The sequence below is a fragment of the Sciurus carolinensis genome, chromosome 4 (assembly GCF_902686445.1).
Source record: "Sciurus carolinensis chromosome 4, mSciCar1.2, whole genome shotgun sequence".
Classification (NCBI taxonomy): domain Eukaryota; kingdom Metazoa; phylum Chordata; class Mammalia; order Rodentia; family Sciuridae; genus Sciurus; species Sciurus carolinensis.
Window position 1 is genome coordinate 135,101,267 of NC_062216.1, and position 72,089 is coordinate 135,173,355.

The 72,089-nt window shown below is 38.6% G+C and overlaps 1 protein-coding gene across 1 annotated transcript; it reads right to left on the minus strand.

Moving 5' to 3' along the window:
• Nucleotides 1-7,802: 7,802 nt before the first annotated feature.
• E2f7 (E2F transcription factor 7) lies at nucleotides 7,803-58,574 on the minus strand. The gene is made up of 13 exons (XM_047550384.1): nucleotides 58,425-58,574; nucleotides 57,686-57,778; nucleotides 49,817-50,092; nucleotides 44,490-44,655; nucleotides 39,894-40,184; nucleotides 38,379-38,537; nucleotides 36,929-37,063; nucleotides 24,937-25,119; nucleotides 24,380-24,452; nucleotides 15,228-15,711; nucleotides 13,960-14,176; nucleotides 11,997-12,418; nucleotides 7,803-10,487 (listed from the first exon to the last, which is right to left on the minus strand). Exons 2-13 carry the CDS (start codon nucleotides 57,776-57,778, stop codon nucleotides 10,317-10,319), a joined length of 2,670 nt encoding a protein of 889 aa, XP_047406340.1. The 5' UTR covers nucleotides 58,425-58,574; the 3' UTR covers nucleotides 7,803-10,316.
• Nucleotides 58,575-72,089: the final 13,515 nt, after the last annotated feature.

Sequence of the window (72,089 nt, forward strand, 5' to 3'; positions counted from 1 at the left end):
GGGCCAGGTTTACCTGCAACAATTTTCTTGGCAGAAACAACCAGAGACACTTCACAGGTGTTCCTATGTATAACAGTAAGAAGTTTTCCTAGGGGATGCCAGCAGCATGGAAGGCCGGTGCCTGGAAAGGGAAGACCCAGCAGGGGCTTCCATGGAGGTGGACTTGGTGTCCAAGCAAGTCCCAGTGATGTCAGCAGGGAAAATGTACATCTCTACTGATGTCCATTTGTAAGAATAAGGACTGAGAACCAGCTTGTCCTTCCTCGTGGTCTGATGTCATGTGATTTTAGGGGAGGGAGTAGGATTACAGTGAAATTGCTGTTGCTAGCCAGTATCAATTTCCTGCTTTTCCATTCTAACCGAATCTAAATTTGTTCAGGTGTCAACTCTTCCACCTCAATAGAACCCAAGGGTTCAGTTCCAGAAATAGCTCTAAATAGAATAGAGTCCCATCTGGACCAAACTGGTCTAGAGGTGAATCTTGTATTATTCAGCTTTTCGAAACTTCAATAAGAGACCCAAGATAACTAACTTATAAAGAAAAACAGTTTATTTAGTTCATGGTTTTGGAGGGTCAAAGGCATGGCACTTGCATTGGCTCATTTCTTATGATGGTAGCAGATGACAATGATGGGGAGTTTGTGTTGGACTATAAGGTCACAACTCAGCCAGGAAGGAAAGAGAAAGAGAGAGAGAGAAAGAGAGAGAGAATGAGAATGAGTGAGTGAGGGCCCTTCAAGGGCACCCTTCAAGGGCACACCCCTAGTGACCTAAGGACCTCTCATTAGGCCCTACCTCCTGAAGGTTCCACCACCTCCCCACTGCTGTCCTGGGGACCAAGTTTAACATGGACCTTTGGGAAACACTACCCATATTTGAGCCAGAGGAAATGTGCAAACCAATTTGGGTCATAAGAACTTAGAGGTTTTCTGGGGAACTGGAGAAAGCTGTTTGTTACTCCCCTGAATTTCCAAAGATTTGTTTTTTCCTCTTCTTTTTAACCTGGCTTGTATGAAAATGTAATTGCTACAGCTATGGATAAAACTGACATAAGGAGTAAGGAGAACCAAAGAAATCAGAGCAAAAATGAGCTAGAATCCTACTTCTGTGCTTTAGTGATGTAAGATAAGAAGGCCCCTCATTGTTTAAGCTTGTTTGAATTATGTTTTAAAATATCTGCCACTCCAGTCACTTCTAGAGTGTCAGGGAGTGTATGTGTGAAGAGCAGAAACTGAACTCATGATACTCTGAACAGATTGGGATTAATTTCTGCCACAAGGTAGAATGAAGATTTAAAATCCACAGAATATATAGAATATATAGGCAACCCTTGCTCCGCCTGGTTCTGATATGCACATGTCAGTTATGGTTTAGTTAAACAACACCAGTTCTTCAATAACAAGGTTCAGATTCCAGTTTCTGTGACATGCCATGTTAACTCTAATTGCATAAAGTACAAATTTTGCTGCTTCAGTCCACAGATCACTACATAAATAACAGATGTCCATCCTGATCAATGTCCAATCGCTTCATTTCTTTCAAACTCTTTTGTTTATGCCCAAAGTCTGTCTGTTCACACAGACAGCAGAACATGGAATCATGTTGCCTCTTTGTTTCCCAGTGATAAAAACACATGTTCTTTTTAACTAAATGAATCATCCAAAGGGAGATATGGCCAGCAAAGACAGAAGTGAAGCAAAGAAGCAGAAAGTGATAATGCTGGGAATGAAATCGGAATAGAACATAAATGCAGTGGTAAGGGTGGAAAGAGCTGATCGCGGGGACGCTGACTGCCACCATCTGATGGTGACTCTAGATATTCAGGTGGAGGAACTTAATGAAGGAACTCAACCCAAGTGAGAAAAGTGAGAAGGATGACAATCCCCCAGAGGAAGTGACGCCTGCAGAGACTTCACTCTGAACAGACTCTGGGCCACAGTTCACAGAATCAAAATTCAAGAATAAAATGTCAGAAGTGGCTGCAAGCTTGGAAAGGAGTGTGACAGTTCACCAAGATAGAAAAGATGCTCAGTTCTTACTGAAGTTACATGATAGGAAAGTAAGTGCTGTTCAAACTATTCTTGATAAGTGTTTTACAAAGAAATGAAACATTTTAATGCTCAATGTTTCCAACATTCTAAACCATATACTAAGTAAATATGAGCTTTCCTCATTTTTTATTTCCCCAAACATTAATTGCCAAGAGTATGAGAGTTCTTGATATGAGTAGGAGATGCTCTTGAAAAGAGCATAAGCAAGTTTGATAAAAATGCTTGAAGGTCACAGAACAAATCCAGTGTTTCCTTGCTTCACGCCTGTCACTCCCTTGGTCTAAAGCAGCTTCCTTCCTCCCCTATTTCTTGTACCTGGAGGTCTCACATGTTTCTCTCTAATGCAGATGCGAAGACTGCTCTGCACACTTCAGACGTGCAGGGTCACGTTTTTATTCTTATATTCCTGTCTAAAGAGGCACGCCCAGGCTTGAGGTCTGTAAATCCATACAACCTGAAAATTGTGGGGAGGACCTATGGGGTGGGTTTGTATGGACCACTGCTTCAACATTTTGTTGAAACCATTTGCCTTCACCTGGAAAGTGGCACAGCATAGGGATGGGCATGCTGGACCCCCATAGGGGGTTCGTATTCTGTTTCAGCTTTGTGGTTGAATTACCTGTAAGCAGGGCAAATTGCTTTACCTCCGTTTCTTGTTCCTGCTTTGTAAAATGGGCTGTGGATAAGATAATTTTAAGGTTTCTTTGTGCACTGAATTTCTATAATCCTATACTATTATTGAAGAGAGAAGGGGGCATGATGCCTCCCCAAGACTACCTCTGTTTCCATAGGAATAGTAAATGTTTATTGAGTGAATTAATGCTTAGCATAACTAGTGGGATAGGGCTATGCACAAAATGTTTGATTCTAGTGAGATGTAGCTGTTCATTTTACTCTTCTCATGTTGCCATTGCATGTGAAGCTACAGTTACTTCAGTATTAGGGTACCCTGCTGTGTGTCTTCAGCCTGGTTGACCATTTGTTCATGTATTCATGGAGCACAATGCTGGGCCCTAGATGAGAAAAGCTTAATTCCTGACTTGGAGGATCTCACAGTGTGGTGGGACAAACAATCCATTCTTCCTGTGGGAGCAACATGAAGGGTTTTGAAAGATGCGTGAGAGACTGTCCATGCTAGAGAAAGAGGAATGGGGAAGAGGGCATTTTATTTTATTTTATTTTTTCCCTTTTTATTTATTTATTTATTTCTTTTTTCTTTTTTTTATTGTAAACAAATGGGATACATGTTGTTTCTCTGTACATGGAGTAAAGGCGTACCATTTGTATAATCATAAATTTACATAGGGTAATGTTGTTTGATTCATTCTGTTATTTTTCCCTTCCCCCCACCCCTCCCACCTCTCTTTTCCTCCATACAGTCCTTCCTCCATTCTTGCCCCCGTCCCTAACCCTAACGCTAACCCTAACACTAACCCCTCCCACCCCCCATTATGTGTCATCATCCACTTATCAGCGAGATCATTCGTCCTTTGGTTTTTTGAGATTGGCTTATCTCACTTAGCATGATATTCTCCAATTTCATCCATTTGCCTGCAAATGCCATAATTTTATCATTCTTTATGGCTGAGTAATATTCCATTGTATATATATACCACAGTTTCTTTATCCATTCATCAATTGAAGTACATCTAGGTTGGTTCCACAATCTGGCTATTGTGAATTGAGCAGCTATGAACATTGATGTGGCTGTATCTCTGTAGTATGCTGATTTTAAGTCCTTTGGGTATAGGCCAAGGAGTGGGATAGCTGGTCAAATGGTGGTTCCATTCCAAGTTTTCTAAGGAATCTCCACACTGCTTTCCAGAGTGGCTGCACTAATTTGCAGCCCCACCAGCAATGTATGAGTGTACCTTTCTCCCCACATCCTCGCCAACACCTGTTGTTGCTTGTATTCTTGATAATTGCCATTCTAATTGGGGTGAGATGGAATCTTAGGGTGGTTTTAATTTGCATTTCTCTTATTACTAGAGATGTTGAACATTTTTCCATGTTTGTTGATTGCTTGTAGATCTTCTGTGAAGTGTCTGTTCATTTCCTTAGCCCATTTCTTGATTGGGTTATTTGCATTCTTGGTGTAGAGTTTTTTGAGTTCTTTATAGATTCTGGAGATTAGTGCTCTATCTGAAGTATGAATGGCAAAGATTTTCTCCCACTCTGTAGGCTCTTTCTTCGCATTGCTGATAGTTTCCTTTGCTGAAAGAAAGCTTTTTAGTTTGAATCTATCCCACTTATTGATTCTTGCTTTTATTTCTTGTGCTATGGGAGTCCTGTTGAGGAAGTCTGGTCCTAAGCCGACATGTTGAAGCTCTGGACCTACTTTTTCTTCTATAATCTGCATGGTCTCTGGTCTGATTCTGAGGTCCTTAATCCATTTTGAGTTTAGTTTCGTGCATGGTGAGAGATATGGGTTTAGTTTCATTCTGTTGCATATGGATTTCCAATTCTCCCAGCACCATTTGTTGAAGAGGCTATCTTTTCTCCATTGCATATTTTTGGCCCCTTTGTCTAGTATGAGAAAATTATATTTATTTGGGTTTGTGTCCGTGTGGAAGAGGGCATTTTAGGAAGAGGAAATGGCTGGTGTAAAGGTGTGGATGCACAAAAGAATATGAATATGTGCATGGAGAGTGGAGAAAACACTAGATATTTCCAGCAAGAAGGTTTTGTTGTTTTGTTTTTGTGGTACTGAGAATTGAACCCAGGGGCTACGCTACCATTGAGCTATCTTCCCAGCCCTTTTTATATTTTACTTGAGACAGGGTCTCCTTAAGTTGCTGAGGCTAACCTAAACGTTGTGATCCTCCTGAGTAGCTGGAATCACAGGTTGACACCCTGCACCATGCACAGGAAGATTTTAATACTGAAAATTGGTGCTTACACTGTGTCTGGAAGGGAGGGAAAGTGGAATTCAAGGGATTGTGGTGAAATGTTAAATTATGCCCCCACTGCTGTTTCCTCCTGCTGGTTGGGGACAGTATGGAACCACTGCTGATCACAGGTGGTGGAGTCTGGGATAGTAGAATAAAGCATGACTACTACAAAAACGGAGCTGAATTAGTGGCTTCTACTGTAAGAGGAAGCACCTCAGTATTTTTTTTTTTTTTTTTTTTTGAGGTACTGGGGATCGAACTCAGGGCCTTGTGCTTGCAAGGCAAGCACTCTACCAGCTGAGCTATCTCCCCAGCCCCCCAGTATTCTTTCTATCAGTCTCACATGAGCATATCTCCCTGACGAAATCTCATCCAGCAGCTGGTAGCAAGGGAATCTGGGGATGTAGCTGCCAGGAGTTCTGTGGGAAAGAGAACTTAACTGACATAGCTAGCAAGGCACATTGGATCCTGACTCTGAAGGGACTGGAAAGTCAGCCCAAAGAGTTAAAAGTAAGGTATGGGATGTTGTTGAAAACTTGAAGCAAGATTGGCAAGATTAAATTTCTTTTATGAACAATGGTGACATCATGGAACCTGTTCTTCTGAACTAAAAAAACAAAAACAAAAACAAAAACAAATCCCCCAATTAAAAAAAAAAAAGACAAGTTATAAGATAATAATTTATTGCATAGTTCTTATGTAATTGGAACCATGCAATGAAAAAGCATTTTAAAGAAAAATACTTATAGTGACTCATCCATCTAGTTAATATTCTTCCCAATTTTTTTATTGGGTACATGTTTTGTGGCAGGCATGGCAAATACAGATATAAATCATCTATTTTTTCTAGCCTTAAGAAGTGAAATTAATAATTTTCTTAATAAGGAAGTTTTAGATAAGGGTTGTTTGGAGGGTTAATTCAGTACTTCTCAAAGTACCTTCTGCTGAATTCTAGACTCATAAAATGCTGTGTGAAAAAAATGGTCTTACAAAACCAGTTCCAAAAATTGTATATCTATTTCCTCTTATGAATCTTGGAAAAAAATACTGTTTAATTTTATTTTACTCACAATACCAACTTTTGACTCTTACTAGTCACTGATAGCTGAGTTCTTCAGAGCAGTTAGGCATGGGATGCTCATATTGAAGCCAGTCAAATTCAAAACTGCCAGTGGGCTATTTACAAAGTGCATTTAGATGTGAGAGAATGAAAAGGAAAGTATTTTAGCTTTAAGTATGATTTCTTAAATTTGAAAGCATTTTCAGGTCTTTAGGACTTTAATCAAACCAATCTCCACACTAAAAATTAATAGTTATTAAAACCACTTTGGTTAAGTGTGAAGTGCCAAAACAGTCATCTGGGAACATGAAAATCCTGGACAAGGGGCGCTTCTAACTATTGCAACAGGATGAATGTGACTTCAGCTCTACAGTAAATGCTGCCTCCAAAGGTGTTGGATTCTGCAGAATTGATGGAAGAGATTTTGCAAAACTAGTTATACAACTACAGAATCCCTTCACCCACAAGCCTGCAAAATGGTTGAGAGAACAGATATAGAAATGGACTTAGAATTTCTTTGGAGAGTTATGCTCAGTCACCCATGAGCTGCTGAGGGGAGGTGTTTGGGCATTGCTTGCCTCTAGCCTTTTTTGTGAGCAGGAAGCATGTTCTGTTATCTGACTTGCCTGGGGGAGATGGGTGGGCCAGCAGCTTTGGTAGTGGAGGGAGGAAGAGGCTTCTAGTATGTTTGGATCTTCTTAGAATCCAGGCAAAGGGCACTGGCTGTGGGCTAATGGAAGTCAGTCAGCCTCGAACTGTTTCAAGTCCTGCCTGAGTCTGTGGGCATGGACTGCAGAAAAACCAGAGGTTATGGGAGGACTTAACTAAAATGTTAAGTGGAGGACAGCTGGAGGAAATGTATTGCCCACATCAAAATTCAAGCACACATTTCCCACTACAGACCTGTCCATGTGAACCAGCCTAAACATGTGCCAGTCTCACCTCATGATTTGGCAGGGGAGTGTGAAAGCAGTATAAGATGGATGACTTTCTGGACATAGTAAGAGCTAGAGGAAATCAGATTAAGTCTCTTTAACAGTAAAATTTGGTTTTGAATTAAAGGTGAGCATTTGGCTAGATCAAGAAGCTTTAGGTGGGCTGGGGTTGTGGCTCAGTGGTAGAGCATTTGCCTAGTATGTAAGTGGCACTGGGTTCAATTCTCAGCATTACATATAAATAAATGAATAAAATAAAGGTCCATCAACATCTAAAAATATTTTTTAAAAAGCATTTAGGCTTATGGATATGAGATGTTGGAGACTTGGTCTTTATGCTTCTGACTTCTATATTAAATAAGCATCAGAATTGTCTGGAAGCTCTAAACCTATAGTAATTTTTACTTCAGTAGAAATCAGAAGCTCAATAGTAGTCTCAACCCTTCCAAGTTCCCATATAATTCCAATGTAATTAGTTTTGCCACGTGGGAACCATTGGAAGGTCTCAGCTAAATCTGACTGGGGCAAGGTGTGGTAATACACACCTACAATCTCGGCTATTGAGAAGACTGAGGCAGGAGGACTGCAAGTTCAAGGTCAGCTGGGCAACTTAGAGACACTGTCTCAAAAAGGGTTGGGTACAGGTCTGAGACCCTGTACCAAGAAGTTCTGACTTGGGTTTATGAGGGCCCGATTGGCTATGTTGCAGCTGTTAATGGTTTTACTGAAAGAGGTACGCAAAGAAAGCCCATCAGGAAATACAACCAACATTACTTACTAAATGCATTGATTTTTATTGCTATTTTATAAAGCTTGATATTTTTCTAAAAGAAAAAAAAATTGGTTTACATGTAGTGAAGTTACAAGTTGATAGCTATAGATAATATAGCCATTAGGAGAAAGCAGAGCTAAATAATATGAAAACAAAAGCAGTAAGCAGCAATAAAATTAATACCTACACAAATCTAGCAGTGCAATAAGATAAGCAGAAAGCAGCTTTACATTAAAAAGTTATTTAAATACAGAAATAGCACCTTACAAAAAGGAATTGAGTAATGTAAACTTGGTAGGTAGATTCAAGTATAAGTTATACCCCCAACTCTTGTACCAGAATGAAAGGGTTTCACAAACCCTGGACAGTGTAGGGCACACACCCTCAGTGCTGACTCAAGTCTGCATTTGCTTAGCAGGATCACCAATAACTATTTTTTTCTTTTACTAAATTATACAATGATAGACTCAAGATTGCCATTGCTTCTTCACTACCCAGAATATCCAAGTCTAGCTCAGCAGCTTTACTACCATCAGTTGCTCTGTAAGAAAGATTCATTTTCTTGACAGAAAATACCACTGATTATTTTAGTTTACATAACACACGGTAAGTAGGTATTGAATATAGAAGTAATTTTTCTTGGTTTTGTGTTGCTAGATGTGGTCACAAAGTTGTAACATTCTCATTTATGGATTGTTTCTTAACACCTCTCCAGAACCATGAATTCTCTGAGGTTAATGAATAATAAGACAAAGGTAGCAAAAAAGTTAAGTAGAGAGCTGGGTGAGGGAAAAACCAGGTTGTGTTTTCATCTAAACGTAGAATCTCAGTGAAAATATTTTGTCAAAGCCCTTGAGCATGATAGATTTAAAAATGCAGTATCCTACACAGACTCACATGCTGCGTAGCCTTTAACCTACCTGAAAAAATGAATAATTTTAATTGTCTTGGTAAGGAACCCATCAATACTAGTTCAGGGAAAACATTACCATGCAATTGATGATTAGAACCATGTTTTAAATCTAAATCTAGAGAAGACTGTAAATACAGGAAAAAAATCATCTTGTAAACTTGAAGTTTAGTGTTCATAGAATTTGATATAAGTAGCAAATTTATTTAATCTGGCTACCTACCTCAAGTTTTCAAAAATCTTGTGGGGGTAATAAGGCTAATAGTATTCTGTAGTTAATATAAAGCTACTTTACTCAGACTCCCAGAGTCTCTTAAATTAATATTTTTATTCTTTTATACAATATTTTACTGGGTCTAAAAATAAAAAATTAGCCCTATATAAAGATTCTAAATCTAAGAAACTCGGAGAGAAAACAAAGGAAGAAAAGAAGGAAAAAAGCAGAGAAGAAAGGAAGTCTTTTACTCTGAAGAGACAAGAGTGAGGTAAATATCAAAACATCTAGAATATGAAGAACTAGTTTGGTTCCTTAATGAACCCTAAAGTAATGTGGTTTATAAAGGGATATTCCGTAGCAGTTTATAGTATTGTGTTGGTGTTGGAACAATGAACCCCTGAAAAGTACATTATGACTATGGTTTGAATATTCTTGAAAATAGAACATGTGTCCATTTTCTCTCTTACCCTTGCAAATATGCAGCAAAAGAAAAATAGTAAGAATCCCCTATTGCCCTATATCAGTTTCTACACCATTATTCTTCAGCATTTGACCAAAAGGTCTCAACTAGGTTCCAATTTTCCACATAATTACTTTATACCATTCTGATTGATTTTAAAAACAGCAATTGTTAGAAGGAATCCATACCTGATACTCTACAGTTAACATTTAAATAAAAAATGTAGGGCATGTACTGAAGGGAGCTGAACACAGTAGGACTTTTTTTGAAATGAACAATAAAATCTCATTGTTTGCAGTTATTTGAGAAGCCACTGGGCTCCTGGTTCCCCTTAGTTCTCATGCCCGCAGACAGGGTTAGCACAGTTCGTTTATAGCTAGGTGTGTCATTCACAGTTATTTTGGTCTTGACATTTATCACATATATACATTTATCCACATTATTACTAGGTCGTAGAATAAGTGCAGGGCAAATTATAGAAAAAAGTACAAACATTCAAGTCGTCATACCCTGAAAAAAATGTGTTAAGCTGTAGTTGTAAACTTTTTGCACTAAATCCCATTTCAGGAACAAAATAAATAATACCATAGGATTCATAACTGAAGGGAGCTTCCTGATGAAGCCTAAGGAAGCAGTAGCTTTTTAAACTGCAGAAAGTTCTCTCACCACAGATTTACTCATGTCAAGAATGCTCACCCTGGTTAAGTGCTGGACAGCCCCCTTCAGAAAGCCTCGAGGCTCCACAGCCTGTTAGATCTGACTGCAGCCATCGAGGATCCGAATCACAACCACCAGTCAGTGCTTTCACTGTGATGCCACCCAGAGTCTAAACGCCTGCTGGTGTTGACACAGTTAATAATTCATAGATGCTCCATGATGTTGGGAAGTTAGCAGAACCAGTGGGTGAGAGAGAACAAGGATACGAGCTGAGGATGAGATGGTTCGCGTTCCACTTAGGACATCTCTCAGGACGTAGAGAGATTCAGGTGGTCAGATCCCACCCACTGCCAAGGCGTGCGCTTAGTCAGGACCACCGCTGGGGATTTCTAGTCTCCTCTGGGCTGAGCTGGTGTTTCGTGACTGATTTCTTTCTCGTCTCCTGAGGACAGGGTCTCCAAGGCTGCCAGGTGTCTTGAAAAATGTCTCACGATGTGTGCAGCGGATACTCTTGGGGGTCACTGGAGCAGATGACTGAATAAAAAAGAGCAAAACCAGAAGTGAAGTCAATCTAACAGTCTCTGGGCCCCTTCTTGACCTGTGTCGTGGGTGTGCAGTGTTCTCTTCTGCGCTTTCCTATCACACTCGTCCCGCTTGTCTTCTTCACAACCCTGGCCACAACTGGACATTAGGTTGATGTTTACTTTGGGTGTAGAAAGGTGACCTATCAAAGAGTTTCTAAGTGTGGTCAGGGTCTAGAGCTAGAGTCTAGGCTCTCCCGTTCCTAGGCTGGGTGACTTTGGCATCTGTCTCTCAGTTCAATGCAGTGAGGATGAAAAAACAACCAACTTCAGAGATCTGTGAGAATTAACTGAGATGACCTTTGTGAAGAACTTTTGAGCATGCAGAGCAGATAACAAGTGTATTTGTGTGGTTTTTACTTACTTGCTAATATGTATTATCTCTCATGTTAAATGTTAAATGTTAAATATTTGTCCCCTTAATATACTCTAAAAAGGTAAAGATGTATAGCCTGTTTACTGCTATCTCTTCACTGCCTATATCAGTGCCTGGCCTGTAATTGGTGATCAAAAAAGCATATGTTGGCCTGGGAATATACCTCAGTGATAGATGCTTATAGCACATGTGAGGTCCTGGGTTCAATCCCCAGCATTGGGAGAGAAAGTTTATGTCATGCTATAATCACCTTATTTAAAAACTAACATGATATTTCAATACCTAACAAACTTCTGAGCCTCTAAATAACTTGTCTAAAATAATTTTGGTCAAACAATACTTTTTCTAGGAGAGTAATCACTTCAAAGAAATATTTAATGACAACTACAAATGGCATTTGAGGGACAAATACAGTATTGATGAACTTATACTGATTATATATATACATTTTTATGAGCATTCATATATGTACATATATATGTGTAGATATTTAGATATCACATTCTTGAAGAAATGATTAATGCTAAGAATCTGAGTTAGTATCAAATCTTGTTACCCTGGATTGTTTCTATACCTGGACAAATAAAATTTAAGATGGTCTCCTTAAAGGAACTAATGAAATAAAAATTAAAATTATCACTAAAATCATCTAAGTATGTGGCATGCCTCAAAAATCTCCCCTAACTATGCCTAAATAGGTTCCTTCTAATTCTAGGATACAGAATGACAATTGAAAAAACTACTTTTGTCTTGAAAACACAATTGTTTTCCTGTTATCCTGAAGTTGGTGAAACATAGCAGCCTCATCCTTCATTTTATACATGAAGAAAACAAGGAGGCCAAAAGTGAAATGACACAGAGGCAATAGGCAGCAGCAAATCAATGAACTTCTTTCTTTGGTGAGGTGACACAGACAAAAATTTAAAAATTCCACTTATGCCTACCTTATATCTCAGTATATAATAAGCAGATAACTATGGGTTCACAGAAGAAGCCAGGTAGGAACTAACCTAATTAATACCTCTGTCCTATAGCCATGTAGCTATAGGACACACCGCACCACAGTGACAAACCATCAGGCCTCACCTGTTGTACCTTTACTACTGAAACTGGATGACCCATGTATACAGGGGAGTCAGGCTGGATAAGGTTGTGTGACCTTGACATCACTGGACTCAGGTTCAGAGAGGGCTGACTCTGAAGCTGAGGGTCTGCAGAAGGGAGCGTAGAGGACTTTGGATTAACCATGGATGCAGGGCTGAGAAGAAGATGTGCTGTAGATCCAAGGCCAGGCAAGCTGAAATTCATAGGTCCTGTGTTTGGGAGAGTGCCAGGAGCAGAAGAAATCAGGCTGGGCATCGTGGGAGAATAGAGAACAGAAAAAGGGCCCAGAGTTGGAGACGGTAAGACCATACAAGGAACACCGAAGGATGGCAGTTGACCTGAGGATGGTCCCACAGCATGGGTAGTTTGACTGCCAGATAAGAGCACATTGAAACCGTTTATTCCTGAAACAAGAAGAACAAAGTGAAGATCAATATGACATAAAGATTCTGAAACTCATGCTGACATTCTTCATGGCCTTTTCCAATGGGAGTCCATGATAAATCAATGAATGGTGGAAGTTTCCCCCACCTGACCAGGTCAAAGCCCCTCTCTTAGTTCTTCTAACCCACAAGGCTCCTTCACACTGGTGGTCAGGACTCTACCACCCCATTACTTGCATGACTATGCAGTTGATGCCTGTGGAAGGTTCTTAATGTGAGTTCCACTAAACTCAAAATGAGGAGGAAAGCAAAACGTGAATGGAAAAAGGCAAAGTTCATTTTTATGAATTTCTAACTGAAAATTTATATTTCCCTCAGTGATTACAGGCAACAAATCACAATAGTATTAACAGTACATACAAAGATGTTCATATTTCTTTATAATTATTGTGATGATTTTAGCTCATCACAACTTTGAAATGATGGCAATTTTAGACTACCAACTCCTTTTATTGCTATAAATCACTTTAAAAGTTATTTTTCTATTTTATTTTAATAAAATTTGTTCTTTGTAATTCTATGTATTCAATTTTCTGCATTTTTAAACATTTTGAAGAGAATTCACAGATCTCCCAGACTGTCCAACGGTCTATGGCTGAGAAAAAGTACAAAATCCCTATGTTGGTATATAATTTTCTTTCAGCATTGGCTGAGTCTGTTTCTGTTCTTCAAAGTATCACTAACACTGATGACCATGCTTAGAGTAAGCACTTGGAGCTGAAGAAACGACAAGTGGGTAATGGACTAATGCCTACCTAATCTGTTCTGGCAGGTCAGGCTTAAGCCACCAAGCAACCAAGGGAATTCCAGTTAAGTCTCTACATATACTTCTGTGCACACAGAGAGTAGCTTTATTATACAAAGAACATATCTTAAAAATTAAGTTCCTATTGTGATTCAGCTTTAATTCAAAATAGTAACAGCATTTGACTGAGTCTAAGTGGGAGGCACTATTATTCTAGGTCCTTTAGGCTTATTATTAAATTGAATTCAATTTTCACAGCACTCCTTTGAAGCAGGTGCTATTATTACTGCTGTTTACAGGTAAGGATGGCTAAATACGTAAGTTCTCTTAGATTATAAATGGTTTTAAACGTCAAGATCACATTGAAGTATTCAGGACTTCTGGACACTTGAGATCAGAATCTAGCTGTACACAATGGCCAAGAGGTTCATACTCGTATTCTGAACCACTGCCAGATTCTGCTGAATTCTGAAAATAAAATTTGCTTTTTCACCAAAAATAGTCTAATGCATTTTTAAAAATCATCTGCTCTAAATGTTTTCCTGTTATCCTGAAGTTGGTGAAACATAGCAGCCTCATCCTTCATTTTATACATGAAGAAAACAAGGAGGCTAAAAGTGAAATGACACAGAGGCAATAGGCAGCAGCAAATCAATGAACTTCTTTCTTTGGTGAGGTGACACAGACAAAAATTTAAAAATTCCACTTATGATCCAAATCCCACAGGGACTCTTTAAGACATGATGACATCTCTTACCAGCTGGAGACTGCACATAAAGATACTGCAGCAAAGAGGGCTCTTTGGTGCTTTCATTTTCTTTTGAAGGCTTTTCAGTATCTACATTTTTGGAAGAAGTGTAGCAGTTTGTTGCAGCCTTTCCTGAAACCTCTTCTGCAGCAGGGAGTTGACTATTCACATGAGCATCTTCCAAGGGCACAGATCCCCTGTTTCCCATTGACTTGGGAGAGGGTTTCTAAGCATAACCAAATCAGGAAGCAAAAAGCAAGTCAAAATTCCATTAGTCAACCTTATAATAACTTTGTCAAAATACCTAACACAAACAAACAAACAAACAAACAAATTCAGCTGTGTGCCACAATGACGTGTGTGTCAGTTTTTTTCATCCTGTTTATAGGAATAGTGTGAAGATGGATGTCATGCCACATGTATCTGTAGACTTATGACTCCTCAGTATAGAAATGATATTGATTTTAGTAATGGAAATCTGGCCATGGTGTTTAGATTATGAAATAAATTTCTGAGCTGTTAACACAAAAAGGATGTCAATGCTGCAGTCTTATGTGGCCTTTTAAGAACTGTGGGCTGGCTCAAAGCCACCTTGGTTGTCTAAGACATGTTTGTCAGTCTTTCACTTCTGATCTGTAACCCTAAGCTATAAACAAAATTAGAAAAATTCATTCTGGCAAGAGTAAGGCATAGAAGAGAAAGGTCCATAATTAATGGAATGACTCCCATTCCGTGTGCCTAGTTGACCCACTGCAGACTGCTGCAAGGACAGTGCTTCTGCTCCCTTATTGCTTTACTGGGCACATCTCAATAACCTCTGCATGGCTACCAGGTGGGAAAACGACCAAGCAGGGGCACTGCCAGCCAGGCAGCACCCACATTCCTGACTCTGAACTCAGATGCATCCTTGATTGAGCTGATTACTGCAGTGATTTTAACTTGATTTTTTTTTTTTTTAAGTATATAAAAAGACTGGGAAGAAATATACAAATAGGTTAGCAGTGATTGCACTATGTGGTAAGTTAATGGATAGGTTGTTTTCTTCTTTATCCCTTTTGGCATTTTAAAAGAAGTGTGACTTATACAGATCACTTTTCTTACAGTACTATTTTGTGGCAAGATTTGTTTTGGGAGAGTCAGTCCAGAGTTTAATGATATCAGTGACACATGAAATATCCTTATATTCCAGACTCCACTGCCTATCAGTATCTGTGTCTTTATTAAGAAGCTCAGGGCTCATGGGAAATCACCGGACACATCCACCCATATTCCCTTACCTTGGGCATGACAAGGGATAAGGGGCTATCTTCAAATTCCTGACTTTGTCTTTTAGCAGCGGGCTCATCCTCTTGCATCTTCCTCTCCACACAGAGGCGCTTCTGGGCTGAGGGTGTGAATGAGGGCTCTGATGCAGCTGGGACTTCTGAGCTTTTGCTGTCTTTTTCTGATGCAGACTCAGGGGATGGTCCCTCCCGCAGGTTCCCATACAGCATGAACAGTGAGGTGGAGGGCACATACACCAGGGGCTGGCCAGCAATTAGAGCAGGCTTCAGGCTCTCCATGTCAGAGGCTGGGGAAGCGAGGGGGATACCAACTTTTCCATTGAGGCCATTCTGCATGGAGAAAGCCTGCAAGTCTGTTTGAGCAACAGAAAATACTTGGTGGGCTAAAGGATTAACACAATAGTCTGAGTCAACAGGGAGGACAGGGTCCAAGCTGCTTGCTGGAGGCACCACTCTCTTATTGGCAAAGGCTTTTATCCTGTAATAAAAAGAAACATAATGAGCATCATCAACTACCACATTCCACTAGCTCTTGACTCTTCACTTAAGAGAGCCCTACAAATCAGGAGTGAGGTACTGCTCAGGCTGGTGTTCAGATATACTCCCTGAGCACAGATTAGCTTTCTCACAAGGTAGAAGACCAGGCACACACTGGATGGTTAGGGTTGGAGCGGGGTGCTAATGTGGGAAGAGCTGTTCAGAGCTCTCAGATGATTCATGATTAGCACAGTACTGAACATTTTATACAATTATTATAGTAATAGCTACTTTTATCCCCCCTAACCCCCAGTTTTAATAGGAAAACTGAAGCTCAGAGGTTAATCAACCTGCCTAAGGCAACTTAGCTCTTAAGTGGTGAAGCTGTGCATCATACCATGTCTGCTTGATGGCAAAGCCCATGTTCTCAGTCACTCTAAGAGATCTTGGGCAGATAATAGAGACTGGACCAGCATTTGATTTCAAGAAAGAATCTGTCTCAGATTAGTGTGAAATAAATGAAGTGGGCAGTGAATAAGGAAATAAGATTATTTACTAACTGATTACTTTCTGTCATTCTCATTTCACTCTGCTCAGTATTACTACAGAATTCAAGGCAGTACATGTTTGAAATTAAGACCCACTAATATGGGGGTCTTATAAGTGATGCCTGTGTCTTTAACATTAAAAAAACTCCAAATATTCAAAAACATATTTACGTTGTTAGTACAATAGAAAGGGATGAGAAAAATTCTTCAAGAGGTAATCAGAGAACAGGGATTTCTTCAGCACTTCTGAAGGATTTGCTGAGATCCACTTTGTCCACCTTCTTATCTTCCATTTTAATGCTAGGAACAAAATGGAGCACTCAAGGGCCACAGAGATGAGGACATCTCTCTAGCCAAGGCCTCCCTAAGTGAGGAATCCATATTACCCAGCCGAGAAACTCAAGTAGCCCACGTGGAGGTTATCAACCACCACCCAACTCCAGCCATACACTTCAATCCCATTTCCACCAATATCACCATCATCTGATCCCAAATGTTCTTTCTGTCACCTCTGTCTGTTTGAGCAAGTCTTGCTGGCTCTGTGTTACACTGATTTCCTTTCTGACCTGGCTCAGATCCGCACCACAGCAGACCAGCACAAAGGCTGTTCTATGATCTGATCTCTACTTCCAATCCTTCTTGCTTAAAGCAGCCAGAGGATTTTTTTTTTTTTTTTTTTTTGTGGTGCTGGGGATTGAACCCAGGGCCTTGTGCTTCCAAGGCAAGCACTCTACCAACTGAGCTATGTACCCAGCCCTGGAAGGATCTTTTTTAGTGAACCTGCAATAGTTCTTTACCATCTGGTGAATCCAAACTCTTCCACCTGGATTTCAATGCTTCTTGGCAACTTGACCTGTACCCAAGCTCTTCTTATGAATGGTGTTTCATTTCACTATTCTATTTGGACAAATCATGACAGTGGAACTAATCAGATTTTGTCCCTTTGCTTCCTGACTTTGCCCCAGTCTGTTTCTTCCTGTATCTGTCATCAAAACCTTCTGATTCCCTCTTTATTGTTCCTTCTGTTTTCTCAGACCCGATATTATTTCCTTCAAAATTAGACCCCAAATTTAATTCAGATGATCTGGGTTGGATCCCAGCTCTGTCACTAGTTAATAAATGGATTTGGGTAACTCACTTAACTTCTTTGGTTTTTAGTTTCCTGTCTGTAAAATGAGGCTAACTATAGCAACCTCAAAAGATTGTTGTGGTACTCCCAGCGTACTCCGGCACGTAAGCAGCTTCAGGGACCAGGATAGGGCAGCCAGAGACTTCCCCAAGCAGCCTGGACCCCTGCGGTGAGAGATGCCTTTCAAGGCTAGCTTCTCGGAGCAGACCGCCCAGTGAGAGGCTTTCTACATAGAACCAGCCACAAGACCCCGAACCAACGGAGAGCTTCGATCCGCAAGCAGCCTCTGGGATCAGGGCAGGGCAGCCAGAGACCTCTTCAGGCGGCTCTGCCCACTCCGGCCGCAGGCTCCCTTCACGGGGCGATCCAAGATGGCGGCCTAGAGGGTGACTGCACCCCCTAGTCACTCCAGAACCCAGGAGTTAAGAAGGGGAGGCATTGAGAGACTCGGACTGAAATAGAGCCACGGGTGAGTCTGCCCACTGGGTAAACCTCGGCCCGGGTGGCAGGCCCAGATAGAGGTGGCTTATCGGAGCCGGGCAGGGCAGCTAGAGTCTTCCACAGGCAGCCCTGTGCACTCCGGCGGTGGGCCCCGCCCACACAGCCAGCTTCTCCAGGTTCTCGGAGCGGGCCCCCTAGTGAGAGCCTTTCTGACCAGAACAAGCTCTAAGTCCCGGAGCCAGCACAGCGTACTCCCAGTGTACTCCAGCACGTAAGCAGCTTCAGGGACCAGGATAGGGCAGCCAGAGACTTTCCCAAGCAGCCTGGACCCCCGCAGTGGGAGGTGCCTTTCAAGGCTAGCTTCTCGGAGCAGACCGCCCAGTGAGAGGCTTTCTACATAGAACCAGCCACAAGTCCCCGAACCAATAGAGAGCTTCGATCCGCAAGCAGCCTCTGGGATCAGGGCAGGGCAGCCAGAGACCTCTTCAGGCGGCTCTGCCCACTCCGGCCGCAGGCTCTTACCACGGGGCGATCCAAGATGGCGGCCTAGAGGGTGACTGCACCCCCAGTCGCTCCAGAACCCAGGAGTTAAGAAGGGGAGGCATTGAGAGACTCCGACTGAAATAGAGCCACGGGTGAGTCTGCCCACTGGGTAAAGCTCGGCCCGGGTGGCAGGCCCAGATAGGGGTGGCTTATCAGAGCCGGGCAGGGCAGCTAGAGTCTTCCCCAGGTAGCCTTCCACACTCTGGCGGTGGGCTCCTCCCACACGGCCAGCTGCACGGTGCAGGCCCCCAGTGAGAGCCTTTCCGCACAGAGCCAGCTCCAAACCCTGAAACCAGTAGGGGGCTAGGGGCAGCTTTCTTCGGATGCACTGCATTATCAAATTCCTCCAAGACATCAGGCTACTGAATGCTGGGAGGTGATACACTGGAAATCTACCGGGACACTATAATCCAATAGCGGAAATCTGCAATATCTCAGGGTCCCACTGACATCTGACCAATATGAGAAAACAAGGGAAGAAAATGTCCCAAACAAACCTAGATACTACATCAATAAAACCCAATGACAGCACAGCAGAAGAAATGTCAGAAAGGGAGTTCAGAATGTATGTAATTAAAACGATCAGGGAAGCAAATGAGGAGATGAAAGAGCAAATGCAGGCATTGAAGGAGGAGATGAAAGAGCAAATGCAGGCATTAAATGATCGCACCAATCAACAGTTAAAAGACCAAATATGGGAAGCAAGAGATCATTTCAATAAAGAGTTAGAGATACTGAAAAAAAAACAAACTGAAATACTTGAAATGAAGGAAACCAAGTTAAAAACTCCATAGAAAGCATAACCAATAGGATAGAACACCTGGAAGACAGAACCTCAGACATTGAAGACAAATTATTTAATCTTGAAAACAAAGTTGGCCAAACAGAAAAGATGGTAAGAAATCATGAACAGAATCTACAAGAATTATGGGATATCATGAAAAGGCCAAATTTAAGAATTATTGGGATTGAGGAAGGCTTAGAGAAACAAACCAAAGGAATGAACAATCTATTCAATGAAATAATATCGGAAAATTTCCCAAATCTGAAGAATGAAATGGAAAACCAAGTACAAGAGGCTTATAGAACTCCAAACATACAAAATTACAACAGACCCACACCAAGGCACACTATTATGAAAATACCTAACATACAAAATAAAGACAGAATTTTAAAGGTCGCAAGAGAAAAGAATCAAATTACATTCAGAGGGAAACCAATAAGAATATCAGCAGATTTTTCAATCCAGACCCTAAAAGCTAGAAGGGCCTGGAACAACATATACCAAACCCTGAAAGAAAACGGATGCCAACCAAGAATCTTATACCCAGCAAAACTTACCTTCAAATTTGACGATGAAATAAGATCCTTCCATGATAAACAAAAGCTAAAGGAATTTACAAAAAGAAAGCCAGCATTACAGAACATTCTCAGCAAAATATTCCATGAAGAAGAGATGAAAAACAACGATGCAAATCAGCAACAGGAGGCGCTAGCCTAAAGGAATAGCCAAATAAAGGAGAAACCAAATCATGTCAAAAACTGGGAATACAAATGACTGGGAATACAAATCATATCACAATAATAACCCTGAATGTTAATGGCCTGAACTCATCAATCAAAAGACATAGACTGGCAGATTGGAATAAAAAGAAAAATCCAACAATATGCTGCCTGCAAGAGACTCATCTCATAGAAAGAGAACCCATAGACTAAAGGTGAAAGGATGGGGAAAAACATACCATGCACACGGACACAGCAAAAAAGCTGGAGTATCCATCCTCATTTCAGATAATGTGGACTTCAAACCAAAACTAGTCAGAAGGGATAAAGAAGGACATTACATGCTGCTTAAGGGAAGCATAAATCAGCAAGACATAACAATCATAAATATCTATGCCCCGAACATTGGCTCATCCACGTACATCAAACAAATCCTTCTCAATTCCAGAGATCAAATAGACCACAACACAATAATACTAGGCGATTTTAACACACCTCTCTCACCACTGGATAGACTGTCCAAACAAAAATTGAATAAAGAAACTATAGATCTCAACAACACAATCAACAATTTAGACTTAACGGACATATATAGAATATACCATCCAACAAAGAACGAATACACTTTCTTCTCAGCAGCACATGGATCCTTCTCTAAAATAGTCCATATTTTATGCCACAAAGCTACTGTTAGCAAATACAAGAAGATAGAGATACTACCTTGTACTCTATCAGATCATAATGGATTGAAATTAGAAATAAATGACAGAATAAAAAACAGAAACTTCTCCAATACCTGGAGATTAAATAATACACTATTATATGATGAATGGATAACAGAAGACATCAGGAGGGAAATAAAAAAAATTCTTAGAAGTAAACGAGAACAAAGACACATCATATCAAAATCTCTGGGACACTATGAAAGCAGTACTTAGAGGAAGATTTATTTCATGGAGCGCATTCAAAAAAAGAAGTAGAAATCAACAAATAAACGACTTAACACTACAGCTCAAAGTGCTAGAAAAAGAAGAGCAGACCAACACCAAAAGTAGTAGAAGACAGGAAATAGTTAAAATCAGAGCCGAAATCAACGAAATCGAAACAAAAGAAACAATTGGAAAAATTAACAAAATAAATAGTTGGTTCTTTGAAAAAATAAATAAAATTGATAAACCCTTAGCCACACTAACAAAGAGAAAGAGGGAGAAAACTCAAATTACTAAAATTCGGAATGAACAAGGAAACATCACAACAGACACGAGTGAAATACAAAACATAATTAGAAGCTATTTCGAAAATCTATACTCCAACAAAACAGAAAACCTCGAAGACATCAACAAATTTCTAGAGACATATGAATTACCTAAACTGAACGAGGAGGACATACACAACTTAAATAAACCAATTTCAAGCAATGAAATAGAAGAGGTCATCAAAAGCCTACCAACAAAGAAAAGTCCAGGACCAGATGGGTTCTCAGCCGAGTTCTACAAAACCTTTAAAGAAGAGCTCATTCCAATACTCCTCAAAGTATTCCATGAAATAGAAGAGGAGGGAACCTCCCAAACTCGTTCTATGAAGCCAATATCACCCTGATACCTAAACCAGACAGAGACACATCGAGGAAAGAAAATTTCAGACCAATATCCTTAATGAACATCGACGCAAAAATTCTCAACAAAATTTTAGCAAATCGCATACAAATATATATTAAAAAGATAGTGCACCACGATCAAGTGGGTTTTATCCCAGGGATGCAAGGTTGGTTCAACATTCGGAAATCTATAAATGTCATTCACCATATCAACAGACTTAAAGTTAAGAATCACATGATTAATTCAATAGATGCAGAAAAAGCATTTGATAAAATACAGCATCCCTTCATGCTCAAAACACTAGAAAAAATTGGGGTAGTGGGAACATTCCTTAACATTATAAAGGCAATCTACGCTAAGCCCATGGCTAATATCATTCTAAATGGTGAAAAACTGAAAGCGTTCCCCCTAAAAACTGGAACAAGGCAGGGATGCCCTCTTTCACCACTTCTATTCAAACATCGTCCTTGAGACTCTAGCCAGAGCAATTAGACAAACCAAGAAATTAAAGGGATACGAATAGGAAAAGAAGAATTCAAACTATCCCTGTTCGCTGATGACATGATTATATATTTAGAGGAACCTGGAAATTCCACCAGAAAACTTTTAGAACTCATAAGTGAATTCAGTAAAGTAGCAGGTTACAAGATCAATGCTCATAAATCCAATGCATTTTTATACATAAGTGATGAATCTTCAGAAAGAGAAATTAGGAAAACTACCCATTCACAATAGCATCGAAAAAAATAAAATACTTGGGAATCAATCTCACAAAAGAGGTGAAAGACCTCTACAATGAGAACTACAGAACACTAAAGAAAGAAATTAAAGAAAACCTTAGAAGATGGAAAGATCTCCCATGTTCCTGGACAGGCAGAATTAATATTGTCAAAATGGCTATACTACCTAAAGTGCTATACAGATTCAATGCAATTCCAATTAAAATCCCAATGATGTACCTTGCAGAAATAGAGCAAGCAATTATGAAATTCATCTGGAAGAATAAAAAACCTAGAATAGCTAAAGCAATCCTCAGTAGCAAGAGCGAAGCAGGGGGTATTGCAATACCAGATCTTCAACTCTACTACAAAGCAATAGTAACAAAAACGGCATGGTATTGGTACCAAAATAGACAGGTAGATCAATGGTACAGAATAGAGGACATGAACACAAACCCAAATAAATACAATTTTCTCATACTAGACAAAGGTTCCAAAAATATGCAATGGAGAAAAGATAGCCTCTTCAACAAATGGTGCTGGGAAAACTGGAAAACCATATGCAATGGAATGAAATTAAACCCCTATCTCTCACCCTACACAAAACTCAACTCAAAATGGATCAAGGACCTCGGAATCAGACCAGAGACCCTGCATCTTATAGATGAAAAAGTAGGTCCAAATCTTCAACTTGTTGGCTTAGGATCAGACTTCCTTAACAGGACTCACATAGCACAAGAAATAAAAACAAGAATCAACAACTGGGATAGATTCAAACTAAAAAGCTTTCTCTCAGCAAAGGAAACTATCAGTAATGTGAAGAGAGAGCCTACAGAGTGGGAGAATATCTTTGCCACCATACTTCAGATAGAGCGCTAATTTCCAGAATCTATAAAGAACTCAAAAAACTCTACACGAAGAATACAAATAATCCAATCAACAAATGGGCTAAGGAAATGAACAGACACTTCACAGAAGAAGATGTACAAGCAATCAACAGATATATGAAAAAACGTTCAACATCCCTAGTAATAAGGGAAATGCAAATCAAAACTACCCTAAGATTTCATCTCACCCCAATTAGAATGGCGATTATCAAGGACACAAGCAACAATAGGTGTTGGCGAGGATGTGGTGAAAAAGGAACACTCATACATTGCTGGTGGGGTTGCAAATTAGTGCAGCCACTCTGGAAAGCAGTGTGGAGATTCCTCAGAAAGCTTGGAATGGAAACACCATTTGACCCAGCTATCCCACTCCTTGGCCTATACCCAAAGGACTTAAAATCAGCATACTACAGAGATACAGCCACATCAATGTTCATTGCTGCTCAATTCACCATAGCCAGATTGTGGAACCAACCTAGATGCCCTTCAGTTGATGAATGGATAAAGAAACTGTGGCATATATATACAATGGAATATTACTCCGCAATGAAGAATGATACAATTATGGCATTTACAGGCAAATGGACGAAATTGGAGAATATCATGCTAAGTGAGATAAGCCAATCTCAAAAAACTAAAGGACGAATGATCTCGCTGATAAGCGGATGAGGACATATAATGGGGGGTGGGAGGGGTTAGCATTAGGTTTAGGGTTAGGGATAAGGAGTGTGGTAAGAATGAAGGAAAGAAGGACTGTATAGAGGGAAAAGAGGGGTGGGAGGGGTTGGGGGGAAGGAAAAAAAATAACCAAGCCTCATTGCCCTATGTAAACGTATGATTACACAAATGGTATGCCTTGACTCTATGTAGAAATAGAGAAACAACATGTATCCCATTTGTATACAATAAAAAAAAAAAAAAAAGATCGTTGTGCTCAGATGGGTTAATAAAGGTTCAGCTATGGAGTTAATAAACAAAGTTAGCTATGGTGATCACAAAGTGATTCACGGGACGAAGAGGCATCATTTCCTAGTATCATGTTAGTATAGTAAATTTTTTTTTTTTTTTCAGTATATTTATCTTTTAATTTTGTTCCCCACATCTTGTCATAGCTTTGAGGATGAATTTCTCACACTTTAATGTCCCAGATGCTATTTTTTTGCACAGTATTGGGCAGAAGAAATTCTTAATGAAAATGATAACTTAAATTTTATCTTTTGATGAGTGGCATTTCAATTTTGTCAAAAGTTTAACACTATGAAATAGAAAGAATGCACTATGAGTTTTTAAAAAGTACTTACTGTGAATTGTCTTCTATTTTCTGTCTGTAGACAGCTGCTAAACTTCCAATTTCTAAGGAATAGCCACCTGATCCTGAAAATGGAAATGAAGTTTTAATAGATAGTGAGATTTATGCATATTAATTATATAAAACAGAATTTATTACTCATAGTTCAAGAATTATAAGATGATCTCAAATCTGTTTTGGTTTTGATTCAGAAGGAAGTTTCCAAAAGCAGGCTGTTAATGGTGAATTCAGGTCTCATTAAGAATTAGGAAGGAAACCAAACCAAACCAGTCTTGCTTTGAATTTCTGAGATATATCAAATAGGCCAACCATGGCAAACCAATCGATCAAGGTTGACCAGATCAGTTTCAGGCATGGGGCCATGTTCATACACTCTGAAGTCAGCATCTCCTTTGCTGCCAATAATTATTGTACTTCAGGCAAGTGAAAGGCAGATTTCTGAAAAAACAGGCATAGTCTAGAGTCAGATCATTTTAGAATGCTAGCATGTGGGGAGGGCTACAATTACATGGCAACTGATGGATTCCATGGGTCATGTAGGGCAGATACCTTGTTCTCTGCATGGGCTGCTAGGTTCTGAGCTCACTCTCCTCTGTATCCTCTCAGAAGTCTGAACTGTGTTAAAGGAACCATAACGAGCCAGCCTCTGTTTTGCACATACTTGAATCTTGCCATATGTTTCTCTTTTCAATTCTGGTAAGACAGATGCAGAAACATCCACTAGTTCTTCATCTAAATAAATGAGAATTGGTAGTGTTATTATACAGCTATAATTCAGGATAAGTTTAGTCTTTTGAGGAAATGGCTTTGGACCTATAACTGGAATGGAGTTACCCTATAAATCAAAACCTAAGACAATTAAAGGAACTTTATAAGCCTTGTCTCAAACCCCAATTTCTTTCAATGTACTCATTTTTTTAAAGTCAGTGGATGACTATGAGGTAAGAATGAATCCATATATGTTCTAAAATTATCTGATCTGCAACAAAAGTAGAGCAAGATGTTCTTTGGCCCAAATTAGTATGGGCCTGACATTTTAATGCTCTGCTGGGGCAGAGAGTATCAAAGGAAATCCTGACCATGCTCAGCCCAACATGCATATTTTGAGATTCACTTTCAAGATTAATTGAGATCAGCCTTTTATGCCAAAGCTCTAGGGCAATGAGTAGAAGAATCTTTGTTTTCTATTATACTTTATTATTTTTTTATGTAGCAGGAGGCTCAGTTACTAAGTGGCCAAAGGAATAAGGTCAACAGATTTTGTGGTTGAAATGCTGTAGAACAGTGGGGTTAACAGAAGGCTGGGCCTTGGAGCCATTTTGTGCTTAAAGGGTGTCTACGTGAGGTCAAGATAGAACTTCCCATGTAGACTCTGGCAGTCATTCCTGTTGTTCAGAGTCACTTCTTCCTTGCTTGTTTGTGCTAATTTTTTCTAAGCTCAAAGTAGGCATATTTTAATTATAAAACTGATTTAATACACTGAAAACTCCAGCTAGACTTAAATTTTGTAAAATGCCTACTTTCATGTTAATGCAACTTTAAAACTGAAACAAAAGAAACTTTACCATTTTGTTTTTAATATGACAAAAGCCCAATAAATGTTACTTTTAGGAAATCAGAAATCATAGAACCATAAAGAAGAAAATCAGACTAAGTCATAACAGGGACCATATTCGCTTTCCTAAATTGAATAAAACATTAGACAAAATGTATAAAACAATGGCTCTTAGTATACTGAACATCAGACAGTGACCCCTTAGAGACTGGTATAAGGTAAGTTCAATGATTTTTCTAATACACTGCCCAAACAATGTTTCTAAATGGGTTACAGAAGCCTGAAGATTTCCCTAAATTGAGCATGGAGCTGGGAGTCCATCAAAGCATAAAAGCAAGACCCAAAAGAATCACTGTTTCCAAGTAACTTCACTGTATCCCCAAACAAAGCTCAAGAACAATTTCAGGAATTCAGAAATATTTAGCACCAAACAGTGCATAATTCTGGTCTGGCATACAATGAAAAATTATCAGGTATACAGTGAACCAGTAAATATAATCCATAATGAAGAGAAGAATCAATTGAATTGACCTAGATAATTCTGGGAGACAAAGACTACTGTTTAGTAGAGCAGCACACTAAAATGATTACTGAAGTTCTATTTTAGAATTTGAGACATGAGAAGGAAGACTGAATACAGTAAGTGGAGACAAGAAAAAAAAAAAAAAAAGAAAGTCTAAATCAAACTTTTAGAGGTAAAATCCAAAATGCTGAAGATGAAAAATAGTGTATGGGATAGGATTAATGGCAGATTAGACAATAAAGGAAAAAAGAAAAGTGAACTTGAAGAAACAGCAAAAGAAACTGCCCAAAATGAAAGAGAGAAAACTAGAGTAAAAGACAATTTCAAGTAGCCAAATAAGTATAACTGGAGTTCCAAAGGACAGGAAATGGGAAGACAAAAAAAATGTGAATAATAGCTGGAAATTTGCCAAATTTGAAGAAAAATTTAAACGCATAGATCCAAGAGCTCAACAAAACCAGTACAAGAAACACAAAATACACCATGTCACACATCATCGAATTGCTTAAAATCAGTCACAGAGATAAATTTTAAAGCATTGACATATTATATACAGAAGAGGATGACAGCAGATTCTTTGCCAGAAATAATGCAAGCTAGCAGACAGTGGAGCATATTCTTTAAAGTGTTGAAAAGAAAAACCTTTGGGCTGGGAAGGCAGCTCAGTGTTAGAGCACTTGCCTACATATGTGCCCTGGGTTTATTTAATCCTCAGCACCTTAAAAGAAAAAGAAAAAACAAAACCCTTTAACCTAGCATCTTTTATCCAATGAAAATATATTTCAAATCTAAAGGTGAATTAAGGATGTTTTTAGACATACAGCAGCTGGAAGAATTTATCAGTGGGAAACCTGCACTACCAAAATGATTCAAAAAGACCATCAAACAGATGAAAAATGAAACTAAATGGAAATCTATATCTACCAAAAGGTAAGACGTTCACTGGAAATGGTAGCTACAGGAAAAGATAAATTGTTTTTATTAAAATAGTTTTAAAAGATGATCAGCTATCTAAACGAAAAAATATACTATGAGATTTATAATATACATAGGAGTAAAATGTTTGACAATAATAGCATAAAGGACAGGCAGGGAAAAAAATGAAAGTAATTATTATAAGGTTCTTATACAATACGTGTAATATAATATCGCTTGAAAGTAGACTGTGATAAATGTATACAGTGAGCCCTAAAGCAGCCCTTAAAATAACACCAAAGAGTTACAGCTAACAAGTCAACAAAGAACATAAAATGGAGGGATAAAAAATAAATCCAAAAGAAGAAAAATAAACAATGAACACATGGGACAAATTGAACACAAATAGCAAGACAATAGATTAAAATATAGATTAGAAATTTTACAACATGTGAACAGTCTAAACAATACAGAAAACAGAAATTATCAGATTAGATTAAAAAATAACTCAACTATACAATGCCCACCAGAAACACCTTCATGATACAAATTGCTTATAAGTAAAAGGATGAACAATATATACTATGCTACTTAATCAAAAGCTGAAGTGACTATCTTACTATCAGATAAAGTAAAGCTTAGGGCACAGAATGTATCACCAAGAATAAAGATGGTCATTTCATAACAGTAAGAGTCAATTCATCAAGCAGTTATAGTAATCCCAAATGTTTATGCTGATAGAGCTAATGACATAGCTTCACAATACATAGAGCAAAACTTGACAGACCTGCAAGAGTAGACGAATTTGCAATTATATTCATAGATCTCAAAATCCACCTATCAATAACTGACAGAATAAGTAAAATCAGTAAGTATAGAAAAGAATTGGATAGCACTATCAACTAATCTTATCTAGTTGCCATTTATAGACTATTCCACCCAATAACAATATACACACTTGTAAATGTACACAAAATATTTACCAAGATGAATTATATTTGCCTCAAAAGATAAATCTCAATAAATTTAAAAGAATTCATGTTATAAAAAGTATGTCCTCTGATCACATGGAATGAAATCAATGAAAGATATTTGGGAAAATTCCAGCACATTTGGAAACTATAATACATGTCTAAATAACTTGCGGGACTGTGAAGAAATTAAAAAAAAAATCTTATTTGGATAAGAATGAATTTATCCATTTCAAAATTTGTGGATAAAACTAAAGAAGTACTGAGAAGGAAATTTATACTACTAAAATGCCTCTTAGAAAAGAAAGATGATGTCAAGGACTTCAGTTTTTACCTTAAGAATTCAGAATAAGAACAAATTGAACTCAAAGTAGAATAGAAATAATAAAGAAATTACCTGAATAGTCCTACAGCTATTAAAGAAATTGTAATCTATTCTCACATAGAAAACTCCAGGGCTAAAATGGCTTCATTAATAAATTTTACCAAATATTGAAGAAAAAAATCCCACCAATTCTATAAAAATTCTACTATTTGGGATGGACTACTTAACCAAACAATTTCAGGGGCCAATAGTATCATGATACAAAATAGACAAGCAGACCAATGCAACAGTTGGGACAGTTCAGAAATGATATTCTACATATATGGTCAATTTATCCTTGGTAAAGGTACAAAGGAAGTTTGGAAGAGAAAGGACAGTCTTTTTAAATAAATGGTACTGGTACAAGTAGATACCTGTTTTTGAAGAACCTCTACTGTTTTTCATAATGGTTAGTTTACAATCCCATCAACAGTCTATGAAAGTTCTTTCTCTACAACTTTGCCAACATTTGTCATTTTTTTTTTTGTCTTTTTGATAAGTCATTCTAATTGGAAATGATATTTCACTGTGGTTTTGATTTGCATTTCCCTGATGTTCAGTGGTATTTAACATTTTTTTGATATACTTATTGGCTATTCTTTTGAGAAATGTCTATTCAGGTCATTCATAAATTTTAAAATTAGATTATACTTTGCTGTTGTTGTAGTTCCTTATATAGTCTGGAAATTAATCCCTTGCCAGATGAATAGTTTACAGATATTTTCTCCCATTCTGTAGATTGTTAGAACCATGGTTTCCTTTACAGAAGGAAAATGTAATCCCATCTATCAGTAAAATATGCTGTGTTTTTGGGGTCCTCCAATGTATGTTCTTGCTGCCTTTGTTGAAAATCAGTTGGCTATAAATGCATGGCATCATTTCTGGTTTCTCAATTCTGTTCCACTGGTCTATGTATATTTTCATGCCAGTATCATGCTGTTTTGGATACTACAGCTTTATACTGTGAACTCAGGTATCAATACTTCCATCTTTGTTATTTTTGCTCAGGATTGCTTTGGCTATTTTGGATTTTCTGTGACTTCATACAAATTTTAGGAGTTTTTTTTTTTTTCTCATTTATGAGGACAATGGCATTGATATTTGATAGGAACTGAACTAAATCACTTTGGGTAGTATGGACATTTTAGCATTCTTCCAATTCATAAACATTTTTTTTTACTACTGTTTCTTTAATTGGTGTTTGTAGTTTTGGTTGTGTATGTCATTTACTTCCTTTGTTATTTTCTAGGTGTTTTTTTATTTTGTAGCTATTGTGAACATAATTCCTTTCTTGGGTTCTTTCTCAGCAATTGACATTGGTGCTGTTTTAGTCAGCTTTTCCACTGCTGGGATGAAAGGACCCGACCAGAACAACTGTCGAGTATATTTAGGGGCTCATGGTTTCAGAGGTCTCAATCCACAGACAGCAGGCCCCATTCCTTGGGGCTCAAGGTGAGGCAGGACATCATGATGGAAGAAGTGGCAGAGGGAACCAGCTCACACGATGCTCAGGAAGCAGAGACTCCATTCTCCAGATACAAAATATGTACCCCATAGCCAGGCCCCCAATGAACCACATCCCATCTGCCTCCAGTTCTCTGTTAATTCCATCAGGGGTTAATTCATTGATTAGGTTAAGGTTATAACCCAATCAATTCTCTTCCAAACATTCTTGCGTTGTCTCGCCTGTAAGCTTTTGGGGGGACACCTCAAATCCAAACTGTAACTCTGAAAAGAGGCTACTGGGTTTTATATGTTGATTTTGTATCCTGCAAGTTCACCGAATTCATTTATCACTTCTAACAGTTTTCTGATGGAGTCTTTAGGTTTTTCTATAAATAAAATCATGTCTGCCAACAAGGACAATTCGACTGTTTCCTCCTTTCTGATGTGGATGCCCTTTATTTCTTTCACTTGCCTTACTGCTGTGGCTGACTTCCAATATTTTACTGAATGAGAGTGGTGAAAGTGGACATCCTTGACTTGTTCCTGATCTTAGAAGAAATGATTTCAGCTTTCCCCCATTCATTTTGATGTTTGCTGTGGGTTTGTCACATATAGCACTTATTGTGTTAAGGGACATTCCTCCTATACCTAATTTTTGGAGGGTTTTTATCATAAAGCAATGTTAAATTTTATCACATGCTTTATCTGCATCTATTGTGAAGATTACACAAGTTTTGTCCTTTATTTTGTTGCTGTATTACACATTGATTTGTAAATGTTGAAATATTCTTGTATTTCAGGAATAAATCCCAATTAATTATGGTGTATACTTTTCATGTGATATTAAATTCAGTTTGGTAATGTTTTATTGATCATTTTTGCATCTGTTAATCAGGGATACTGGTCTGCAGTTTTCTTTGTCACTGTTGTGTCTTTGGTATTGGAATCAGGATGATGCTGGTACCACAGAATAAGTGTGGAACCCTTCATTGTTGATACCTTGGAATAGACAGTTGGCATTACTTCTGTAAAATATTGGTAGAATCCAGAAGTGAAATCATCCAGTCCTGGGCTTTTCTTTGTTGGGAGACTTTCTATTACTGATTCAATGTTGTTACTTGTTATTGGTCTGCTCAGATTTTCTATGTCCTCATAGTTTAATTTTGGTAGGTTATATTTGTTTAGAAATGTGTGCATTTCTTTTAAGTTTTTCAATTTGTTGGTATATAGTTGCTCATTTGGGATCCTAGTGATCATATGTATTTGTTATTAGTTGAAATTTCTTATTTTTCATCTCTGATTTTATTTGGCTCCAGGTTTATAGTAGTGTTCCATTCTGAAGTTTCTCTGTTGATTTATGTGGATACTATTTCCAACAATAAGGGTTGAAGTCTCCCACTATTACTGTATGACAGTCCATATATATCCCCTTTTATATCTAAAAATGTTGGTCTTATAAGATTTGGTGCTCCAGTGTTAGGTGCATATATATTTACAAGTTTAATTTCTTCTTGTTGATTTGATCCCTTAATAATTACAGTGATCTTCTTTGTCTCTTTTTTTTTTTTTTTAAGTTTTTGGCTTGTAGTCTATTTTATCTGATAAATAGAGTTACTCCTGCTCACTTTGATATCCATTTGCATGACATATCTTTTTCTATCCTTTCACTTTCAGTCTACTTATGTCTCTACTGATAAAATGAATTTCTTATAGGCATATCATTGGCTCTTGTTTTCGTATCCATTCAGGTGGTATATGTATGCCTTTTAATTGATCAAAATAACCTATTTACAATCAGCAACAATATTTATAAGTAAAGATATACTCCTATCATTTCTTTCTTCCTCTATTGTTCATCCTTATGGATGGTTTTACCAATACGGTTTTCTTCTTTTTTGTGTACCTGTTCTCCTCGTGAGTTTTGTACGTTTCATGTTTTCATAATGATAGTTAACATTTTTGCTTCTAGTATAGGACTCACTTAAGCATCTTTTCTAAGTCCAGTCTGGTATTGATGAATTTGCTTAGTTTCTGTGTGTCTTGGAAAATCTTTCTTTTTTATTTCTGAAGGATGTTTGCTGAGTATAGTATTCTTAGTTGGTAATTTTTTTTTTTTTTTTCTTTTAGGATTTTGAGAATATCATACCATTCTCTCCTGGCCAGAAAGGTTTCTGTTGAGAAGTCTGATCTTAGTCTGATGAGGATTCCTTGAATATTATTTGACACTCTTTCCTTGCTGTTTTTAAAATTCTTTTTTGCCCTTTTGACTATAATATACCTCACAAAGGTTCTTATTTTGGTCAAATGTATTAGGGCTTTTTAAGTTTCCTGAAGTGGACAGTCTGTCTTCTCCAAGATTTGGAAAGTTTATAACAATTACTCCAAATAATACTTTTTCTATGCCTTTCCCCCCTTCTCCTACTGGCTAGCTTAATGGTATAAGTCTTAAAGCCTTCTTTTCCATCTTCTTTTTTAACCTGACTGGATTATTTCAAAATACCTTTCTTTAAGCTCAGAAATCCTTTCTTCTGTCTGACCTGTTATGCTGTTTAGCTTTTAACCAAATTTTTAAAAAAAAAATTCAGAGTTATTTAGTTCCAAGATTATTATGGTTCATTTTTATTATCTTAGCTAAATTTCTTACTTATGTAATGATCTTCCTAATTTCATTGAATTGTCTGTATTCTATTTTATCTCATTAAGTTTCTTAAATCATTCTTTTGAATTCTTTGTCAGGCAATTATTGATTTCCTTTTCTATAGCATCTGTTGCTATTTTATTTCTTTGGAGGCATCATATTACCTTTCCCCCCCCATACTTCCCATGTCCTTACTTTGATATTTGTGCACTTGATCAGATGACTATCAATTTTATAGGGTGGCTTTCACAGTAAAAGATTTCCTCTTGGATATGCCTTAGGACCTTGGAAGGATAGGCTATTTTGACTTTGATTCCAGGTAGATGCTTTAGTGCCATGTCTGTGCACCTTCTTCAGCTGTAAGAAACATCAGCATTAACTGCAGGTGTCTCAGTGGCTTAGGTTGCAGAGGTTGAGGGCTTGCACTACCAGCTGGGATCAGATTATGTTAGATGGGGCCTGTTTTACAAGTTGCATGAAAGGAGTGCTATCACTGTGGGTCACATGGGTACAGCAGTGTACCTGAGAAGAAGGTATCTGTCAGTGTCTTGAGGACTGCATGGGGGGTGGTCCTCACCAAAGGGTCAAAACAGCTCACCTGTCAATGCCTGAGGGCTGTGCAGATGAATTCTCAAGATCTCCAGAAGCCAAATGCTTAGGGCAAGTTGCCTAGCTGCTTCCTGGAACTGGTGGGAGGGGGCACTTGGCTGTTTTCCAGGATTCGTAATAGGTTGGGCCACTTAGGGAAGGTTGCTTCTCAGGATCATGGTTGGGTGGGTAGGGACACCCTCTTCCAGGAGCTCTGCAAGCAAGCTGCTCAGGACAGACTTCCCAGCAGCTTCCTGAGATTGAAGGTGAGTAAGCAGGGACGTCTAGATAATTTCAGTATAGCAGAAGCATGGGCAGAGCTACCTCATGATCTCCCAATGACCTTTGCAGGACAGAGTCACTCAGAGTGGGTGGCCCAGGTATCTCCTAGGGTCATGGGAGGGTGAGTGGAGCTACCCTGCTGGTTCACAGGGCTGAGCTGGCTGATCTGTGGGGGGCAACTTTCTAGAATCCTGAGTGAGGAATAGGCTGGGTTCTTTCTCAAGGGCCAGGCAGTGATACGGTAACCTGGTACCTTCCAAACTGGGCTCAGAGCCTCTTGTTTATTCTTTCCTTGCTGAGCAAAGTCCTCCTTGATTCAAGGTTGATCTGGAGAGATTGGATGAAAGGTGCAGTATGCTTAGTTCTCTTCTTTAGATGACCATTATGTATCTCTGTGCTCCACAATGTTTCTGCCCACACAGCACTCCAATAAAATAGCTGTTTTTCTTTGTGTTGGTTCTTGTGTGAAAGAAAGTACAGCAGGCACCTCTAGTTAGCCATCTTGCTTACATCACCCTTAGGAGTCATTTTGAATAGCAAATCCATCAACAAAAAGCACAAAAAGGTGAAAAAATGACACTACAAAGACTAAACTAAAACAAGGAATCTTCTTCAACCAAAGTGTGAACTTGGCAATGCAAATTTTCTGTGTGTCCACACATGACTGTGACAATGCCAGTGAGTATTGCCATTGAGTTACAAATAAATTTTAGTGGGCAGATAAATTCACAAATATGATATCTGTGAACAGTGGGGAACAACCATACATAATTCATTTGTAAAATATTCTAGAAAACACTAAAACCTACCTAAAGAGGCAAAAAGTAGATCAATGGTTGCAGATGGGAATGAAGGCCAGCAGGGAGGAAATACAAAGGAGCAGAGAAGACTTTAGAGGGTGATGGATATACTCAGGATTGTGATTACTTCACAGGTGCATAACAAGTTTCACATATGCAAAAACTTATCAAATTGTAACTAACTCCATGCTATTTTTTTGTATCTCAATGATCCCTCAATAAAGCAGTTAAAATCAAAACACCTACATCTTATCAAATGTGCCACACTGGTGGGAAAGAAGAGGAGGTATATTTATGAAATTTAACTCTGAGGAACTGCTGCTCTAGGGGTGAAGGAAAAGGAGTCAAGGAATCATAGGTGACTTGATGTTCCAGACTAGGTTGCTGTGTTGATGATGTTCACAGTAAAGGAACTAGGAAATACAGAAAGAGAACTAGGTTTCTGGAGGACCAAGAATATTAGTTCCCTTTTGAGGTTCCTGACCTGATTTCAACTGTTTTTGCCACATTGAATCACAGAGTTCTCCCAGCTGCTGTCCCACTGGTAGCAAACATGAACTTCTTGACTTTTCTACACCAGCTCATCTCCCCAGTAATAATATTTTTCATGGCATCCACACTTTTAGTCCTCTCTTTTAATCTCTATGTTCAAAGACTCCTGGTCACTTCTGCTCATTATATCTAGTACAAATTTCTTGGCCTAACTTTTGAGGCCTTCCAAGAGTGTGGTCCCACCTGATTATATTTTATCTCAAGTACTTTTAATTCTATGCTCTGCATTTAAATCAGGGTGGCTCATCTCTCCAGCACATCTCAGATTTAGTCTCACATATGCTATTTTTTCACCCCTCTAAAACTTACCAGTCTATCAGAATTGAACCTGTATCCTCTAATATGTGCTAATTATGCATCTTCTATAGCCGCTCATTAGTCAACTAAAGTGATCAAAGCACTGTTCTTGGTGCTATGAGGTGATGAAAGATGAAAAATAATGTCTGGCCCCAAATGTGCAGGGCATGGGCAAATCCACAGTATCAACTTTGTCAAGTTGTCTGGATGATCAGAGAAAACATCAGGGAAGAGTTGCTATCTGAGCCAGATCTTGAAGGCTGAGTAGAATATAGTCACATGCCATTTAAAGATGTTTGGATCAAGGACAGACCATATTATAAAGCAGTGGTCTCATGAGATCATATCACTGAATGACTTTATAGTAGTCTTACTTTGTGTAAATACATTATAATGTCCACACCATGATGAAATTGCCTAATGACACATTTCTCTGAATGTGTGCCTGTTGTTGTGTGTCCTATTAATGTTGAAAAGTAGACAGTTTCACAGGTGAAGAGAACAGAAGCCAAAGGCAAAGAAGCAGAAAATGGCAAAGTTGTACATTTCACAAAGGCAGGGACCATATCACACATATCTTAAATCTGTCGTGGCAAGTAGGGTAGTAATCAGCACAAAGTCCACACTTAGTAAGTACTTGGTGTGCTGAATTAGTTATACTTGATTTTAAGTGGTTTCATCTAGCTTCTAAGTGAATAATGTGTATCAAGTGAGGTAGAGAATGATCTTTTATAAGCCGGAGTTAAGTGGCATGAATTTATACCACTAAAGCCGAAATTGAAAGGATAATTTAAAAATAACTTTAATGGCTTTTTCCCAGGCAGTACCTGTTGCAGTAGGAGCTAGTCCCTGACTGCTCAGATATTACCTGTGCAATAAGCTGAAGATAATACCATCTTTCACATCAGTTTAGTTAAAATTATGACATTTGTTACTTTTTAGATGAATTACAAAAGGGCTCATTATATCCACATTACATTTACAACAATCTTACCATATATTAGATTTGTGACAGTAACTGACACAGTTTTTACATTATTTGGGATTTCACTGAAAAACAATGTTCTATTCTGCTAATGTAAAAATAACCAGACTTCAAAAGAAGTGTCATTTTAAATTCTTACACTCAAATTTCCAGGTAAAAAGCTCTAGAATAAAATAAAAACTTATGAAGAGCTGTAACTTTTAAATTTTTTTATTTTTTAAATTTCTGGGGGGACTAAACCTAGGGGTACTTTACCAACATACATCCTTAGTAGTCCTTTTTATTTTTTTATGTTGAGGCAGGGTCTCACTAAGTTGCTGAGCTGGGCAGTCCTCCTACCTCAGCCTCCTGAGTTGCTGGGATTATAGGCTTGCACCACTGTGCCTGGCAAGAGGTATAAAAGCTGTAGACATGCCCATTTTATAAGCTTCTAGTAGTTCAACTGTGAGTGAGTCAACCAGCACATACCATTTTTAGGCTAATAAAATCAGTGAAATCACTACCCTAATTTTGTATGTTACTTGGATTATTGACAAAATATCTTGCTGTGTAGTAGATGTACAACTTGGAAAAGGAATTAGGGATTATAATAAAATAGGTCCCTAGCAAAACCATGCCTCCTTACCACTAGAGCTGAAGTCCACAGGCCCAATCCATTTGAAAGCTGGTTTACGGCCTCGCTCTTCTGTTACATGCACTTTCTTTATCAGAGCCAAGCTGGTCAGAACATTGGCTATATCATAGAGGCGCCGTACCTTTGCTTGAAGATATAAAACACAATTATGGTCATGCCTTCTATGATACCATTAAATTTCATTTATCTGGCAGGTAATGTTTCTCGGACATCATATAAACCTCAAAAGGAGTGGGGTGGGTTGAGACCAATGGCTCTGTCATGAAAGCACCCAAGATTTATGCATCTGATGTATCTGAAGACAAATATTAAGGGAAGGTCAGTGTGTCCTTCCATTTCCACAATTTCACACTTCTTGGAAGGGAGCATCTGGTAATAGGCAGGGAGCACTGTGATTGCAAAAACACCAAGGGAGGAAATGATTAAAGGCTTAATAAATGTAATTCTGACATGTGGCACATCAAGAGCTTTTCCTGAGTTTTCTCCCAGCAAGAGGTTGTGGCACCTGCTTCATAGGGAGCTGGCCTGTAAAAATGACAGGGATTCCCCAGGGCTTCCTGCAAGGCTGCACTCCTGGGCACACAGGGACTCAAGGTCGTGAGGTATAACTGTGCTAAGGACAGCAGTTCTTCATCTGGCATTCTGGCCACGCTGCAGTGCATTCTCTGAATCTTAAGTTTGGGAAGACTTTTGAAAAATGCACATACTAGAGGAAAAATGATGAAGTACTTCTACTCAACAAACTAACAGGTATGAAATCCACTTGACCTCAGGGTTTAGGATCAAACAAAGGCATTATATTATTGTCTAGAAATATCAAGTTTTCACCCTCATCCAAAGTGTTGGATTTTATGCAGCCATTTTACCCGCAAAGTAGCTATCATTCCAGTTTGAGGGCGTGAAGGAAAGGGGTGGAAGCTAGCAAATAATGAGCTCATGACTTCCCAGAGCTTGAAAAGGCTGCCAGGAGCCTGGGGCACTGGCTCAACTGGTAAGGAGGATGTACTAGGTGTGACGTTTGGAAAATATCTGCCCAGAAGCCACTTCCCACCACCCTGGCCCTGGCCATTCCTCTGTTTCTTACCTGTAGACAATTTTCATCTCCACCCTTCAGAAGAGTAGGCAGGGGGTGGGGAAAAAAGGGGAAAGAAAACTCAGACATTCTGTCTCTAAAGAGAAATGCAAAGTAATTCATACCCTCCCTGACCATTGATCTTGGGATGGCATTCTGCTCCTACTGTCCCCTGTAACTTGAGGAAAAGGCTTCTGACAGGAATGGGAATTCAATTTATGTGACTAGCTTATCCTCACAGCAAAAGTACCTCAATGAACACATTCCTCAAAAATAATGTTTTGTTTCTAAATATCAGAGGCAGAAAATATCAACATGTGAGATCCCACCCTTTTGTGCTAATAAATGGATTGAGGTGAAAATTCTTACTTTTAAATTTACTATGATCTGGGGTATCTTGGCTTTCTTCTATCAGTATCTTGGCAGCCACATCCAGAGTAACAATCTTGGTTTTGGAGACAAGGAACAGCATGACAAACTTCTGGCTCATAATTCTCAGAGACTTATCTTTTCTACTGTTTGCAGAAGCTACAAAGGGAAGGAAACATGGAATTTCACATGAAAGACTGTTCACAGTTTGCCACAACTATCTAACTCCACTGGCATATGGAAAGATCATCTTTGTCACAGGCAGAAGCCTACTGGACACACATCACAAAACTCGGCTCATAAAGAAATGAGAAGGATTTTCTTATGGCCTCTAAAATTACTCTGAAGTAGCTATAACCTGTTATGTCTATTTAAAACTGCTCTTAACACTTCATACTTATATGTCATAAAACAGAATCCATGTGGTAGTTTTCCTGAAGAGATTAATGTAGACAGATAAAAAGAAAGGGTAGGGATCAGGAATGGTTTTCAGATTGTCAACTCTCCTTTCAAAGGCAAGAACTCCATTTTCATTTCTCTGTGCTCACAATATCTAAAATATGCCTTAAAACATAGTAGGAGCCCACCTACTCCAAGAGTTTTCAGCAACTGGGGAACAGATAAGTTCTACGTAAAAAGACTCATTAGATGCATGACCTGTGGATGGCATGTAAACCCTGGCATCCCTGCCACATCCCTGGCAGACGGCTGTGTAAGGATAACAGCTGCCTCGTGGGGTGGAACCAAAGGGCCTGAGGCTGTGAATCTAATGAAAATCAGGCCCACCCTTCTTTCCATGTCTCATATTTACACCTAAAACATGAGCAATACTCGTGCTTTGTCACCTGGGCAATAAGGGTGAGGGGAGAATGATGAAGATCAATGGCAAAAATGGGAAGAAGAAAAATACTAGTTGGGGGAAGATAAGAACAATGCAGATACAAATAAAAAAAATCTGCACAAAACCAAGAAGGGGTTGTCTTTTTATCAATACTTTGTTAATGAGGCGCTTTTCTGTGTAATATACGCCAACATATAATTTAAGAATTGAGAAGATAACTTCAAAATAAATTCTCATAAAAAGAAAACAGAATGGGGCCATCAATCTATAATGGGGGGTTGGGACTGTAGCTCAGTGATAGAGCGCTTGCCTTGCATGCACGAGGCACTGGGTTCGATTCTCAGCATGAGGCACTGGGTTCGATCCTCAGCACCACATAAAAATAAAGGTATTGTGTCTATCTATAACTAAAAATATTAAAAAAAAAAAACTATAATGGGGAGCACTCTTAGTCATCTATGCTCCAGACACCAAACACCAAATGAATTGCCACCAGATGGATATTAAATGAGGTGGAGCAGGCAGCCTGGTTGGGAAGCCATCTGTCTCCTTTTCTTCAGTAGAAAATAAGGGGACATCTCTCTCTGGATTATCAATCTGGCACTTCTCATCCTAGTAGTGAATCTCTTCAGAAGAGACCATTGCCATTATTCATGAGGTTACAATGGACTCACAAGAGGGATAGTCAGGTTCAGAGAAATCCAGTAACTGTTGATCTTGGGAATCTGGACAACCATCTTTCCTACGTTCTCCAAATTTATAATCCATCAGGTCCAGTTCCTTCTGTTGGAGGTAGGCCATCTGCTCTTCATATTTCTGCTCCTCTCCGAGTCTCTGGAGGGTCCTCAGGGTTTTTGGCAGGCTATGCCGTCCATGCCAGCCATACTGATTCTTGGCCACCCGGCTGACCAGATGTAGTGACTCTAGCACATTTACAATGTCATAGATGCGTCTCCTTTCCACACCTGTTTGAAAAACAGAAGCCAACAGACATCATGCAGATGAACATTTTTGGGTATAAATTCCTTGAGGGCCTGGACCATGTCTGTGAACTACTTTGTATGGTGCCCGCTATAATGCCCATCAGATGTAAATAATCAATAGATTCAACCTGTAAGGATACAAGAAAAAAATTGTTTTCTTGATCCAGTCCTCAAACAGACCTAAGCTAAAATACCCTCCTCAAGATGGTAAATAGTTCCATTTGTGTAACATTAATGGTATAGCACCTATTCTTTAGACCCATTAGGCTAACCACACAAACATTTCTGCACATTAGAACTGGTGGTATTGAACAATATGCATAATAGTATGTCTACTGGACGTATGATGAATGGATGGTTGATTGTGGCTTACATTCCTAATTATACAAACTATAAAATAAACTAGCAACTGCCACTTTATTATTGGGCAATACTATCCTTTCTAAGGTATGAACGATGTAAAAATATAACCTTGAAAACTTTTTTTTTGGTATTGGGGATGGAACCCCAGGGGGCTTTACTACTGAGCTACATCCCAGCCCTTTTTATTTTTTATTTTGAGACAGGGTCTCAGTGAGTTGCTTAGTTGCTAAGGCTGGCCTTGAATTTGCAATCCTCCTGTGTTGGCCTCCCAAGTCACTGGGATTACAGGTGTATGACTAACCTGGAAAACTCTTAATGGCCCAGCAAGAAAATGGATGGTAAAAGGGCTTTGAGTACCCTTTTAAAGTTACTGGAGGAAGCTATAGCCAGGACTGGAAGAACACGAGTCTCCTTTTTCTCATCATGGCTACTGACAACTCTCCCTGTGTTCTCATTCATCTTATCCTGCCAAGCAGTCCAACAGTGAAGCACAGACAGGATGACTGCTGCAATCATTAGTTTCCTCCCAATTTCCCTTCACTACTGAAGGAACTAGGATTCCGAGCTACCCACTGAATTACCAAAAAAAAAAAAAAAAAAAAAATCAATGAGGAGGGCTCTCGGGTCAGACTGCCTGGATTTGAATCCTTGATCTATCCCTTACTAGTTGGGTGATCCTGGAAGTTATTTAACCTTTCTGTGCCTCAGAATTTATCTCATAAAATTATGAGGATTAAATGTGATCATAAATGTAAAGGGTCAACAGTTCGTGTTAATTTTCTCTATTTTACATGGCATTAGAGGTACCTAAAAATCCCTGCTAACATAAGAGATCACAGTAGAAATAGATTTTTTTAAAAAAATCTCATGTCTGTGACTCATTCTGTTGTGCAATAGGCCCCCAGGTCACTGTTCTTTTTTGCTCTCATCTAAATATCCATAACCAAAACCTTACAGAAAACCAGTCCAGCTACAAAGATTCCCTCTTTCATTGCACATGCCAGGAGATGTTATATAATCAGGTCAGACTCAGTGAATGTAGCTCTGGGCCCTTCAAAGATTTAATGTGAGAAAGTCACCAAATTAAAAGGAAATTCTGGAGTTGAGGGGAAGTTCTATCACATGCACAAACAGGCACTTCACGATCACATCAGAACCTTTCAGCTCATGACCCTGAAAAATCCGTCCCACTCAGTTGCTTAGGCTTTGGTGCCAGGTGCCTGCTAGAAGGTGCTGGCAGGACCAGCCAGCAGTCCCCTGACCAAAAGTGCCTGGTTCTTTATTCCAGTCTGTTTCACATATTAACAGATCTTATTAGAGTATAACAATCTATAAACCTTCCCATTAGAAATGTCATGTGAATGCAAGTGAGACACCCCAGGGCCAGCCATATGCCTGGCTTTTTTGTTATTCTGTATTTGATAATAAGCTGTTAAGTCTCCATCTAGTGGCTAGACATCCCAGGCAAAATAAAAGAAGATCCTGACCACTTGGAGAATAACACATGTTTATAGCATGTTGTTTTGGTGAAAATCAAACTAGCAGTTACTTGTCTGCTTAATCACTCACCATTTGAATCTTTAACTGGGGGTTGATGTACTAAAAAGTTCCATTTCACGGGTCTTTAGACCTGTACGTTACTCTGAGGGTTTGCTCTCTCAGAAAGGTTTCCCCTGGCATTCAGTCTTCTTTTTCATTTGTATTTTTAAAAATTTTTTTTAAAGTTATAGATGGACACAATACCTTATTTTATTTACTTATTTTTTAATGTGGTGCTGAGGATCAAACTGAGTGCCTCACACATGCTTGGCAAGTGCTCTACCACTGAGCTACAAACACAGCCCTTGTTCATTAGTACTAAGGTAGTCTTATTAATTCTAGTCATGAATTCATAGTCATGAATTAGTCGTATAGTCACGGACTGACCAACTATTGCCATGTTTCCCTTAGGTTTAGTTCCCTACGGAGCTTATTGAGAATAACTCTCAACCTAGTAAAATAGTTTCAGAGGCTATGCTGTTTTCCACTTAAAGTCATTCCCACTTCTTTAAATTCTTACCCATAATATCAGTATCAGATCTATATGGCACCAGAATCGGGGAAATAAACCATGGTTTTGCAGCTTGTAACCCGGGGTGTAGCAGGGAGTTTAGATTTACCCCCAGAGGATGGTCACCAATGAAATAGCTTCTAGAAAAGGGTCCCATTCCCAATCTCATGTGAATAGAGGTAGCATGCTTACTCAGCAGGTCAGGACAATTACAGGCAATAGGAAGCTATTAAAAAAACCCTCTGGAGCGCTGCTCCAGGCAGCCTTTTATAACATGGAGCTCTGCAGAAAGATCTGCAGCCTAGAGGAGAGTAGAAGTCCACTCTTCCATCCTCCCTGTGACCTGGAACATATCTCTCCAACATCTACTCTTTTTTCTACAGTGACATCAGTCAAGGCCCCTGGATGGAAGCTGGATACTTCCTTTCTAGTGAGGACACTGGATGAGCTGTTATTTTACCCTTTTTTTCTCTAAGACTGGTTTCCAGAACCCTGTGCTTCTACTGGTTCTTCATCATGCCTCTGTCTACCTGGTTCATTTTTTTATTTGATTGCCAGAAATCCTAGAAAACTGCATTATACTTCCAGGTTTCAAAATAGATCCCTAACCCCAGCACTCTTATTTCTTCCTAGCTACAGAGGCTAACAGGACAGTCGGGGGTTTGGGGGAGAAGGGAACAATCTAGTAAGCACTGAGTAGAAACTGTTCCATATAATAGCAAGAACTACCCATGCCAGAGACTAAGTTAGGCATGTTATCCCATTATTCCCATATTTGCAATGTCTCTGCAAGGTAGGTGCTACGGTCCCTATGGTACAGACAAGAAAAGATTAACTTCTGAAAGCTCTTACAGCCTATAAATTCGAGAGCTGGGCTTCAAATCCAGCTCCATTTGACTCAAAGCCCAGCTCATGGATTTCCCATCACATCCCACTGCCTACTCATTATCTTGGTTTCCAGCAACCAAATCATCTTCTTAGCTATCAGCTTGAATAATTCAAATTGACAGTGATCTACTGGGACACATTTTCTGGGTTATGAGAGAGACAGAATTAAGAAACAAAATATTGGTCATTTATCTACTTAGTTGATTTCTTCAAAATGCTCTTCCTCTTGTATACAAAACCTTATTTTTTAAGGGGACACTGACACCTTCAGCTCATTGTAACTTCTGTATTTTTAGACTGTCAACATGATCATCCTGAATCCAACTGCAATCCACGTCCACTAGGGGTCTCTATTCTGAAGCAGCTGTACACATATTATAGCCTGTAAACCCATCACACATCATACATGCTCATGCCACGTGAACACGGGTATTCTTCTTTGTTATGAGGTTTAGCTGTTTATGTCCAGATGTGCTTTTTCTAGTTTGACAGGCTTACTGTGAATATCATGTTATAGAGTTTCAAACCCAATGTTCTTGGTCTCAAATCTTGTATAAAGGAAATAAAATCATTTCTGTCTGATCTTTTAGAAGCATTATTAAAAATACAAACTAGAATAATTCTAAATATTTTCTAAGTCTGTCTGAAGATGAATTTAAAATGAGATGCAAATTGCAAATTTGTAATGTAAATCTCAAAGAATGTTGCCTCTTACAAAAATATATTTTAAGGTTTAAAAAAAAAAAACCCAAACAAAACAAAACAAAAAAACTCTGAATTTTTATTTGGTCTAAGAGGCTTCCTGGAATGAAGAGGAATTTGATGGTGATGAAGAAAGCTCTGCCTGCTCAGCTGTCACCATCCTTGTGGAGAAAGCATTCTATTTAGTTAATAAAAGAAGCCACCTGAAATCTTTTGCTTGCCCAAGGAAACCAGTTTCCCACTGTAACTGGAGACAGGCCTCCAGGTAATCTGGTGATACATACCAAGACTGACAGCAACTTCATCTAGAGAGATGGTAGTTTTCTCAGTTGACAAGGGATAACTTGGATAGCGAGCTAGAAACTTCTGGCACAGCAGTCCTAAACTTTTTTGTTTTCTGCTTGGCCTTTGCTTTTCAAATTCATCCACAGCACTGTCGCCAACATCAAGCTACAGAGGGCACAGAACGGAGGGGGTAAATGTCACAGTTAACATCCTAATGGAGAAATCGTGGTGGCTGGTATCAGCAAATGGGGGTTGGGGTAGGGATGATCCCAGTCCACACATTTGAGATTGTAGTTAAAATACAATTTTCTTAATGTTTTCCCCATTGCTTTCTCTGGACTGAAGCTGTTCACCTTTGCAACACAAGGCAGACTCTATTGTTTAAATTTTTTTAAATGGACCATGTAATCATATATAGGTTATTTGCTTCACCATTGCTACAAGCATACTCCTCAGATCAATGGAATCGGCATCACCAGGAGTCTGTTGGAGATACAGAATCTCAGGCCTCACCCCAGACCTGCTGCACCAGGATCTGCCATTTTAAAAGATACTAGGTAATTCATAGTCACATGTAAATCTGAGGTGCATTGTGCTGCACTATATTTCCTAACTGTTGTACATTTTACAATCAACTAAAGATTGATAAAACTGCATAAGGGTCATTAAATAATATTCTTTTTTCTTCTTATTTTTTTTTTTATTGTAAGTATACAAAAGCATTGTCTCATCAACCCACATTTGAAAAGGCCCAAGAAAGTAAAAGTGTTTTCAATGAATGGACATAGGAAGAAAGGTGGTATGATTATTTTAAGAGCTTCAGAAAAAGTGTTTGATGGGCTGGGGTTGTGGTTCAGTGGTAGAGCACTTGCCTGGCATTGTGAGGCACTGGGGTTGATTCTCAGCACCACATATATACAAATAAGTAAATAAAATAAGAATCCATCAACAACTAAAAAAAATTTTAAAAGAACACGTTTGACAAACTTCATTCATGATTTTAAGAAAGTCCTTAGAAAACTTGGAATAGGAGAGAACTTCTTCAATGAAGACCATTCATGAAAACCCAAAAGCAAGAATCTGTCTTAATGGGAAAACCCTAGAAACATTTCCTTAAAATCAGGAAAATGAAAAGGCTGTCCATTTTCACAGCTCCTCTTCCACACCATACTGGAGATCCTACTCAGTGCATGAGAACAAGAAAAAAAAATTGAGGCACAGGAACTGGAAAGGAATAAGCAACATTTCCATTATGCAGAAGATAGGAATTGATAAGACTGTTTGCTCAGAAAAATCTCAGATTACTAAAAAAAAAGGATTTAGCAAGGAAGCTAAATACAAGACAATGTATTTTAGAAATCAGCTGCATTCCTATATAACAGCAACAGAAAATGAATTGAAAAGATGTCATTTTCAATAGCAACAAGACTAATAATGTTTTTGTGGTGGAGGTTGTTGCTTTTGGCAGTACTAGGGATTGAATGCAGAGTCTCACACAGGCAGGTGCTGTACAGTGAGCTACACCCTCAGTCCTTTTTAAAATTTCTGATTTGAGACAGAGTGTCAGTAAGTTATCTAGGCTAGCTTTGAACTTGTAATTCTTCTGTCTCAGATTCCCAAGTACCTGGGATTATAAGTCTGTACCACCTTGCCCAGCAAGACTTTTTAAGAATCATTTTTAAGAATGATTCTGGAAAAATTTATTTGTATAAAATACTAAATCTTAGATCTGAAAGAATACTTAAAACTTGGAGAAATATACTATCTTTTGGATAGCTTCCTATCCATTTAGTACCACAAATAGATTAACTCCTCTCAAGTTTATATAGATTTAATGCAATCCCAATTAAAACCCAACCTAAAGTATACATGAGCGACCAAAGGGCCAAGAATAGCTGCATAACACATATGAAGAAAAATAAGTTGAAGGTCCTGCTTTACAATATGGTATTGGTGTAAAAATGGACAAAGTGTCCCACGGAACAGAAAAAAGTTCAGAAACACACATATAAATGGAGATCTGACATATGGCAGAGGTAGCACAGGTAACTGAGGGAAGGAGGACCTCTCAAATAAATACAAAGAAACACAAAGTTGTATTCTTGACTCACTACACATATAGACAAAGGAGAATATCTTTCTAACCTTGGCATAGAAATAATTTCTTTAAATAGGCATAAAAACATCACCCTTAAAAGAAAGGACTTATATACAAAGACTATGTTAAACTTAAGAACTTTTGTGCAACAAGAAACAACAGAAAAGGACTAGACAATTGCTAAACTGAAAGAATATATGTGTAACACATACAACTGATAATGATTTAGTGTCAAGAATATATAATCACCTCCTACAAATCAATAAATAAAAGCCCATAATAAAAACTGGCAAAGAACACAAATAGGCACTGTACTGAAGAGTAAAACATGATGGCCAGCAATCATGTGGAAAGTTGCTTAACTTCCTGTATGATGAACTGCACAGTAAGATATAAACTGTACATCTACTAGATAAGCAGAAATTAGCAAGTTTGACAATTTTGAGTATCACAGAGGATAAGGATCAATAAATGCTTATATATTAGTGGTGGAAGCAAATAGTACTTTAGAAAATAATCTGACATTATCTTGTAAACATTTTCATATTTAATGACCTAGCAATTTCTACAATAGGTACATAACCTAGAACAGTGGTTCTCAGTTTGTTCACAGGATTCCTTTATATTCCTAAAAATTACTGAGAATACTATGGAACTTTTTATGTGGGTTTTATCTATTGATATTCACCATATTAGAAATTAAAACTGAGATAGTTAAGGTGTTCAGTGAGAAAAGATCAGTGTTTTATATTTCCATATTTTCAAGTCTCCTTAGTATTTGACTTCATAGAAAAGAATTAGAATCTCATGCTTGCTTTTGTATGCAATTTGTTGTAATAACCACATTTTGTAGTTACTGGAAGATTTCAGTATACACTTAGGAGGGAATGAGAGTTCAAATGGCAAATATTGGGGTGCTATTATGAAAATAGTTTTGAACTCCTTGACCCTCTGAAAAAAATCTTTGGGTCTAGGGAATTGCTTGTATAATATTCTAAGAGACATGAACAGGTATAACATAGCTACATAATTCAAATTAGTCCCAAACTTCAAACAACCCAAATGGCTTCAGGCAGAAGAATGGATAAATCATAGTGTATCCAGGCAATGGAATGTTACATAGCAATGAAAATGACAGAATTAGAGCTATGTGCAAAGACAAGAATGAGTCTTAAAGATGTATGCTGACTGAAAAGAGAAGACTGTATACTATATATAGTTTCAATTTTACAAAGCCTAAAACCCAAACAAAACAATCTAAGCAATACACTACATAGGAGCACACACATACAATAAGGTAATTTTAAAAATCGCAAGGAAATGATAAAATTAAGGAGAATGGTTATTCAGATGTAAATTATTAGTTCCATTCTGGGTTTGGAGCTGGGACGTAGGTTCCTGGGTATTAAAGGTATTGCAAACATTAAGTGTACTTCAAGTCAAATAGTCTATAAAAGGTAGTAAAGAACCAGTTTTAAAAAGATATTAAAAGCATTTTAAGGCCACTCAAATTTTAGGCCCTTACTTCCTAATAGTAGTGAGTGTATCAAGTGACTGATCAGTTAAAATCTCCTTATAAATTTTGGGTAGAAAACCAAAAATGTAATTGTTTTAGGGGTACATTAAACAATTAGTCATAGCAAATAGATATTAATAATGTATAACAATTGCCATTGGGTGATTTTTATTTTGCTATAGTTTGTCAAGAAAATTTAAAAAACAACTAATATTTATTTTCCTTTGACAGCAAAAAGCACACAATTTTATTTAATTTTTATGATCAAATAAAACCGGGGCAGGCCCACAACTCCCATATTACAAATGAGTAACTAAAGTACAGAGACTATGTGCCATTTCCCCCACTCAAGAAGCTAGTGATTTGAACACTAGGCCTTTGAAAACAAGTTCCTTGTGCTTTCCACATCAAATACAACAGACAGGAAGCCAAAGGATAGCTTAGACTTGAAAGAGGAATTATGAAAATTTTCTAGCTTCAAGCATGTAGGAATTACTCTCAAAACTGTATGATGTACATCTAGTTACATGAGAGAATTTGTTCTACCAACGACATGCACAGTAAATTAAATTCATTTTGTTCTATTAATTTTAAGTTGCAATTCAGAACATCTTTTTCTCAATTTCTTCATTTTGGCAAATTTTATAGCTTAAAATATATACCACAAGGAGGAAAAACAGTTAAGTACACTGAAATCTGTAAGAAACTTTTCCTAACAAATCTAGAGAAAAGTTTGATAGGAGAGTGAAAATAAATGACCACAGAATTTTTGTTTGCTTTTTAAAGAAGTATGGACATGCTGCTTTTACAACTCTGGTTCTTCACAGGACAGGTAATTTAACATTAATAAAGCACAAAACCAATGAATTGAACATCTATCAGCATAACGGGATTTCCCAAGTCAAAAGTATTAAACTTTAGATCCGAGCAAAACTAAAATTCAAAGTTTTTAAAAAACTAAATTCCTCAAAAAACCACAGGACGAATGATATCGCTAATAAGTGGATGATGACACATAATGGGGGGTGGGAGGAGTTAGTGTTAGGGTTAGAGTTAGGGTTAGGGAGGGGGGCAAGAAAGGAGGAAGGAAGGACTGTATAGAGGGAAAAGAGGGGTGGGAGGGGTGGGGGGAAGGGAAAAAATAACAGAATGAATCAAACAACATTACCCTATGTAAATTTATGATTACACAAATGGTATGCCTTTACGCCATGTACAAACAGAGAAACAACATGTATCCTATTTGTTTACAATAAAAAAAACCCAAAAAACTAAATTCCTTCATTAAATCATAATTATTACAATTAAATAAAATTTATGATTTTAAAATTTGTTCTGATCAAGGAAGTATGATACAAAGGAGAAAAAGCATTCATTACAAAAAAAAGATAAAGCTTGAGAATCCAGCTATAAATAAAAAGACTTAAGTTTAAATAAGTATAAATATATTTCCACAGCAGATACAACATAAAGGAAGCCAAAGGATAGCTTAGACTTGAAAGAGGAACTATGAAAATTTTCTAGCTTCAAGCATGTAGGAATTGCATGCTTGCATAAGTAAACATATTTAAATATTTAAGTATAAACAAAAAGGCATTAGGAAAAATAAAAAGACATTTTTCAGAAGATGAAAAACTAAGAATTCTGACTTTTTAATAAATAAGTAAAATATTTTGATTCTAACAAAGCCCAAAGGAGCACGATCTTTTTACCTGTAAAGAGTCTGAAAATGCATCATCCTTGTTTTCAATGGGTCTGAACAGTCCCTTTTTCTTCTCCCGGTCCCTTATGTCTGGACTGGCGGCACTAATGAGCATCTTCAGGTTAGCTGTGGGTGTCCATGGCTCTACCTGCTGTCTGTCGACAAGTTTCACTGGAGTAATGGGATTTCTTTCTGGAGTGAAGATTTTTTGCTTTGATAAATCAATTGGTTCATTTTTTATTGGAGTCTTTGGGGCCATCCTTAATCGATCAACAAATATATTCTCCTATTTAAAAAAAGAGACCTTTTAGCAAGTATGAATAAGGGCAGGTGCAGCTAAGAGTAAAGTTTATTCCCATCATTTACTAAGACTTGGAAATACAAATAGGACCATATGTTCAGGACTGAAAGGTATTCAGGACTGGATTAATGAAAATTAGACAGAGGCTTCATGGGCATTGAACAGTGGCTCCAGTGAGAAATGGATTATAATCATCTACTCCTTTTAAATACTCCTTTTCATGGTCTCTCTATAAGAGAAGTCATGAATGTATCTGTAACCTATAGATGCTTGTAATAGTGGAGAATAATGAAGGTCAATATGGGTTAAGTTCATATTGCTTCTAAGGGCCATATTTTTTTGAAAATCTACTTAGAAGTTTGCATTAACTAGTGAAGAATAATTATGCTTTTGTAGTTTGATTCTGTAATACAGAAATTAGTAACAGGACCAGTTAAAGAAAAGGCATACAACAAAATACATTTTAAGCCAACCTAGGGAGTTATTTAATGTTTTTCTCCTAGAGCAGCGTTTCTCAACCCATCCATGTGGGGACCAGTTTTATTTTAATTTCCAAACCCCTACATGCTGATACATGATCTTACGTCATAGAACTAATATGCATTTCTCACCATAAGTGATTTGTCACTTAAGTTTGTCCCTCAAAATAACCAATAGCCTCATCAACAAGAGATCACTGACTATAGCTCTGATGTCCCAGAGGTGTTATCATATTGCTATCAAAGTTTCTAAGTGCTCAACTACCAAGTTTCATTTTTAATTTTTTGTAGTCTGGAAACAGTTTATGGACTAACACAGCCCCGGACCATACTTTGAATAGACTTAAATAATCCTAGGAAATATTAAATTTGGGTCCATTATGAAAAGGACTAAGTACATAGAAACCACATTTGGAACTACCAAGTAATTAAAACAAACTTCTTTCTCCTAAAATGTTATTGCTATTCATTGCCAGAGAGAGTCTGTTCTTTCACAGAATTCACTTCCTGTTAATAGTGACTCACATGATGATTATGAAGGTTAATTAAGTATCTGTCACTCCTTTTCTTATACAGGTATCACACTATAGCTACTGCAAGCTTGGATATTGGCTGACTGGTAGTTTAAAGTGTTTTCCTAGATGTTAACAACATTGTGAAGAGGTAAGGTTGCTTGGGAGAACTGGAGTTTGTGTTTGTAAGCCAACTCTTGTTTCTTGGATCGGCAGAAACTGCCAGCTAGCCAAGGTGATGTTCTGTCCTAGTATACGGTTGCAGGAAGGGAGTGGATGAGGTGATTTCTCTTGCATAATAGCAGTAAGCACCCCAACCCCAGAAGGCTGCATCTATCCAGCTCTTTCAACTGATACCTGCTGGTTAGTCATTCTGATAGAGAATTATACAAGTGAACTCTCAAAGGAGATTATGTACTATACATGCATCAACTCCTCAACTAATCCTGTGGCACAGGTGTACTATTTTTCCAGTTTACAGATGAAGAAACTGGGGTACACAGGTTAAATAACTTGCCTGTGGTCACATACAATCCCATTCTGTGTAAAAATCAGTAGTATGTAAGTAATGACTTTCAGCAAGAAGTTTCTGAAATTCTACATCTAGAAGTAAGTTTATCTTGGGTGTAAATTGGGAAGAAGGTATCTTTTTCAGAGCTCAAACAAAAGGTACCTAGAAGCCTACTGATCTCCACTAGCGCCTCAGGAGGCAGTATGGAAAAGTGATTATGCCTCTAGGATCCAGAACCAGCTAGCTTGTCAGCCTCTGCTACTCATCAGCAGCGTGAAAGAGGGCACATTCCCTCACCTCACTGTACTTCCATTCTGTCCCTCACTATAAAATTCCATCAAGTGAAAATGAATTTCATAAAAGTACTAACCTCAAGGGCTATGAGATAGTCCCTAACACTTAATGAAGCTTAGCAATTACCTTTGCCCCTTTCCCACTTCTTATTACCATTCTTTCTGGCACTTAGAGTTAATATAATGTAGCAAATCATATTACTTCACTTCCCAGGTGTGTCTTGTTTCAGTGCACAGGTGTGCACTTGTGGAGCTCAGATCCAGATGTCATGGTCCTCACAATTTGTGGCACAATGACCTACCTGTCTATTACAAGTGTGTTTTTGGTATAGACATGAGGTGTTTCCCAAAAGCTGATATGTAAAATACAGGAAAGTATAGAGGTAAAATGACTGGGTTATGAAAGCCTAAACCTAATAAGTGAATAAGCCACTGGAATGGATTAAATGGGCAATAACTATAGGCAGGTGGGAGTGGTTGGAGGAAGCGTCACTGTGGCATTCCTTTGGGGCTTGTATTTTTGTTCCTGATGAGTGGAGCTCTCTCTGCTTCTTGATTGCCATGTCTTGAGCTGCTTTCCTCCGCCATGCCCTTCTGCCATGATAGTTTGCCTCACTTCAGGCCCACAGCAATGAAGTCTGCTGTCTAAGAAATGAGACCTCTAAAACCATGAGCCCTAATAATCTTTTTCTCCTCTAGTTTTTCTTGTCTGGTCTTTTGGTCACAGTAAGAAAAAAGCTGACTAAAACAAGGTGCTCAAAGAACACTATGCATTGATTACCTAATTATTCCAAGAGGTATCCTCATGGTAGAGTGTGGCCCAGGCTTGCTGAATGAACAGAGATTTGATCTCCTTTTCTATAGTACCTATCCTCACAGGAAAAATAAGTTACTACTTTTTCCCTAGTGAGAGAGAAATTCAGAATGGATCATTTTTTCATATCCTCTGATCTATTTTTACTACAGTTTAACACTTAAAAGTAGAAGAATTAGGTCACGTGATCAGGTAGGACTATATTACATTTCCACATCAAAAACTTAAAATGCCAAGTATATTGTGTTCTGAAGTCTTGAGGGGACATCAGCTGCAATCTGGTCACACCCTGCTCTACCTGTCCATCTTGTTATATTGACAGTGCAAAGGGCAGAGAAAGGGGCTTAGAATGGCAATTTTGCAATTATTGTTTATTGTCCAGCCCCAAGTTCCCATGTGCATTAAGTAAGGCGTTCAGACTAATCTAAAGGACTTTCTAGCAAGGCTGCCTAGCTGTGAAGAGGACACTGGGGTGTGCCCAGATCTCTTTGGGAAGTAATGACTCATTCCTTCAGCTGCTGGTAGCAATGCCAACAGTAAACCCTTAACCGGATTGACTTGGCTAAAGAGAGACGATTAACAAATCCAGGATCACACCCCTTCCTGGGAGGCCAGGACTGAGTTCAATGGCTGGTAGAAGTAGTACAGGCATAAAAGTACCTGGTCTGGTAACTTACCCTAACTTGAGACTACTCCAAGGAGTGACCTAGCATTTGCCCATGTGCCATAGGATAAAATCTGACTTCCACCAAGACTGTATTTCAGCTCCACTTCTCCCATTGTTGAATTCCTTTCCCTCCCCCAGGCCTTGATCCCAACAGCACTGCCTCATAAATCTCCTATACACTAGATCTGCTTGACAGGAAATCTAACCTACAAAATCTTAGAAATCACTTTCTCAATTAGCAAGTCTAGAAATGTAACCTATGAAACAGTCCTTCAGTGCTCCGACATACAGGTGAGGTATCTTGGCTTACCTGCCACAGGTGCTATGCTCAGATAATGCAGGCAAAACCACTGTCACTAATACCAGTACTGTGCTATGATGACAGGTTGAATGGGCTGTAGCTGCCACAGAAACAGCTAAGTAGCTGAAAGATCTTGGTTCTAGTCCTAGTTTTGTCACAATACAGCTTTCATAGCACAATCTCAAATAATATATGCAGTCATCAGCCTTGTCAAGGTCCTTGACTGTATGTGACCAACCTTCTTTCCCGTTCCCACTCATGCGCAGCCTACCTTTTCCCCCAACAGTCCACTTGCTTTTCTTTAAACCTGCCCTGCACTTTATCTCATCTAAGCTGTTTCTCACACATCATGTTCTCTTTCATGCCATTAGCCAAGCTTTGCCCATGGAAATCCTACTATTGTCCTTCTGGCTATTGACGAACAACTCAGCTTCCTTCCACAGCACACTTCTAGGAATTATCCACTCTGAGGGCTTTCGCCCACCTTCCTCCATTCTCAAACCACCACAGAAAGTTCCAATCCATGCCTCTCACTTAGGTCACCTCTCAACTGCCAAATTACATCAATGGTAAAATATCTTACTCGACCTCAATATGGCAGTTAAGAGTGTTGATGACTCTTTATAAAACTTCAGCCCTTAGTTTCTAAAATACCATACTTTGTCTAATGGTTCTCTTTAGACCTCTGCCTGTGTCTCTGCTTCACTGGTTTCTTCTTTCGCTCTTACAAACCACAGGAGTCACACTTAGCCCTCCCTTACTATTTACTTTCTCTGGGATACTTCACCCGATCTTATGTGTTTGACTAGAAAGTCAACCTAAACACTAACAATTCCCAAGTGTAGTTCCAAGGTTAGACTTTTAATGAATTCCAGTATTAGACAACCAGCAGCCTTCTGCACAAATTTATCTACCTATAAATCACATAGGTACAAACATATTCCAAGTTAAACTCACCTTCTTTCTCAATCACTCCCCAAAGATGTGAATAACGTTTAAAGAACAGCCATGCCCACTAAGTCAAGGCACTGTTCCCAAACATGCCTTGTTCATTTCTACTTATTTATTATCTCCCTTCCTCTCTATTTGCCTATACCTCAGCATTCATTCCTTCCAGCCCCAGCTCAAGTGTTAGTAACTTCACAAGTCTTCCCAATAGCTCAATCTCTGGCATTCACCTCCCCATCCCACACTGTCCACTTTCTACTTTTGTCATCACCAAATATATTATAGGATCTTGCATCCCCAATGCACTGGAGAGTCTTATTTAAAACCCCACAACTGGGAGCAGTAAGTTTGGTAGTAAGTTAAAATGATTTATGATTTAAAGAAGTTTCTCCATAAGTAGTCAGAAGATGCATGTATAAAACAGTACTTAAAGATCTTGATCCATCTACAGACATCAAGAAAGAAGAAATCCTCTAAATGACATGTGGTTCAGTCGGACATCACTTCAGGTGTCCCTCAAAGGAATTTCCAGAAAAAAACAACTGAGCATCACTGGCTTCTGGTCACTGATTTCTTGAACATTTTTAGAATGTCCAAACCTCGTGCTATTTCTTCTGTCTGAAATGTCCATCTCACTTGCTCTTTTCTTATAGGTTGAACTTCCTCATCCAGGAGGTCTTAACCCAAATGAAACCTTCTCTGTAAAACTTTCTCTCTCTCTCTCTTTTTTTTTTTTTTATGTGGGGTAGGTAGTGAGGATTGAATTTAGGGGCACTTGACCACTAAGCCACATCCCCAGTCCAATTTTGTATTTTTATTTAGAGACAGTGTCTCACTGAGTTGCTTAGCGCCTCACTTTGCTGAGGTTGGCTTTGAACTCACGATCCTCCTGTCTCGGCTTGTGCAACTGTGCTGATGTGGGTAAGGTGACAGTTTAGATATTGCTATGACCAATTTACTTGGTAATGTTTCTTGATGAGACAGTATTACAAATCCCAAGAGATTAAAAAAAAAAAAAAATAGAGAATGGCTCAGCACAAAATTAGCCGTAGCACTATAGACTAACTGGGATTACAGGCAAGTGTCAATGCCGGCTCTAACTCTTATGAATATATTTCTTCCTCCTCTATTCTGCCAAGGCACTTTGTTCTCCCTTCTATTTCAGGACTGCATTAAGTCATAGTACAGTTGGCTAGTTTTGTATCTGGGTCCCTGAAAGTCTCTGATGACCAAGGGGCCAGACCTGCATCATATTCACCTTGTGCTATCAGTTTATTTCAGCACAGTATGAAGGGTACATGCTACTAGTGCTTTACAAAAACCCAGTGGGAGTGGTATTATTATAAGCTCCAATATTTGAAAGGAAAAAAATGGACTAAGAAAGATTAGGAGACTCAGTACTGTAACCCTAGCAAATGAAACAAACTTTCATTAAAAGATTTTATAAATAAATTTGTTTGAGGTCACAAAGCTAATAAATGAAAGAACAGAAAATGGAACCTAGGGTTCTGTGACTCCAATCCCCACCACTCCTAGAAAGCCTTCTTCCTTTATTTCTATAACAATGTGGAAAGGAGAGAAAAGCATCTCATGGTTTATCTGGGGAAGCTCTCTGTTCTCATCTCTTGCCTTCTCTCTGAGATGAAATGATTCCTGATTATGTATTATATTTCAAACATTTTAATCACTTTCCCAACCTCCTCTGAGTCATCTGAACTTTTCTGCACACTCATCAAAATATCAAAGTGTAACTAGACACATTACTTACTGAGGCTAACTAGAGGAAGAGAAGGGCTTTTGTTGAAGACACTTGGAAAGGAGAAGGACCCAGAAAGAAGTGGGGCACATTGACTTAGACTTTACATAAATACATACATATATTCTTTCAGGGCAGAACCATCCAAATTATAAAGAAAAACAAAAACTTTTGCTCTGAAACTTGTAATGCCCAAACTCTGACTATATCTTAAAGTCTGGACATTTCTACCCTCATATGCCTTAGGTAATTAAAAGAAAAAAAGAAAGAAAAAAAAGTCCTCTTTAAAACAATTTTTGGTAATCTTCTTTTCCTGATAAAAATCAAATGCTGGGAAAGCATATAATTTTACACCTATCCAAAATTAGCTGTTAAGCATTCTTTAAAGGTCCATATAACCAGAGGTGTTCTGCAACCATTTTCATTGTTGTTGTTAAGCCTAAGATAATACCAGAATCCCAGAGAAGTTCAATGCCTAAGGAAATTGCTACTCAGTTTTATATTCAAAGTTTCTAAAACTAGGTTTGTTATATCTATTTGCCTCTGCCTAAAAGTACTCAGATGTTCATTCTTAACAAGCTATTACACTTTTCAGTAAGATCATTTGCTGATTTGTGCAACTGTGCTGATGTGGGTAAGATGACAGTTTAGATATTGCTATGACCAATTTACTTGGTAATGTTTCTTGATGAGACGGTATTACAAATCCCAAGAGTACAAAAAAAAAAAAAAGAGAGAGAATGGCTCAGCCCAAAACTAGCCATAGCACTATAGACTAATCAAAGAGTATGTTGGTGGGGTCAGTCACTTGGTCTCCCTTATATTATAGGCACAGACCATGCTCTTACAGGGTGAATGGGACAGTTTCTACAGCTGGTTTGTGGGTATGAAGACATATGTCAGGATTTTAATAATCCAGCATTAATATAACCACAACAGGTTATTTTCCTGGGAAGTGAGGTTAACATTTCTATAAAGCATTAGTTAACCTACCCTTAACAACTGCAAGTATTACAAACTTCTGATTGCTGTGTCTGCAATATCTTTGATTTATATAAGTTGGCTCCAATATTGCATATAACCTGGCCTCTCTTTCCACTGCACAATGACTGGGAGTAATTTGAAAAAACAGTGCTATAGATGGTTCCATTTTTTAAAAAGTGTATTTCTATTAGGTTCATCAAAATTTATTAAAATGCTTATAAAGACAAATAAAAGTGGTGTGCTGGAACACTAAACTGGATTAGACATCACCTTTCCTAGTATGTTAGGCATTAAGGTACTTACGTGTACTTACCTTTTGTGCATTTTCCCCATCTTCAATTGTAAAATCTAATCTGGCCTGCCTGGGGTTGATCAGGTCTTTTAGTGTTAAACAATTCACCTCCATCTGCAATGCACAATTACTTTAGAAAACCATTTATCATTATTTTCCCCTCCAAAAAGTATTTATTACTCATTTGTGAACATGAACTTCCCCTTTCCTAACAAGTCCTGGGAATTTCCAGGAATGCAGCCACCCTCCAACCACCCTCTCTAAAACACGAACACTTAAAGTATGCTTAGTAATGGGAAGAAAAAAAATTTTTTTAATATGAATTCTTTTTGAAAAGCAACAAGGCAAAATAAAGTTACCAAGTTAAGAGGGTGTTGGTTAAATCTGTCAGAAAGTTGAGGGTCTCTGCAGGTCAGTTAATTTTGGCGCAAAGAACTGGGAGGAATTCGGCTTTGAGGGGTTTTGAATTAGGGTGAAGGAAACCTGATCGCTGGAACAAACCCACTCAGCAATCTCCGCAGCTCTTTCCCAGGCCTCCCAGTGGACCCCAAAGATAAACCCCAGTCATGGGGAAGGGCCAGTACCCTTCACTGAGAGAGCTGGAGGCGACAGAGCCCCGCGCGCGGGTCCTGCGGCAGCACACCTCAATCCCGCGCCAACCTGGGAAGGAAGGGGGTGGCAAGCTGGCAGCCAGGCGGGATGGTCCCCTTTTCCCCAATTCCCGCCTCCCCACCAGGGCTGGGGCCGCACGCGTACTTACTCCCACTTTGCGAAGGAGGCTCTCTGCCTGTACGGGGACCTCCGCCGCCCCACACCAATGCGGGACGAGCGTGCAGATATCAGCAGCCGGGCGGCGACATCGGCAGGGCAAGGCGAGGCGAGCAGACCCCCGCTCCGAGTGCCCGGTGCTGGCGGGGACCCCGCGGCGTCCGGGAAGCGCCAGCGTTCCTACGCCCCGAGCGCGACTCCAGCCTGTACCGCGGTCCCCGCTAAAACACCTCCACTGGCGCCTTGAGACTGAATTTGAGCATCCGCCAATCAGCGGCGGCTGGCGGGGCGGCCTCGGCCAATCGCGCGGCGGCACGGCCCGGGCTGGCCGCCCCTCGCAGTCTTGGCGCTCCGAGCCGCGCGTTTCGCCCTCACCCGCCCAATTGTGGCCGCCTGGCCCCCTCCCCCTTCCGGGTACCTGGAAACCTCGGCCCGGGAGCCAATGCGGGCGGTGGACGCTGGCGGCTGGCCGCGGGAAGCAGCGGGGGCGGCGGGCGGAGGAGGAGGAGGGCTCTTTTGTTATGCATAAAAGACCCGCTCACGTCCCCGCGGCTGGCGGCACCCGGTGACCGCGGGCACAGCCAGGGGTGGGGAAAGCAGATGGAGTTTGGAAAAACGATACACACGCCCTGGATGCTGTCGCCGCCGCCCCTTCCCCCGGCAACCTGCGAGGAAGCGAAGTTGTCCAGACTTGCTGGGGCAAACTTCCTAACACCGGAACGCTGGAGTGACACGTGAACCATGGTTACCACTTCAGGGTGCGAGCAGATGGCACGCCGGTTAGCCCTGGAAACTAGACTGGAAGCCCAACCAAATGTTTTTACCCCTTCCCGTCGCCCCCAAGTCTAGAAGTGTTTCTTGGTGTACCCTTTTCAGAACATCGCAAATAATTAGAAGGGCGATAGCCTTATTAAACAATTTTTACAATATGAACTAGCTTTCTGGGGAACAGTGGAGAAAATTTCCTCAACATTGCTAATTTGTATTAAATGTTTCACTTCCTTCTTTGGTTTTTTAATTTAAAAGAAGAATATTAGTAGAAACAGTCCCCCCCCCCCATAGATCTCTTTGTTCAGTACAATGTTAGTTATAGAAAAATTGAGGTTACCTCAGAGAGTTCCCATAGATCCAGCACTCAGTTTCTACCACTTTTAACATAATAATATGGGACGGTGGTTAAAATTAATGAACCAATAATATACCAATAGATATATTCTTAAAGTCACTATTTTAGTCTGATTTCCTTAACTTTTACCTAATGTCTTTTCTGTTCCAGGGTACAACATTACTTTAGACTTCATGTTTCCTTAGACTTCTTGGATGTCAGTTTCTTCATTTTTGATGACTTTCACTGTTTCCAGGAGTACTGGTCAGGTATTTTGTAGGGTAACCTTCATCTAGAATTTGAAGCAGTCTTCTTTACAGCCTGCCTATGGAATTTCCCTACAAACTATATACTTCATTGCAAGGCCAGCGTTTTCATTATCCCTTTTGTACCAAGACTTCACTCTTCAGCCTGGTCCTCCCATGTAAGGGACCATCAGAATTCACAACACTCAGTCAAGTCCTTTTTACTGTATTTAGATTGGTAGTAAATACAGCCTAAAAATCACCACCAGGCCATACATTATAAAGACATAAAAGCATGCAAAACTTTAAATATAATGACAATTTTTATAATAGAAATAATATTTTGAACTGAAATCTTTCTTATAGGCAGAAGCATAGAGAAGTATAAGAGTAAAATCACAATTTATTCAGTTATGTCCTTAAGTAGAAAATTTAGATGAGGAAATCTTTTTTTCCCAACTGTATGAAGTTCCTGTGGCAGTTTTAATAAATAATCACAAATGGATTGGCTAAAAGAAAAGAAATTTATTCTTTCATTTTTGGAGACCAGAAGTCTGAAAGAAGTCAAGGTGTTGACAGGGCCTCACTTCCTCTGGATTTAGAGGAAAATCTGTCCATTGCCTCCTCTACCTTGGGTGGCTGTCGCCAGTCATAGACTTGTAGCTGCCTTGCTCCAATCTCTGACTCCATAGTTACATTCCCTCCTCTTTTGTTCATTAAATCTACCCTGTGTCTTATATGAAGACACTTGTCATTGGATAATCCAGGATGATCTCATCTCACAATCCTTTATTGTTATAGTCTGGATATGTAGTGTCCCCCCAGATTTCATGTGCTGCAGGCTGGTCCTCAATATAGGAATATTCAGAAGTGGGGATTTTGGAAAGTGTTTGGGTCATAAGAACTCTGACCTTAGTGGATTACTCCATTAATAGCTGAATGGACTACTGGGAGGTAGTGGAAACTCTAAGCAGGTGGGGCATGGTAGGAGGAAGCAAATGGGGGCTGTCATGAACTGAGCAGCTGTGTACTGTGATATTCTACTTTACCTTAGGCCCAGAGCAAAGGAATTTGCTGACCATGAATTGAAATCTCTGAAACCATGAACCAAACTAAATCTCCCCTCCTCTATGTTGTTTGTGCCAGGTATTTTGGTCACAGTGATGAAAAGCTAACATATTAATTATATCTGCAAAAATCCTTTTATAAAATAAGGAAAAAGCTCATGGGTTCTAAAGTTCATGATGTGGATATGTCTTTTGGTAGGCCACCATTCAGTCCTATAAACCAACCTTCATATTATTAAAGTCCATTCATTTCTTAGATATTTCAAATTAATTGTGTTTGTTTCTTTGAGGCTAGGCAGTTTTATGTTACCTTTTCCTGTTATTTTCAGAATAAAAGCACTTTTTCTATTTCAATTCAAATATCTAATCAAATCAAGAACTCAGTTAATATGTATCTTCAGATACTTCAAGTTTTACTGATTTGGAGGAAAACTGGAAAATAAATGTTTGATGGACAAATTCAGAGACATTTAAATACATTTATTAAATTGATGCTTTTAATTCTCAGAATTTGTAAGTAATCTGTCAATCTCTCAGTTATTTAATTGATGGCTACTGATAGCTGAAAATTAGGCTGAAGCTATCCGTACATGTGGCTTCTCCAGGTAGCCCAATTTTTCCAACAGCAAGGTAGCTATATCTCTTACATGGTGTCTTCAGGTATCCAAAATGAGTGTCCCTGCTGGTAAAGTGGTAAAACCTTTTGTGACATAGCCTAAAAATAGAGATAGAATCAACCTGCTATGTTTTTTTTGGATGAAGTCATCAGAAGGCCACAATATTCAATGGAAGAGAACACATTCCACCTCTCAATGGGAGAAGTGTTAAAGAATTTGGGGCCATATTGAAAAACTGCCATCCCAAGTTTCATGCTAATGAAAGTATTTTCTAGTTCTACCTCATTAATGTCTGTCCAAAACGTCATTGACTTTGGAATAGTATAGTATTACCTATGTGGCAGCAATCCCCAGCATTGTGTATTGTGCTAAGCTTGTGGTTCTCAACCTTGTCTATTCTTTAGAATCACCTGAAGAGATTTTTTAAAATTTCAATATTTTGAGTTCCACACCCACACCTTCTCGATCTACTTGATCTGGAATTGGACTTGAGTAATTCTTAAGGTTTTAATGTCTGGTTCCTCAACATCAAGCTAGTTGTATACTTCTTCATTGATTCCCTGAATGTTTTGATTTGATGGTTTTAGAAATGAATCCTCCTATCCCATCAGTGAGGACAGGAAGTGTTATACAGAAGTGCTACACTCTGGAGTAGGTGCAGAGGTTTCAAGGGGCTGGGTCTTGCTGGTTCATAGCTGTGTCACTGGTTTTTGGAAGGAGTCAAGGTTGTAAATGAGAAATCTGATGGGTGAAGTGGAGATATAACTGAAGACTAAGTAACAAGAAATGTGAGAAGACTATGATGGTGTCTGACATTCCTCTGGGCAAACAACATACTCCACTTCTTCTCACACCTAAAATAGTTTTTTACCCTTTTAGAGTTCCAACTTCTGAGATTTATAGAAACAAGATTTTGCACAATTTCAGAAAGAAGACAATAACATGAAGTAGAATTCTTGTCAGTCAGCTCTAGAGCTAGACAATCTGGGTTGTCTAATGTATCAGCTTCCTCAAATATTTTCCTTTTCTTTCATTACTGCAAGCAGTAGAAATGAAGTGATATTTTTGTGGCATCTATGTTCAAAAGTGTAGTCACAGAAGATAACTGGAAACTGATGTTTCACCACACAGATAATGGAGGGATCTTGGCTTTTCTCAAGAATTGCTGACTGGATCTGTATTACAACATATCTTCTTAAGCTGAGGGCTGCTATTTAAAATGGGCTTTGTCTTCAGACCGTCCTTGATCTGAGAATGTGATAAATTTGCTTTTCTAACTGCTAGCAAGTTAAAGAAGGCAGAACATTTAATTTTGTCTGACCACAAGCAAGGTGAGAAGGAGAACAAATCCAGTTGACTTCTACACAAGACCTTAGCAACAATAAAAAGAAAATAATACCAAAGGACAGTTATTGCTCCGATTCTTAAACGACATCCAGATGTCCAGCTATTCAAAGAGAGGTGCCTCAGTTGTGATTAGATGTCCCACAGGTGTCAGAAGGAATTAATTCTTCATCTTCTACAGACCCCTGGTAATCCTTAGCATGAAGCAAGGTTAGTTTTCTTCATACGTTTTGTGATTTTCATTCTTATCAAATGAAAAGCTAGAGTATTTAGTGTAGTATATATGGGGAGAGGGGATTGTGCCAAAAGAAACAGGCGACAACAGGTAAGATGAATTTTGAGGTGGGTGTTTCAGGGACTAGTATGGGAATGGAGAGTGTATAATGGGGTGTCCTTCACCTGGTGTTGCACTGCTGCAGGCTTAACATGGTCATTTGGATGCACCACAATGCATGGGACAATAAGAGTGGGACTGGTCCATGGCACTAGAACTGATATTCTGGAGAAAATGGGCACCATAAGCTTCCCCTGAATCTCTAGAGTCTTATCCAGAAGGAAAGGACTTCACTTTGAGGAGTAGGGAGACATAAATTCTAGACCAAGGTTGGCCATGAACTTTTGGGGGATCTGGAACAAAAGATATTGCCTAACTCAGTTTTCTGTGATCCTGGGTCTTAATTTGGCAGACCTCTGAAAAACCTACTAATTTCATTATTGTAAATAATTATTGAAAACTTAGTGTCTACTTAAAACTGTTTGCTATTGACTTCTAATTACTTAGTGTAAATATGTAAGAATATGCAAAACCACATTTTAATTTCTATATTTGGTAAAACTGAACACTCCCCTACTCAATTAATCACATATGTACATCCCTGGATGTATACACATATTTTAATAATGAGAATTTTTTTTAAAAATCAGGCCAAAAACTAACTTTTTTGATGTTCATTGTTCTCACCTTAGAATTAAATGACTCTGAGTATAACTTTTTGTACCTACCAAATAGCACTATTTAATAGCATTTATTTATTATAAAACTTTGTAAAGTCAAATGAAAGTATTTTCATTGTAAAGTAGAGAAAAGAGTTTGGGGTTAGTGACTTACAGACTCAAAACTTAAGTTCAAATACTGCAGACATTCCCTTTCCTTAACCCAGGTCCACTTTATCATTTTCTACCTTGGAAAACCCAGAGAAATGGATATTGAGCCCAAATGGAATGTTTTAGTCAACTCTTTTGTTCCTGTGATCAAAAGACCTAAGAAGAACAATTTTAGAGGAGCAAAAGTTTATTTGGTGCTCACAGTTTCAGAGGTCTCAAGTCCATAGACAGCTGACTCCATAGCTCTGGGCCCAGAGTGAGGCAGAACATCATAGTAGAAGAATGTAGCAGAGGATGGTAGCTCAAGATATAACAATTAGGAAGCAGAGAGGGATAGTTCCTCACCAGAGACAAAATATATGCCCCAAAGGTAAGCCCCCAGTGACCCACCTCCTCCAGCTACACCTACTTACAGTTATCACCCAGTTAATCCTTATCAGTGGATTAATGCATCAATTAGTTTAAGGCTCTCATAACCCAATTCATTTCACCTCTGAATGTTCTGGTATTGCCTCACACATGAACTTCTGGGGGACACTTCATATCTAAGTCATAACATGTAAATACATTAGTCCAGGGCTTCACCAGTCAGGGGAAAATGTAATGTACAAAGGTAAAGGCATTGTCTACATGAAATCTCTGTTATAAAGCCAACTATTCCTGGAAAGAGTAATAATTTAATCAACATCATCCATGTAATATATTAAGGCATCTTTTCTCAGACTATACTTGGGGGTTAGTAGAGTTAACCTTGAAGTATAACACAGTTGTTTTCTCTGTAATACCTTGTATAGAATAGAGATGCTCCTTGGTTTATGATGGGGTTACATCCTGATAAACTCACCCTAAGTTGAAAATATCATAAGTCAAAAATGCATTTAATACACCCATTTAATACACCTAATCTACCAAATATCATAGCTTAAGATTAAGTTACTTTAAACATGCTTGGAAAATTTCCATTAGCCTATAGTTGGGCTAAATCATTTAACACAAGACCTATTTTATAATAAAGTGTTTATCATATAATTTATTGAATATCTGTTTACAGAAAATGCTGGCAACATAGTATACCATAGAGTATCAGTAGTTTAGCCTTCTGATTACATGGCTGAGTGGAAGCTGCTGCTACCTGCTGTTGTCCAGCTCGACAAGACAGGAGCAGAGTGCATATCACTAGCCCAGAAAAGATCAAAACTCAAAATTCAACTCCCAGTTTCTACTGAATGCATATTGCTTTTGCACCATTGAAAAGTCCTAAAATGTAAGTTGAACTATCGTAAGTTAGGAACTGTCCATGCTGGAGTTTCTAGCCTTATTTTAAGTCTCACCTTTCCTTCTGAGTGAATTCTCTTAGTCTCCAGTCACACATACTCCTAACAAGTTCTGCAACCTTTCCTGACACCCGTGGCTTCCACTGCCAGTGTTGGTTTCTTTCTGCCCCCATGGCGATGCGTGGTATCATACAGTGTGGCTCCCTCCTGCCAACCAAGCTGTCACCACTCAGAAAGTCAGGGTTGCTCTGTGATGTCACTGCACCTTCATCAAGGGTACCAGTGGTTGCTGCCATTTAGTGAAACCAGATCTGGATCACTGCTGCTTCCAGGACTGGTGTTACGGCTGCTGCTGGTCCTGTAAGGCAGGAGCATGGGCAATGGCCTCAGCCCCTCTCCTCAACTTCCACCCCCAGCAAAGTCATCTCAGTCCAGAGCCTCTCTAGTATCAAATATTCTTTTGGAGTTCTTTCCCCTTTACGCCAACATCTGTTTAATAAACTGGTCTAACATCCTTCAGGTGACTAATTCCTCTTTATTTCAATTATTCAACTACTTTTTAGCTGATGCAGTTAAATTCTTCCTATCCTTTTGATGCAAGGAGGATTTTTTTATTTTCAACATCTATTTCTACTGGATTTCTTATTGTTTGATAATGTTTCCATGTGATCATTTCTACCATTTTCTTAAGCTTACTGAAATTTGCTCTAGGAACCTTTTATTCCATTTTACTAGTTTCTTTACTTTTCTGGTTGTTATTAAATATTTTATTGATGTTTGTAATTGCAATGACCTAATGCTAGAATACCTTTTTGGGTAATTTGTTTTTTCTCATTTTCCAAACTTGCTATAATCTTGATTTTTTAAATAAATAAGTAAAAATTCCAAAAATATTCCACCTTAATCAGTGTCACTATAAATCAAGAAAAAGAGTTAGCTAAAGAACAATATGGTTATATAAACAATTTCCAGTGGCAGTTTCAAAGGAGCAAAATGTTATAAAAGCAGCTAAGGCATAACAGAACATATTATACAGAGAAGAAAGCAGATGATTTTACCAGTATAGGCTAACACATGTTATAGCCATAGGGCTAAAATTAAACAAATAAAAGGAAGAGACAAAATTTGCAGAGTAGTGAAATAACTGGACTCTCATCATGGTATAATGATTCTTTAGTTAAATATGCAATTAGACAGCAAAAGAAGGAAACCTGTGTACAATCTGTGAGACTGAAGAGAGGCAAACATTACTGGATTACATGGCAATAAAAGAGGCATCTTAAAAGTTTTCCTATTTAATGGTGTGGTCTGATGGTTAATTTTATGTATCAACTTTTCTATGAGACAGTGCCAAGATATTTAAGCAGACATTACTGGATGTTGCTATGAAGTTACTTTGAATGAGATTTCTGTTTAAATTTATGTTGAATAAAGCAAATTGCCTTTCATGATATGGATCAATTGAAGGCACAAAAGAAAGAGGGAACTCTGCCAGCAGATAGCCTTTGGATTTCATCTTCAATATTGGATCTCTCTGGTTCTATAGCCGACTACCTTTGGACTCCAGCTGCAACTGTTTCCTAAGTTTTCAGCCTGCCAAACACCCTCAGCAGATTTTGGACTTTCCAAGTCTCTACAGTCACATGAGGCAATTTGTTGAAATCAGTGTCTTTCTACATACACACCCTGTGGGTTAGACTACTGATTAATACAAGTAGTCTAATTTTTTATTTGTTTGTTTGGACATAATCATGTTTGGCTATTTGCAAGACCTCAAAACAATCTTCTGTCTTGAACCAAAGGCAATCTCTACTACTGAAGATGAACCCATATTTTTAAAAAAATATTTTTAGATATAGATGGACACAATTCCTTTATTTTATTTATTTATTTTTATGTGGTGTTGAGGATCAAACCCAGTGCCTCTCATGTGTTAGGCAAGTACTCTGCCACTGAGCTACAACCCCAGCACTGAATCCATATTAATAGCATTAAATCTCAATGAAAATTATTTATGGGCTGGTTCACTCAGACAGCATTCATAAAACCTTTGGTTAGTTGCATTTACTTTTTAGACATTAGTTATTAATGCTTGAAACAATAATACTATTATATATTGGCAGAGTCCTTTTTACTAGAGAGAATATCAAGCACTTTATGAGCTGCTGGGAGCCAGTTTCTGCTCACAATGCATATATAGTTCTTTGACTTGAGTCAGTCAGAAGCATAAATATCATTCATACTTGGATTTTAGACAAGAAACCTTCAGCACTACCATAAAGATATGTCCATGATCTAAGTCCTATTTACCATCTTCACACAACTATCTGATTCCAAGCCACTTTCATCTCTCTCCCCTGGATTGTTTTAATAGTCTCAAAACTGATCTTCCTTCTTGTTGTGCCTCTGTGACTTAGTCCTAAGCAACAGCTGCAGTGATCCAATTAAAATGTAAGCTCATGTCTCCCTTCTGCTCCAAACACTCCACTGACTCTAGCTCATAAGGTAAAAGTCAACATACTTACAATGACCTACAAGGTCTTAGGATCTGGCTTCTTTTTGCTACTCTAATCTTACCACCTTCAATTTTTCTCCTTGTTTGCTTCACTTTAGCCACACTTGTCTCCTTGTTAATCCTTGGTCACACTTGTTAGTCTTCTGTGAACACTTATCTTCTACAGAACCTCATAGCTCTCTCCTCTTCTTTCAGGAGCATGTGAATTTCTATACCAAAAACACTTTGAAATCTCAGTGACTTAACAAAACAGAAGTTCCTCTATCACTCATGTAGTAGTCTGATAACAGTTTTCCTGGATGCCAGGTGGCTTTCTTGTATGACTCTGGGTGGCTTTCCTGTATGTGCCAACTAGGACCCAGGCTCCTTCCATCTTGGTGCTCTGCAGTGTCCTCAGGCACATCTTCAAGTCCTCTGTTTCCAACTCCTGGAAGGGGAAAAAGATAGTAGACATAGCATGTATCACTTTCCTCACACCCTTTAGAGAATAACCAGTCTCACAGCCACACTGGATTCAAGGGGAATGGCAATTGTGGACACTGGCTCTGCAGCAAGAAACTAACACTGTGGATGGAGGGCAAAGACTCAGGGCAGCTAGCCATTTCTGCCACAGATCGCCTTCTGTCCAGTCCATTGAATATCTGTGTGGTGCCTTGCCTAAAGAAGACAACCCAAAGTTCAAACCAGGTGCACCACCCAGGACAAAGTCCAGGAAATCTGCTAATGTAGTTTCTTTGGTTCAGAGATTTCTGAATTAAAAGACAAATTGCCCACCTCTTTACCCCTCTGCCAACCTCATATAAGAAATGTGAACCAAGAACATGATATCTACAGTAAAAACTCTCATTTGGAAAGGGGAGGGCAGGAGATCTATAGCATTAATTGATCTGTAGCAATGAGAAATCCAACTGGGCAGGCATTTTGAAGACTCCCTGCCCTCCCTGTGGAGGAGATTTCTTGTGAGACTCTAGGGGAGGAAGTTCCTTGTTTCTTGTCCTCCCTAATTCTGGGCTGTTTTCTTGGATTTTCTTTCTTGTCCATTATCCTTCCCAGACAATATCTGAGATTGGCATCCAGGAATATGACCTCAGTACCGTGTAGTTTTCACAGCCTGCTTCCTGCCGGTGGGTATTTGCAGTCCTGAGACGATGTTTTACAGATACAGGTTTTTTGAGGCATAGTTCCCTACTTCTATGGTTTCTTTGGAAATACTATTCTATTAATTCCTAGTCAGTTCCATGTGCTGGCAACCACATCCAAAGTTCTTTCCTAGAAATAATTCTTAAGTCTGCTCTGTTTCTTACCTTATACTTGCTTACCCATGTACTTCTTTCTTAATTTAATGTGGATAACTTGGGGACCCTTAAAAAATAGGGTTGAACCTCTGCTTAATCAAAACAACTGCATGAGTGTTTTTGCTCAAAACATTTTAGGTTTTATCTCCTACTTCTTTGTGTCTAGAAGCAGTCAGTTTTCCAACCTTGAAAATTCTCCTTGATTTCTAGATTCTTTTTATCTCATATTTCTTCTTATAAATCAGTCAATTCTTTTTCTCAACACATGTCTTTCTTATAATTCTTGTTCAATTTAGAGGATCATTCATTTAATATCTCTTATGACCTAAATTATATTCCCCCAAATTCTTACATTGAAGTCCTAGCCCTTAATGTAATTGTTTTTGAAGACAGGACTTTAAAGAAATAATTAAGATTAAATAAGAGCACAGCCAGCCACAGTGAAGCACACCTGTTAATCCCAGTGTCTCAGGAGGCTGAGGCAGGAGGATAATAAATTCAAGGCCAGCCTGGGCAACTTAGTGAGACCCTGTCTCAAAATAAGTGAGGTCACAAGGGTGAGACCTTTATCCAGTAGGACTGGTGACCTTCAGGAAGAGGAAGAGATACCAGCAGTGCAATTGTACAGAGAAAAGGCCATGTTAAGACACAGAGAAGGCAACCATCTGCAAGCCAAGGACAGAGGTCTCGTGTTGGAACCAATCATGCCGGCACCGTGATCTTGGACTTTCAGCATATACAACTGTGAGAAGATACATTTCTGTATCCAGTCTGTGACATTGTTATGATCCCTATCAGACCACTACAGTATCACTGGTGTTTTGAGTCTTTGATGTCACTTTTTCTAATGTTAAAGGTTTGCTTGCTCAGTCTTGCAAGTGTCCCCAGGTAGGAAAACTATTGTTTAATATGGGTCTCTGCTTTAATTTTTATAGTTTAAAATTATTAAGAATTTTAAATTTACTTTAAAAATTAATAGGTAACTTTTATAGTTTAGTTTATTTTAATAACAAACTTACAGGAACAGTACAAAAGACAGACAACTTTAGAAACAGGTATTTGCATGTAGGACAACTCAGAAAACTATAGTGAATGGAGGGAATCTACTGTAGGATAAAAATCCACAAACATCATTTAATTTTCATCAATAGGAAATGGAAATGTTTTAAATGAATGTTTTGAAACCATCCAAATGCTGGTATTTTTTCAGAGAAATTTAACAGGTGTATTTATAAATGTCACAAAAGTCAAACTGCTGAAACTTGTTCCCTGAAATGTTTTGACTTGCATTCGTGCTTTGGATGTATGCGTTTATATTATAAATTAACATGCAAGTGAAAAGGATAAAACTGTCAATACCTGATTTCGGTCTTCTGATTTTCCATTTTTAATCATATACTTTGGTATCTTTTGACCCCATGGGTTCAGAACAACTGATAACAGGAAGAAGAGATTTTTTTTTTTTTTTGAAAATAAAATGTTTCTCATAATAGCAGATCTTTTTTGTTAACTTTTATTTTTTAAAATAAAAATTAGTTGTAGGTGGACACCATACCTTTATTTTATTTATTTATTTTATGTGGTGCTGAGGATCACACCCACTGCCCCACATGTGCCAGGCAAGCATTCTACCACTGAACCATGACTCCAGCCCCATAGCAGATCTTTAGTGAGTTGTCACATATGTGGTGTGCTAGCTGGATGTCTTTTGGTATAATTGTTAGATATTTGGCAGGGATAGCACACAGGTTGGTGTATTCAAAAAAGCCAAACAGGTTTCACTTGCTTCCTGAAAAGCACCAATAGCTGCACTCAGAAGCACAGATCTAATTTTTTTTTTATTAGTTGTTCTTTTTAGTTATACATGGCAATAGAATGTAATTTAACATATCATACATATATGGAGTATAACTTCCAATTCTTGTGGTTGTACATGATGTGGAGTTACACTGGTCTTATATTCATATATGATCTAGGAAAGCTGTATCTAATTTATTCTTTTTCCATTCCCTTCCCACACTTCCCCGCCTATTGTGAATTGGCATCCACATATCAGAGAGAACATTCAGCCTTTGGTTTTTCAGGAACTGGCTTATTTCACTTAGCATGATAGCCTCCAGTTCCACCCGTTACCAGCAAATGCCATAATTTTATTTTTCTTTATGGCTGAATAATATTCTACTGTGTATGTGTATCGCTTTTTTTAATCCATTCATTTGTTGAAGGTCACCTAGGTTGGTTCCGGCCTCCTCACTATAGTATACTGATTTTAAGTCCTTTGGGTATATGCCGGGGAGTGGGATAAATGGGTCAAATGGTGGGTCCATTCCACATTTTCCCAGGAATCTCTATACTGCTTTCCAGAGTGGTTGTACCAATTTGCAATCCCACCAGCAATATATGAGTCTAATTGTTTCCCCATATCCTTGCCAACAATTATTGTTACTGGAGTGAGATGGAATCTCGTAGTTTTAATTTTTATTTCTCTAATTGCTAGAGATGTTGAACATTTTTCCATATATTTGTTGACCATTCATATTTCTTCTTCTGTGAAGAGTCTGTTGAGGTCCTTTGCCCATTGATTGACTGGTTTTTTTTTTTTTTTATGTTTTTTGAGTTCTTTATATATCCTGGAGATTAATGCTCTATCTGAGGTACAGGTGGCAAAGATTTTCTCCCATTCTGTAGGCTCTGTCTTCACATTATTGATTGTTTCCTTTACTATGAAGAAGCTTTTTAGTTTGATTCCATCCCATTTGTTGATTCTTGATTTTACTTCTTGCACTTTAGGAATCTTATTGAAGAATTCAGTTCCTAAGCCAACATGATAGAAAATTGGGCCTACTTTTTCTTCTAGTAGGTACAGGGTCTCTGATCTAATGCCTAGGCCCTTGATCTACTTTGAGTTGAGTTTTATACAGGGTGAGAGATAGGGGCTTAATTTCATTTTGCTACATATGGATTTCTAGTTTTTCCAGCACCATTTGTTGAAGAACTATTTTTTCCCCAATGTATGTTTATGGCACCTTTGTCTAGTATGAGATAACTGTATTTATGTGGGTTTGTGTCTGTGTCTTCTATTATATACCAT

What these genes read in the sequence shown, in the direction of transcription:
- E2f7 (XM_047550384.1), bottom strand. Translation starts at nt 57,778, where the DNA reads ATGGAGGTGAATTGTTTAACACTAAAAGACCTGATCAACCCCAGGCAG. An exon ending in TGTGGACTTCAGCTCTAGTG is followed by an intron (nt 25,120 to 36,928) that starts GTAAGGAGGCAT and finishes TCATTTATTTAG; the next exon opens with ATGAAGAACTAGTGGATGTT. An exon ending in CAGTAGTAAAGGTACAACAG is followed by an intron (nt 10,488 to 11,996) that starts GTGAGGCCTGAT and finishes TTTTTTATTCAG; the next exon opens with TCATCTGCTCCAGTGACCCC.